Source organism: Mytilus edulis, chromosome 11 (assembly GCF_963676685.1).
Source record: "Mytilus edulis chromosome 11, xbMytEdul2.2, whole genome shotgun sequence".
In the NCBI taxonomy this organism is placed as follows: Eukaryota; Metazoa; Mollusca; class Bivalvia; order Mytilida; family Mytilidae; genus Mytilus; species Mytilus edulis.
In genome coordinates, this window is record NC_092354.1 from 19,097,639 (window position 1) to 19,158,902 (window position 61,264).

Genomic DNA, 61,264 nt, shown 5'->3' on the forward strand with positions numbered 1-61,264 from the left:
AATATTTTGAAATTTGAGATATTATACTAGGAATTGAGAATCATTTAAACATATTGCAGTGAAATGGCAGGAATTGAGGACAACAAGGACAAGAACATTGAAATGACAGAAACTGAATCACTTGGGGATATGGAGAAACCCACACCTGAAGACCCTTTAACAAACGACAACTCAGAAATAACTATTAAATAATTGTACCAAGCATTTTTAGCAGATAGGAAATCTAATGCTAAAAAAACAGCTGAGAGTAACGGCAATATTAAACAAAGCGAAGCGGGAATCGATAAAATATGTGTTTGTCTCATTACGATGCAAGCTGAACAGAAAGAGGCAATGCATATTGATAACGAACAGTTGGGAGCAATATATCAGCAACCTCAGCAGTCTGAAGACAGGATAGACCACAAGGCTAGTGGTAGGTGCTTTGCGGAATTGATGGTCAGACCAATATGATATTCAATGTTGTGATGAAACGGATAGACAGGCTGACAACAAATGAGGAAGGAGACACAGTTCAATTTAAAAGTGCATTTGAACAGCAGGGTACCTTCCAACAACTGGTATTTGTTGTAAGTGAAATAGTGGGCAATCGAAATATAAGAGTTAAAATTCCTACAATGGCCACATCATCTAAGCCAAAATGTGACCTGAGCAAGTTCAACGCAAGTTCACCAAAGCTACACAACGAAATCCCTACCTTCGGTCTTACCTAAAGTTGAATGTCCTATTTTCAGGGCCCTTGGCCCTGCATGAGACAGTTCAAATTATTCAACAACTACCTCCACTTAAGAACATACAAGAAACCTCTTGCACTAAGGATATCAGCAAAAGGTTTATGTGTATTCTTAAGAACACTTACCACCTGCTATGAGTCAATACTATTTGGTTCAGAGCAGCACAACGTTACAGAAACAATTGGCTGCAAGTGGATCCTATCAAGTTTCTCCAATGCTGACTGCAGTGCCTACTTACGATATCATCCCCGTGGAGTCAATGGCAAATCATCCTACTACATTTATCACTCCAATTATGACATCTCGTCAGCTCCTGGAGCTCTAACAGGCTTTTTATAACAGCAAGCTGACTCCACTGACCGGTTCAGGAAAGGGCAGAGGAAACCAAAAAAGTGTGGAAACGGCTCTTTTTCAGACTCCTCAATGGAGATAGAATAGTCCCGATGGCAAGAAGCATTCTTCCGAGGATGTAAAGACAAATATTCTGCAAGGCATGTAATAGAGAGGAACCCAGAAACATTCAACAAGGCGTTAAAACAATCGATAACCTCAATAGCCAACCAGATGGCGATATATGGACGAAAAAGCGCCAATTATTCCCATCGGCAATTCTACTTTGTTGATGGTGCAGAATCACCGACCGACAAAGGAAATATGAGCAGTCCATTGGAAAATGAGGTGCATAACCTCACATAAATTGCCACAAAACAAGCTGATGTTATGCTTTCAACTAATCAGCATAACCATGAATTGGCTGATCAATAATACCTTGGTCCTACACATCAAAAAATCTTGGAAGATCACCGGTTCAATTGAAGATCACCTGATCAATATATACGTGGAAGATCTCATGAGCAATACAATCCCGGTAAATCGCCAGATAGAAATACACTCATGTTTAATGCCTATCGACCAGCAACACCCCCCACTAAGCCAAATATCATATAGTCCCTAAGGACAACGGTTGGCATCTCCACGGACAAACTCCAGATATTCCGGTTATTACAGACAACGGTCACCTTCACCAGGATACAGAGCAAATCAAAGCGTAACCCCAACAATGGAGTCTTTAAACAGCGAAGGACCGCGCCAGTAGGCCAAAGCTCGACTCCCAAGTTTATTGGCCATGAAACATCACCTCATCACAAAATCGAACAGACGCCCACGGCCTCGTCCGATATTCTCATCAGACGACCCATTTGCAAGAGATTATCAGTACGAGGTACTATACATGACCAGAATATGATCATGATAGTGGACACTGCTGCAATGATAACATTAGTAAGAAATTAATTCCGACAGATAATGGAGATTTGGAGAACGTAACGCTACGTGGTTCGGGTGAACAGCTTGTTATTGGGAAGATCATATAGAACGACTATCGACATTGATAGAATAAACCTACATGAGGCTGTGTGCAAAGAGCCATTAACAGACGATGTTATACTTAGGCTTAATAATTTGGGACACACTGAGCGCGATGATAAATCTGAGTACTCCCATACTTACCATTAACAATTAATTTAAAGTAATGAATGCGGCATTTGTTAACAGTGGAAACGAGATTTCAACTCAGCAAGTTCACATAATACGAACCATCACACTTCCGCCAAACTCAGATATGACTGTTACCATAAAAACTATTAAAAGTGCCGACCAGGAGTGCATTTTAGGACCATGCTCGCTGACAAGTTGTGAATTGGTTTCGCACGTAGTTGGAAAAGAAAATAGTTGCCTCTTAACCATTTTAAATGATGGCAATCGTCTAATCCGCCTGAAGAAAGGTACATATATTGATTACATAGACTAATTTGACGATGTAGTGAGTTCGGCAGATGAAAACGCGATAAGTGACGTAAGATGAAGCCTGAAGAGAAACGAGACAAGGTTCCCACGGCACTGCCTCAAAGTTCAGATAAGTTACCATATATTCCACCAAAATTTAACCGACCTCTATTAACGTTCAATCGACTCGCTTCACCTTATTTCATTCCAACCATTAAAACTGAAAACGTTTATTAAAGAACAACATGTAACATATCGATTAACATTTTGGATTTCACTATATTTTTTGCAGCCATACTTGCAAATGTATGTGTTATAGAAATAAACAAACTATTTTTTTATATTTTAAAATTAAGTAATAACAAATTCAAGAACATGAAGACTATTTTAAAAGAATCATTACTTTAATTTCCGAAATTATATAGAATACCTTGCGTACAGTCTTGATATTTATAACGTTTTTCTGCCATCTTGAAAATGGCAGCCATATATTGGATTTTTCAGAGTGGTTCGTTAGCTGAAATCAAAGGATATATAACCAAGAACTACTGTGTAAAGTTTCATGCTTATCTCATCAAGTGAGCAATTCTGCTCTACATCTGCACCAATCGGCTGGACTATTGTAGCGGCCATGATCGTTGTTGCTGTATACCTAATGTATATGTTATTGTTGAAATCATGGTTACATGCATAACGGCCCTTTATGTATATTGCAAAGTAGCTTGAATATTCAAAAATCATTGAACATGATCCTGCTATTTTTAGTGGCACGGTTCACTTGTTTACGTTTTAATTTTTTGACATCCTATAACATTTTTTTTTATTTCATTTAGTTTCAAGATGGTATATTTAAAGATATTATTCGAGTTGGCAATTAAATATTGAATGTTGATTCCATGGGTATATATTTTTTTTTAGATTTCCATACTGTTACTTGTGCTCATGTTTTATTAACAGTCGTACAAAGTACCAGTATGCCTTTAATTCTTTCTGTAAGTGGGCATAATATTACTCAATTACCGTCATTTAACACAGTTTCATTATATTTGATTCACATTTGCACGAGCGCAAAATCAGCTTGCAAGATACATGAAGTTATATACGCTGATAGCTGGGTACATAAACTGGCTGGATTAAACAATCCTGGTAACTCTGATATACTGACGTTTATATATAAAGCAGCACAGAGAAATTAATACATTTTATTACTAAAAAAGACCCAATCATAGCAGACATTTTACTAGAAATTGCCCATACTTTTTTTTTACATATTAATAGTAATCTTAAAGATATATATGAATTGTGTTCCTGTATTTATTAAGTTGTTCAGGTTGTTAACAATAATGTGATTTGAGAGGCATCGATATAACGATTTATACTACAGATGAAAATTTAAATTTGCCAAAATATAAAACAAATGCTACAGAGATGTAGGGGTGTAGTTATTTCTTGAACTAAGCTTGTGTCGTGTCCTTTTTCCATGTATGAAAGGTATCTCAAAGTAGCTAGATTTTTCTTCAAAATTAGATGAATCTATATTTAGATCTGTGTTGGTTTGGTAACTCTGATTATATTTACAAACATAGGCGTACATGTACGTCATATACGAGAGATCGGGAACAACTTCTTTAATGCATGCTTGCAGAACAGGCGTAGCTAGTAAAACATTTGGACTGCATAGTCCTCGTTCAGCAGGGGAATCGGCTGCTGCAGCGGCTGGTGTAGAGGACAGATTGTTCAATAAACATGGTCGATGGAAAAGTGACAAAGCAAAATTCAATTATACTACACAGTCCTTGATGAGAATTGACTTTCCGTTTTTAATAATATTGGAATTAACGTATGTTCTTTGTTACCTTTCTGTATTCTTTGAAGCTTTAAGGTGGTACCCAACACTTTCACTAAAATTAATTTGGCTCGTTTAATTTTCTTAAAATTTTGACAAAGTATTTACTTTGACCCTTTGACAAAAATATAAAAATTTAAAAATTTTGAACCAACCGTTTTGTCAGAAAAATTACACTGATTATAAAACAATTTGACAAACACCAATTTTGATAATTGAGAAGCTTAATATTCCTTTTACAACACAACGTAATTAAAACGTTTAGCTGACTTTACAGAGTTATCTCCTTGTAGTGTTAGGTATCACCTTAATGCACACTGTCGTGCGGGCTGTTTTGTTTTGGGTTAATAATCTAATGTTCGTTTGAATTTATTATTTGGAACATCAATCTATTTATAAAGCTATATTCACTAATATGCTAACATTAGCCCAGGTATTTGTTTATAATAGATACACGTGTTGAATAAACATAATTGGTCCATGTTTTCTTTTCATTAGCGTTCAAATTATATGAAAGTGTCAAACACTAAATTCGTCAATTTTCATTTTTCCGGATTTAGTATTCAATGTTTAGTAGGTTCAATGTTTTAATATGCTTATGTAGACGAAAGTATTAACCTGGTACCTTTGATAGTTATTTACACCACTGGATCGATGACAGTGCTGGTCTTTTTGCACGAGGAACTCGTAGGGATGGTTTTTATTTTACACAAATACCATTCTACTAATTCTTGATATTTAGACAATCGTTGCCAACTACAAAACATATGCACCTATATATCAAATGAAAACATGAGTACTAAAACAAGTGCAAATAACAAAATATTGACTTAAGTTTGATAAAGGTAAGACACATTATTTTATAAAATTAAGAATGGAAATGTTTCAAAGAGACAACAACCCAATCTAAGAGCAGAAAACAGAAGAAGGTCACAAATTGATCTTCAAAACAGTGAGAAAATCCCACATCCGGAAGCGGTCTCCGGAAGCCCACTTAACAAAAATTTGTACTAGTTCAGTAAAAATAAATTTCATTTAAATGAATTTTAATTAAAAAGACATACAAGGAAAGAGACTCTTGACTGATCCTGGCAAGGCTCTTGACTGATCCTGACTGTAAATTAGACAACAGTATGAAGATGTTCAAACGAAAAACTCCTGCAGATGTTGACTTACATTTCTTTTTTATTGACTAGTTGAGGACTAACTGAAATACTGCTACTTGACCACAGTAAGGTATTTCAGTGTTAAGCAATCGATTCCAGTAGTGGGGTTCAAATCATTATATGGAAGACTGTTGTATTAATGTCGTTTAATTCTTTTGCAAGTGCATTTCTTGAAATGTTCTCTGCAAACGCAGGAATGACCTTTTAACATGTACATCGGCAAAGACAGTAAACTAAATGCTCTCAAAAGACTGTGTCGCTCACCTTGGTCTATGTGCATATGAAACAAAGGACACAGATGGATTCATGACAAAATTGTGTTTTGGTGATTGTGATGTGTTCGTAGATCTTACTTTACTGAACATTATTGCTCCTCACAATTATCTCTATCTATAATGAACTTGTCCTAATAGTTACAGAGAAAAATATTTAAATAATAAAAAAAGTTCTGAATTTTTTTAAAAATTGACTATTAAGGGCAATAACTCCTTAAGGCGTTAATTGACCATTTGGTCATGTTGACTTATTTGAAGATCTTACTTTGCTGTACATTATTGCTGTTTACAGTCTATCTTTATCTATAATAATATTGAAGATAATAACCAAAAGCTGCAAAATTTTCAAAAAAATACCAATTAGGTAGCGACCTAACAACAGGTTGCCTGATTGGTCTGAAAATTTCAGGGAAGATAGCTCTTAACCTAATAAACCATTGTCTTCTGTGAGAATTGCTGTAAATGCTATGGTGCTATTAGGGATATGAGCAAAAACGGCATTTTACACCTACGTACTATTTTGAGCCAAGTTGGCCATCTTGGTTCGTAAGCGGGGTCATCGGACACATTGTTTTAAACCAGATACCCTAATGGTGATTTGAACAGGTTTTGTTAAATTTGTTTCAGTAGTTTTAAGGAGAAGATTTTTGTGAAAGATTACAAAAAATTACGAAAAATTATTAAAAATTGACTTTAAAGGACAATAACTCATTAAGGGGTCAATTTACCATATTGGTCATGTTTACTTATTTGAAGATCTTACTTTGCTGAACATTATTGCTGTTTAGAGTTTATATCTATCTATGATAATATTCAAAAAAATAACCCAAAACGGCAAAATTTCAAAAAAATACCATTTCAAAGCAGCAACCCAACAACCGGTTGTCCGATTCATCTGAACATTTGAGGGCAGATAGATCTTGACCAGAATTACAATGCTACTTTGTCAGATTTGATTTAAATGGTTTGATTTCAGAGATACAAGACAACATCTACATTTTACCCTCATTGTTCTATTTTTAGCCATGGCAGCCATCTTGGTTGGTTGGCCGGGTCACAGGATACATTTTTTAACCAAGATACCCAAATGATGATTGTGGCCAAGTTTGGTTAAATTTGGCTCAGTAGTTTCAGAGGGTAAGATTTTTGTAAAAGTTAGCGACGACGGACGCCATATGATGAAAAAAGCTCACTTGGGCCAGGTGAGCTTATAAGGAATAAAATAATGTCTTTATATATATGTGTTATAAGGTTGCAAAAGAGAGACAAATACCAAGGGTTTTTTGAAAAATAATGGTCCAATATCAACAAACTACAATATGGCAACATATGCAAACACTAGAAGAAAATTTTATTTGTCGGTTTCGCAGTCATATTTTATATTTCACATTGCAATTTAAATTTTTTATCATCATACGTTCTATAAAACGTTCGAGAATGTCAAAGCAATGAGGGTTGTTGTCATTAATCTTCTTGAACTAAAAAACATTTTACCAAAGTTGCATGGCAGTGATTTGTGAAGTTGTAAACTGCTATCTACATAATTAATACTCCCAGACCTTGTCCCCTGTCTTGTATCAAACTAAATTTGTTATAATCTTTACACTTTTGAAACAATTTGATATCAATTTAAACGTCAAAAAGACTTATTGGATTTGCATTCGCTCATATGTAAGATGATATTCATCGAATGAGACAAATGAATCATACTACAGTATAACGATTTCGATTTGAAAGACATCAGCAGATAATTTTTATAGTGCATTTTATGTTATGAATATACGAGGCCTTTAAATTCAACCATTTGTGCAAGACCCCATTGTTGGATTTCGGTGATTTTGGTTCAATATGACGATTTTTGATCATTGACATATATGTCATCATAAGGTTGATGTGAATTATTATTATCTGATATCTGTCTTTAATGTATTAACATATAATGCAAGGCTTTCATGTAAACAATTTATATGATGATGTGTTAGTCTGTTAACTATAATTATAGGACAAGTATGTTGAGTCACGCATACTTTGTGTAAATCCTTAACTAATACTTAAATCACAAACAAAAATTATTTTAGTACAAACTCATAGTTCAAATGTAGAGGTACATAGATAGAAGAATAAAGGTACACATCTATTTTAAAAAATATCTGTAACCTTTCTTCTTTGCATGTCATATTTGATTTTGAAAACAAATGATTTTTTATGTTATGATTGAGACCGTTCAGTAATGGAAATGCCATAAACTTTTTGCCCGTGACTATCAGACAAGTTAAATCTTGACAGGTACGAATTTGAAGTTTACCTTCGTGTGACTGTTACTTCCCAGCTGATATGTAAACCATTGCTATGATTTTCTCCAAACTAATCTATACAAATAAGCATCCCAGCTTTGTATTGATAGATAAAGTGATATCGATTTCAACGTACCAATTATATATGAAATAATTTTGATGTAAAAATCTGTTAAATGGAGAGATATGTATTTCACTAAAACATACAGGTGAAATAGCTTTCAGACCAAGACCTGTACAAATATTCACAGGAGATATCTCTTCAGAAACGATCATAAGTAAACCGATTGATAAATGAGGTCTGGTAGGGCCATATCAACAAACCCAAAACATAAGTTAGTTATAAAAAAAGAAAAAGAGAAATATAAAGAAACTTTCTTTTCTTTCCCAAACGGAATTGTATAGTTTTCCACGGTCGTCTAAAGAAAACATTTAATTTGATCAACTTTATTTAATGTATTTAATTTGCAGTATTTGTAGTATATAGGTTCGAACTACTTCATTACATAAAATTTGATTCCAAAAACCTAATATCGAATATGCAAACACAAAATATATATTCAAACTATGTAATAAATCTCAATTTATGCGAATGATGGCGTATTTTTCCCTGGTTTTCTTTATTAATTGTTTCAACTTCACTTTTAGTAATTTTTTGTAAATAATAGTCAATCTTATAGAGTAGGAATTATGTTCTTATAAGCATTAACGACTTTTTAAATTTCATTTTAAAATCATACTAAAGAGTCATTTACAGGTACATAATATCATGACTCGAAAACATGGGTTTTAAACTATGCGAAGACTTTGATGGCATTTTACCAGTTTTATTATTCAATAGTTGGACAGTTTTCCAGTATTGTGGATGCTTTTTTTCTAATATACGTCAAATTCATAAAATAAGGACATGGAAATAGGCGTGACAATGATGCTTTATACACCAACCTACTCATTCTTGATATTTGACAAATCGTTGTCAATTATGAACCAAAAAGTGCCATTCAAACACAAATAATGTAAAAAGTAAGAGAGCAAACATATAAATACATGTTATTTATCTACATACTATAATTTGCATTTTTTGTATTATTTGTATATGTAAAGCCATCAATGTATTTTGATTGAAATAACAAAGATACACGGCATAATTTAGGTAGTCGATTGATTTTTATTAAAGAAATGTTCTATTTCAGTTAGAATCATAAGAACATATCAAGATTTAAATTATCTGTTTCTTTAACGGGGTACTAGCTGTCAAATTCATGATCACCGATTCTCGTATTTGATTTTTTACATATTAAAATGTATATCAAAATTATATTTAGTCAGAAATTACCAGTTAATAACGCATTTACTAGACAATATGTATCACAGCTTCGCGTGTATATCAGTGTATACGCCATCTAATTAAATATCGAGATGAACTCCGTAATCTGCCGATGGTAAGTCACTAAACCGGATATAAATAACAACATAAATAGATTGGAGAACTCGCGCATTTAGATGTGTCTGTCGATGTCTTTGTCTGTTTTATTAAATGTTATAGGTTAAAACCCAAAAAATGATTATCGTTTTTACCTGTATAGGAAAGGATTTGTGGATCGAGTTAGACAATGAAATGGTTCACATTTGTTTCACTTTTAATGTTGACATTCTTTTTGTTCATTTAACGACTGAACGTGACTTATTCATGCATATCAAATCTGTAGACAATAGGTTAAATTGAAGATCACTTGAATACGGATTCAATGAGGTCGAATTATTCAAATGCAAGTGAATAATTCACAGCGATGTTTCCTTGATTTTTGAGACAAAAGTGAATAAATTGGCTGCTAAATGTTAATTATTTCTCTATGTTACTTTTATTAATGATTGAACAATAGTTATCAAAAGTACCAGGATTATAGTCTAGTACGCCAGACGCGCGTTTCGTCTACAAAAGACTCATCAGTGACGCTCATATCAAAATATTTATTAAGCCAAACAAGTACAAAGTTGAGCATTGAGGATTCAAAATTCCAAAAAGTTGTGCCAAATACGTCTAACTTAAGGTAGTCTTTGCCTGGGATAAGAAAATCCTTATTTTTTTTCATATATCGTTACTAATGCCCCTTAAGAGAAAGATTTGCCGATGATTTTGTCTAAATATCTTACGATTTAAACCTCAGCAATACAAAATTACAAATGTGTTTGTGAAATATAACCAATTCGAAAACAATTAACATCTTTTAAAAACCAGGTTGATAATGGTATACCTTATATTCAACACAGTTTCTGTTCGTCCATAAAAAGTTCACCAATGTGCTCAAATTAAACAACTAGAAATACATAATCAATTAGAGAGATGAAGAGCATTACAAATCTGACGTTAATATGATGTTTTAAATTAGCAATTTGACATTGGCCAGTGGTTAATAAAAACTCAAACAAAATACCAAGATGAGGATTATTTTTTAAACCTGATGAGTTTAAACAAGACTCATATGAGGTGCAAAAACAAAAATGTGAACAATTAAAACCCAATTGTTCAGAAAACAATTGAAGATCTTTCGACCTATAAAGATCAATTCTGATATAAATTTATGAAAATTCAGTTTAAAATACCATATCCATCATCAAATGATAGCTTATTGTACACTGATTCCAAATATATGTTGTTTCTATACATTTTTTTTTTCTAAATAAGGGAGATAAAATATCACTTCCTGTTTTAGGTGACATTTAATTTGATACTGATTCCAAGATACTTTTACATTAGATAAGTACAAAAGTAGCTACTTCCGGTTGGCTTTTTCATGGTCAAGTGTCTTCTAACGTAGTGTAAAAAGTCCTATCGTTTATTAAACATACATATGAGGTAAAAGCAAAGGTCAAAATCTAGAACATCAATGCAACCTACAAACTTTCAATTTTAAATTCATAAACCAAAGGCTTCAAGTCAAAAGACCATATGTCTTCATTATATATGGTTAATGAGTTATATCACTATATACCTAATTTTTAATACAAGAAGGGAGAACAATTTAATGATAGCGCACCCTTTCAACCAAAACTCATGTGTTACGACAGGTGACAACTTACATTTAAGTAAAAGTATGTTGTCGATATTTTAAACGAATTTTGAAAATAATTGAAAATAAGCCTAAATCAAAATTTGAAATATAAACTTGACTTCTGACCTTTACCTAATTTTCTTATTTTTGAATCAAAGACCTCCTATCTGCAACTTCGTGCTTTGTTTGGCTTTTTTAACATTTTTTGTGAGTGTCATTTATGAATCTTTTGTAGAACACGCGTCTTGCGCAGATATGACATTTTAACCCTGGTATCTGAAATTAGTTTATATATCATTGTTTACGACATGACACAATTCAAACAATTGTAATCGAAGTGTTTCTGTCACTTTTTATTGAAGCTTTCTCTCTTTTTGTATTTGAAATTAGTATATTTAGTCATGATAAGATATAGTTTTGACATGATATGACTGCCACTATATTTGAACTTTAAACAAAGTAGCCATTAGGGCTTGACATTCAAGAAGATATCATAGAAAGAAATGTAGATATGAGCTTATTTGTCATGTACATTTCATCTCAACTTATGATCAATTTTATGAGCAAGATATTGTGTAAAATGGACCGCAGAAACGTTAAGAAATTAACATAAATGTATCATTAAAGGAAAGTGTTTTTCATTCTTTTTTATTCGACAAATTCGCAATTAATCACAAGACTCTGTTTGGTTTAAAATTCTCTAGCAGACTGTCCTTAACTTATAACATTTGATAGAAATAATGATGAATGACAAAAACAAATAATCAAAATAACATGGTCCTTATTTACATCAGACTGGAAAAAGAAAGTTAAAGGAGTAGGTCCGGTAAGGACCGATTTTGGCCTCAAATTTCAGGTTCATCTGACGAAAGATTTTGACCACTTTTTAAACACTTAAGTTTCTATTTTATTTGAATTAATTAGTTTATGTGAAAGATTTTAACAGATTTAGTCATTAAAAACGATCCGATTCAAGCTCAAATATGAAAAATCTACCTAATATGCCGAAAAATGTCACTTTTCAGATGGTTTTTGGTATAAATGAAAGTGGCCGCATCCGTGTTCATCCTCAACCTTTATATATGTTATGTATTATCATAAAATACAACTTACATTTCAATATTAAGGATGAACACGAAAATCGTCTAAAATTTAACTAAAATGCTAGAATTATGAGGATTTCAGTAATTTAGCATGACTAAATGGTGCTAGTACCAGATATATGTGCATTGTATTGTCAAAAACAGCCCATATTTATGTAGCAGAAGCATTCTACTGTCTAATGAATAACTAAAGGTTTACATTTTAACAATTTTGTAAAACTGCTATATTTTGGGGCCAAAAAGGGGTCTTACTGAACCTACTCCTTTAAAGTATAAAGTAGAGGCGAAATATACCAATGTGATAGTCAAGCTATGCTTAACATGAAAACGCACCCAAATTTGTGTTCCAATTATTAGCTGTAATAGAACTCTTCTGTGTTTATTATTAATCAAATAGAAACCGTTGTTGAATTTTCGTTATATGAAAAGATTATGTAATACTGAAGCGCACGTTTATTGTTTAAATATTTAAAGTCAGTCAATGTCGTCCTATTTAAATACTTATTTAGATATAATCAGTACTGATAGGTATTCTTTATAAGATGCACGCAAGTCCTTGGCAAATATCTTATTTAGTTTTAAAGTTTGAACAGGTGATTATAACTCTCTTTAGTTTAATTCTCAATATTTGTTTTAGAACTTTCATTAAACAAATGTTTTGTCGAATTAAAAACCACGTTTGCATTTTGTTTTGTCTCTTTTCAGTTGACGCACCACCAGGGTTTCTTTTGTCAATATTATTAAGCAGTATTTTCTATTTATTCTGTATCTATGTTTAGTTAAGGTAACATTAAACAATCTTTTATTTACATAGTGCTGTCTTGAACTTATACCTGGCTTACTCAATTTTCAAACGTCACCTTTCACTTTTTTGTTACATACACATATGTTTCTATCGGTATCTATCGGATGGGTTTTTCCTTACACTACCTTAGTTTACAGTTTGTTCTTATGGTGTGCATGTACTACTACAGTAATAACTAAGGCTAAGGAGGAGGATAGGCGCCCGCTATCATGTTTAACCTTGTTGCATTCTGTATGTGTTTGTCTCAAGTCCGGATCATGTTATTCAGTAGCTGTCTTATAATTTACTTTATTATACATTTGTTTATCTTAATTATTTGTTTGCATAAATTATATCGATAGTTTTCTCCTTTGAATTGTTTAACATTTAACTTTATTTCGAAGCATTTTATAGTTGAATATGCGGTATGGTGTTTGCTCATTGTTGAATGTCATATGTGACCAATAGGTTGTAATTTTATAAAACATAGCTCATATGCTAACTGTAGAAATTTGTAACATGATTTTCCAGTCATATAGTTTGCAAGCAAAAACATCATTATTCGATTTATTTATAATAAAAAATTTAAATGGTCAAATTAATTTTAACGACAAATTTAACAAATGTTTATACGAAGCATAGATTATACCAGATATAAAACGTGAATATTAACATACATATTTATGTAAACTTCCTTATGTGAAACAACCATCATGGCTCCTAAAAGTCATAAGAAACGAGTGACCGGTGAAAAATAATGTTCTTCCAATTCTTGAACCAATGCATACAAACATCATAAACTTAGTCTTCTGTGCACGATTTATCATTTTTTCGTGCAAATTTCGTATAATCGTCAATTTTTTTTCAATCGGTCATTGTTGTTGTGAAAATATGGCAGGTAATTATAGTTCGTGTTTTGAAGCCGAAGTTCAACGATTGTTTGTCAACAATCGACAAAATCAACAAAAAAGCACGGAAATTGAGCACTTGTTTAACATATAAATTCAGAAAATTGTTTATTTTAAGGACATCCATGCGTATTGTGATCACCGGATTTTTACGAGATGGGTCAAACTGAGGTCACTTTGCATACGGAAAATATTAAAATAAAGTAAACTTCTTCTAAATATGAATAAATTAAAGAATTTGCATATGTATTATTTTTTTGATTTCAGGTTTCTTATGACTTTAAATAAGAACGGTAAATTCTGATGTAAGGCATGTTTATTATTTTCCGATTAAAGAGAAATAACTCAGGCGGTGTAGTACAACTTTTTTTTATCTGAACTAAATGAAAATATTCTATATTTATGATTAAGAGCTGTTCTTTTTAAGTACAAAACATGTTTGAGAAAGCAGATGTGTCCAGAAAATGAAATTCACTGATAAGACTTTTGTAGACGAAACGCGCGTCTGGCGTGAATAGAAAATTTAGTCCTGGTATCTATTATGAGTTTATTTACAACCACTGGGTCGATGCCACTACTGGTGGAGTTTTAATTCCCCGAGGGTATCACTAGCCCAGTAGTTAGCATTTCTGTGCTGACATGAATTATCATTGATATGGTCCTATTTATAAATTAACTGTTTACAAAACTTTAGAATTTTTTGAAATACTAAGGCTTTTCTACCTCAGGGATAGATTAATTTAGCTGTATTTGGCAAAACTTTTAGGATTTTTGGTACTGAATGCTCTTCAATTTCATAAAATATTTGGCTTTTTAACTTTTTTAGATACAAGCGTCACTGATGAGTCTTTTGTAGACGAAACGCGCGTCTGGCGTAAATAGAAAATTTAGTCCTGGTATCTATGATGAGTTTATTTACAATACAATTAGATATGACAGACCAATACATATACAAAAAAGTTAAAAGATAATCATGACACACTAACTTGTCTTTATCCGACATACAGCAAACATCGGAGTCAAACATACATTTTAATTGAAAAAAAATCTGCCAAAGAGCCAATGTTTACTAAAAAAAACAGTAAAATCACAAAATAACTCAACTCCGAGGAAAATTCAAAAAGGAAAGACCCTAATCAATTGGCAGTATCAAACACATCAAACGAATGGATAACAACTGTCATATTCCTGACTTGGTACAGGCATTTTCGTATGCCGAAAATGGTGGATTGAACCTGGTTTATAGCTTGTTAAACCTATCACTTGTATGATGGTCGCATACAATTCCATTATATTGAACAAAACAAACAGACATTATATGTAAAAATGTCACAAATAGCGGTACAGCAGTTAACATTGTGTTCTAATCTTAATCAGAAGGGGAATATAACCAACGACCTATGGGAGTAACACTAGAAGTCCTAGTAGTTGTTAACAATTGGGTTCGAAAAGTTGATGCGTACAAGGGTAGAAATTATTATATTTGTTTGGCAGGATATTGCTTTTATTAATAAAGTGTATGCCATTATATAATACCATACTCAAATCGATACACATTTTGTAGATACAAATATAGCAATCAGCTTAATTTTGAAAGAGAGGAAATTCAGATGGTTTATTACCCATAATGCAGAGGGAAAAAATCTAAATTTGAAATATTTGTCGGATAGAATGGGATCAAATTGAATCAGTCGTTGTATATTGAACTAAAAAGCAATCACATATTGAAGACTCATTATTGATGTGCAAACTTTGCTAAACATATCAATGCAGTATACACCTTCAATTGGAGTAAATATTTATCGATATCACCACGAAATTACCTATAACCATATAATACATATAATTGTAGATTCACTTTGAAAATACACATCAACTACTCTTAACTATCTCCTGAATCGTTTTGTTTTTATTTTTATAAAGTAGATACTTTACAATTTGCACGTTGATGGGAAATATCAAAGTCTGATTAAAACAGGGGTAATTAATGTATGATTTGTAACACGTGTATGTTATTACATTAAACGTTTTAAATTTCAGAAGTTAAGATGAATCTAAGGTTCTAACTCACTATTTCAAATTTGACCCTTGGTTATTCTTGTATATCCTGTCTGGTCAGATAGTATTTCACTCGTGTTAGAAGATAAACATCCTTGTGGTTCATTAGTTTTGTATAGAGAAATACAAAATATGCAAACCTAACATATTTAAACAGTTATAATTAAGAAATAGTTCACGGGGCTTGAATATATCGTGATTTTACCAAGGTCTGGCACTTTATGCAAAATATTTTACCCTGAGCGCAAGCGAGGGGTAAAATATCGGCATAAAGAGACAACCCGTGGTAAAATCTATATATATTCAAGCCCCCATGAATTATTTCGATTCTAATAGGACAAATACGGCATTTATTTGGGAGTAGCGCTCTAGGTGAAGGCATTATTTGCCGGTTCTATAAATAATCGCACTATTAATTTGACGTGAAAGAACGGAGCAAACCGAATTTAAGTGACATGATTAAACTGTTTAAAATAACATATTCAGATAGGTTTGGATGAATTTAAATGATAATTTTACTTAAATGTGTTATATGTTTACAAAAATGGCTTATATAACACATTTTAGCATTGTTTGTTTACATTTCCTAGTTGTGATGATTTTCGGTTTCACAAGCATGTAGTTTTCTGTAAAATGCTTATATTCTGACGTCAACGTTATATGACGTCGTGTAGCTCATTCATAAAAAAGCATATGACGTGGGAGTACGACGGGAACAGTCCAAACAATATATTTGTATTTTTTCCACGGGGGTGAACTCAAGAGTTTGAAGGACGTCATGTTAGAATGTAAGCTTACTTCGAAGGGAAATATTGTCGATTGGTTATTTTTGTTTGTACCTATTTTTAAGCATTTCGGAAAAAAGTGGCAGTGACCATGGTGACATGATGTTTATTATATAACTCTAAATATAGATCATGCACTTGAATGTAAATGAGTTTATAATTACATTCTTAAGGACTTCACTGTAATATATGTAATATTGTTAAAGAGTCATTGCCTCTTCTCACATAATTGTGTAAACTGTTGAACTTAAACGAAATTTCGATTTCGAGCTAAATAAATTTATTTAAGGTAATGCGGGGTTTAAAGCACTTTGATATTGGAGTAGTTGTCGAATGACTATCAGCTCATGGAAATTTGAAATTAGATGAATTTGGCTATTATTTTTTAGGATCTTATTGGTCTAATATCTCTTCAACTGTTTCGGTTTTTAAATATCTTTAGTCGGCCTTCAGATAAATGATTTATAACAAACTTTTTAATGACGATATTGTTTGGAAACATATTTGAACCTTCTCAGTAAAAGTTGTCCATAGATGGATTTACTTTTATTTCTAGGTGCTTTTTTGGTTATATAGCTTTTCAACTTTTTCGGTTCTTATACATGATTGGCTTTCTAATATTCTGCTCGTAGTGTTCCCGATGAAGATAAATTCAGGAAAGCGCTACGGACGCATGAAATTTATATAGTGTTGTTTAAATTTTTTCCAACATATCTTTCTTTTTCGTATCTTAATATGCCGATTCTTCAGTTATAAAAACATGAAAAAAATCATAGTCATAGAATTGAATTAAAATCACAATCACTACTTAATCTTACGTGAGGACATGTATGGGGTTAACAGAAAAGTCATAGGACCAAAAGATAAAGATAAGAGAAAAAATGCGAAAAATAGTAAATATATAATGATTAGTGGCTAAAATATAAAATAAAGAGAATAAATCCACCCCTTCCCTCCCCAAAAAAAAACATGAAAAAAACGAATACAGAAAAAATTGAAAAAAGAATAAAGAATATAGAAATCCCCATCCATAATCTCGTAGCTTAGTTTATTTACCTTTTGCTGTTTATGAAATATATGCGGGTGTATGCAATTTGTAGTTTTGCTGACAACAGAGAAGTTAGATGTCTTTTTCCTTTCCAGAGTGGTAATATGAAGACAAGCTGGACCATCCTCGATGTTTCATCTATTGTTTATTTTACCCCATTGCTAATCTCCTGTGTAATCTTTTGATTAAAAAACCCGCACCGATATATTAGAAAAAAACATACATATTCTTAGTGATATAAAACATAAAGTAAATAAAACAATAATGCACCGTACGATTTTTTTACGACCGGGCAAAACAGAAAGTACAGATTAACAGCTTTCGAATGATATATAATACAGCCGTGTGTTATGTGGGTGCATTAAAGTCGTTAACTAAGCGTCTTTTTTTTTTAAAAATAAATCACTCGCCTATAAAGTAAATAAAACAATAATGAACATGAACAACCTTATTATATAAAAGTAGTATTGTTTGTTTATGCATCAGTTAAAGTAATCCGTAATAATAATGTTTAATTTCATATTTTTATGTTATGGCTAATCAAGTGATGCTTTTATAGGTATACTATGATGATGATTGCAGTTTTTTATCGACCTTGACTGACAATACAACCCTTGTACACTGGTATACTATATAAGTAAAGATATACAGTTGTTGAACTGCATTAACCAGACGGTCACAGAAGCATCATGTTGTTTTCTTTCTTTCTTTTGCTTACTTGTACCCAGCTTTGCCTAGGAACGTCACCACGTGAATATGATGATGATAAGGATGTATGTATGAACAAATTAACATAGTGGGCTAATTGAGAGTTGTCTCATTAGCAATCATGCCATGTAGTCTTATTTTTATTATTTATTAAGACAAGGGATACTATTTATAACGGATTTTTACTCTTTAATTGAGTATTGATTTTATTAAAAAGGTTAGTGCCATCAATTTTTTTACATAGGGGATACCCCAGAAAGTAGAATAATTCTTTTCAACAAGTTATGCATTTGTTGTTGTGAATTTCATTATTAAAGTATTTTAAAAATTAAGCTTAAACAAAAATATTATAAAATAAGAATTATAGAAGCTAAGAATTTGTTAGTAACAGTGGTTTTCAGAGTATTAAATATAACACCGGCTCAATAAAACGACAATGAAGAGGTTTGTATAAACAATTCATCTTTATGGGCGAATTTATTTAGAAAATAACTAGTATAAATAAGAGATTTTAATTTAGAAATGGTTGACCACAAAGTACCATTGATCCTAAGGGTTGTACACAGCTTTGCCTAGATACTTCACACGTCAATATGATGACAATGAGGATGTATGTATAAACAATTTTCTTTAAGGATGTCAGCTGACATAAATTATCATTGATATGGTCCTAATTATAAATTTACTGTTTACAAAACTTTTGAATTTTTGAAATACTAAGGATTTTTCTACATCAGGAATAGATTACCTGAGCTGTATTTGGCAAAACAAATACGGTCATGCAATTGAGATTTGCGATCACTTATATTTGTTTGTCAGGTGCAGTACACCATGATTTGAAATTTTAGATGGTTACAACCGGTTTCAATGAGTGTGAAGCTAAAGGCAAAATCTTTGGTTAGCTTCCTTGTTAGCTGAACTGTGAAGTCATTGTTAGTTTAGGTAAACTATCCTCCCTTAAGCGTAGACAAGTCCAGCATATAACTAGTCTATCTATCTGTTGAACAGGAGGGTAGTTTACCTGACCTAATAATGACTTAACGGTACAGCTAACAAGCAGCTAACCAAAGATATTACCTTTGGCTTTACACTCAATGAAATCGGCTGTAACTATAACTATGTTTTTATTTAACAAATTGTAGCATTTTTTATTGCTAGATTTGTTTGTCCAGCATTTAAAATATATTTCATCTATAAATGAATCCAAGATGCACTATATAAAGTAATGCAAGGCAAAACATTAATTTAAATATTTTCAAACACCACTGCTATGAAACAAAATATGTAAAGATATTATACAACACATAAGGTCTCTCTTCTTAATATAATTTTCAGTTTGAGAATATAAACTTTAAGTACAAAAAAATGTTGGTCATCAACTTCATTATTTTGGCTTTTTAAGTTCTTGATTCGAATGTCACTGATACTTGTTTTGAAGACGAAAATGGCGTCTTTTTTTTCGTAGAGGGTGTCCTCCGCACAAAATATTCTCCCTGATATCTATAACGAGGTTATTTATTATTCTTTCACAGGACTACACACCACCAGTATACAAGCCTTCACCATCGAGATATCGACCAGGTTGGTACCAGTTATTGTTTGTATGTACATTGAACGACAAATATATGTGACGTATAAAATTTTCTGACGTCAGACACGCAAATCAATGAATGTGTTTGTAGATAGATGTTTTTGTGTTCTGTTAAATTGCTCCTTTAAAAATTGTTACACGATGATGACTGATGTACCCATATTTTGACTATTTTATTTATTGTATCTGTTTAGTTAACGCATCATTGTAAATATAACGGAATTTGATGAGACTGTCATCAAAGTGAGAGGGTTAGCGCTATAAAACCAGATTTAATCCACCATTTTCTACATTTGAAAATGCCTGTACCAAGTCAGGAATATGACAGTTCTTGTCCATTCGTTTTTGATGCGTTTTGTTTTTTTGACTTTGCCATGTGATTATGGACTTTCCGAATTGATTTTTCTCTAAGTTCAGTTTTTTTGTGATTTTACTTTTTTCTAGTAACAGTATACCTAGTATTTTAATTGATGTTACAATGTTACAAGTTAATTTGAATAATTTATGAACGAATTTACACTCTTAAACCTTTTACATACTTCAAAGAGAAGTAACCCAAGGTCAAAATATGTCAATCGAAATTCATATGTTGAAAAAATTCCGCTTTCCATACAGAAAGTTAAATTTCAAAAGGAAAATGAAGACCGACAAATTTTTTTGTGTTGGTTGAAAATACACAAAACCGGATTTATTGAATACCAAACAGTTTGACTAAAAAGACACTTGGATCGTTAAATTTTCTTAAAATGTTGACAATATATTTAGTTTGAACTGTTGACACAAAAAAAAAATAAAGAAATTTTAACCATACACATTACATGAATAACCTTGTTAGATAGATAGCTCTTTGACAAACATTAATTTTCATCTTTGAGAACCTTGATTTTTCTTTACTGATAGTGTGTGATTAAAACATTCTACGATATTCGAAATAAACATACTTAAGGTAGAATGGGTTTATTGCGCCATTTTGGATTGTGAAAAAGAGAGAACCTAAGGTCCAGATTTTATATCAAGTTAGCAATATACGATGCAGGAATGTAGATATTTAATGTGAATTTTCATTTAAAAAGAACCAATTTATAAGAATATAACTTATAAATATTAATATTTTTAAAAGTGTAGAATATTTTTGTTTGTTTTTATTTAAATTTTTTAAAATGGCATTTTAGGGGTGGTAACTCTAAAACAGTGCATTTTCTAAACGAATTGACATGGAATTTTCCAAATTTGTATTTTAGCCGGAAAAAACCGTACGGGGATCCTGTCTTTTCTTTCGATGTTCTCAAAGCATTGTCTGAAAGCTATCTTTTCCTAATTTATTTTACAATTCTATCATCATGTTTAGTTTTTTTTATCAAAAAATTGTGTTCTTTCTGTATAATCCATTCAAAATGTGCCATTTTGTCACAAGATGTAGCGTGAGAAAATGCGCGATGACCTATCATTTTAAATATATTTTTGAACATATGTTAATATATACTACGTTTTGGCAAAGTATGAACAAATTGTATCATTTTTATTTTAGACTCCCATACCACCTTTAGTGTTCTATACACTCTGAAACAGGATTATCAAACAATAAATAATAATGCTTTTCTTGCATAACTTGTATACAACACGAAGCCGCAACTATAAATTTGATATTGTATTTAATGAATACGGTCCTATTTTCAGAAAACGCCTGTAAACCAAACCCCTGTAGAAATGGTGGAAAATGTTCAGCAGACAAATTTGGAGACTACACATGCGATTGTCGTTCCGGATATTATGGTCCAGAATGCGAGAGTAAGGAGGTTATATCACATAATAACGGAAACTATGGACTTTCTTTATAGCTTTGCTGCTCTCAAGGAAGCTATTAAAACAACAGTTTTAAGTTGCAAAGTGTAAATCATTCCTTATCAAATTTTCCGTATGCCTTTTCGAGTTGGTTTGCCGTTATTGAATATCTGTATTTTCGCAACTACAATTCTGTCCCCTTTTCCCAGAATGTGATCAACAGAATTAAACTTATCCTGGGTTTGTACTTACATGATCAAAACGACGGGTTCAGCTTGCGATCACTATCGGTTTTAGTTAACATTTAGGGGTTAGAAATTAATACGTGAAAAAATAGACGAACGGAGATAGATAAAGCAGAACTATTTCCATCTAAAGTCAACTTTGCATGATAGAACTGAAACAATAATTTCCAAAATAAATAATGTAATTGATCAACGGGAAATTTCAAATTGTTTGAAAAAACTCATATTAGTATCGAATAAGCTCATCATAGATACCAGGAATAATTTTAATATTTACGTCAGACGCGCGTTTCGTTTACAAAAGACTCATCAGTGACGGTTGAATCAAAAATGTTATAAAAGGCCAAATAAAGATCGAAGTTGAAGAGCATTGAGGACAAAAAAAATCCTTAAGGTTTTGCCAAATACAGCTTACTTAAAAGTAATCCATTGCTGAGGTAAAAAAAACCTTAGTTTTTCAAAAATTTAAAGTTTTGTTAACAGTAAATTTATAATTATTAACATATCAATGATAACTCAAGTCAACACAGAAGTCGAAACACTGACTGAGGTAATTGCATTCAATTCAAGAGGAACAATTATCAGAATAAGCGTCTCCTACTATGTATATAACACAAGCACAAAACTAAATGTACGATGTTGTTAATTTTTTTAACCAGGTACCTGCTGTTGGCTATCACTCGTTTTGTTTCTCTGTCCTATGTTTTCGCCAATTTATTTGTATTGTAGTCCAGTCATGTAATGTTGTCATTTTAATGTTGTAATTAACATTGCCATCAAAGCGGGAGGTTTGTCATGCCACAAAACCAGGTTCAACCCACCATTTTTATCTTAAAACCTGTACCAAGTCAGGGAAATGGTTCGTTTCTGTGTGTGCTACATTTTGATGTTGTGTTTCTGTTGTATCGTAGTTTTCTTATATTTGATGCATTTCCCTCAGTTTTAGTTTGAAACTCGGATTTGTTTTTTCTCTATTCATTTATGAATTTCGAACAGCGGTTAACTACTGCTGCCTTTATTTGTATCTAATTTTATGAACATTCATAGATATATGATTTTTACTTCTCATTTATAGAATATATATGTGCCCCAAATCCATGTAAAAACGGCGGGAAATGTTCATCTAATGGCCGCGGTGGTTACACATGTAAATGTACCGGAGGATACTATGGTCCTACATGTAAAGGTAAGGTGTAATATGTATTATCACACCTCGCATAAATAATGACGTCATGCTTGGTTAAACGCCGTCACGGGATGACATCCGATGGGTTCAAATTGTGTTAGTAGATTTCAAATAGAGTTCATGACGTCACGTTTAGTATTACTAGTGACTTATTGTATATCATTACTTATATATATATATAACTTAACAAGACAAGTACGTATGCAATACATTTGTTAGTCAATTCACCTATGACCCCACAAAGATCTATTAATGGAAAGGGAAATCCATGAAAAGATTTGAATTGTAATTACCCTTTATGGATCAGTAGGGGGTCAGTAGCAAACCAAAAAGCTTATTATATACATTGTGTATTTATATTTTACTTTGAAATACTTACTTCTCTCCACTGTAAGTTCTTTTCAATTCATTGTAATCAAGTCATATTAATAAACATGTGTAAATGTATTCATTTCTTTATGAACAACGGGGAAATTTCGAAATATCACAAGCAAATGAGGGTATCAATTGAGATGAATCTTTACTTTTGGTAAAACGGTAATTGCAATTTAGTAAAAATAAACGGATAGAAAATAGTGCAAACTCCAGAACAGTAACACTAACGAGACTTTTGCTTTACATGGAGTGTAATTATGCTCTTTGTTCTGAATTTTTTTTCGGGATCGTAAGATTATTATACACTTTTAAAGAGTTGAAAGCTCAAGATGTAATTGGCTGATTAAAAATGAACCCCAACAAAAATGTTTGTTTTCCTCAATGCATTAACATTGATACCAATGAAAAATATATGAATCAACAGTATCCCATATATCGTCGCTGGGCTTCTAAAATATTTCGTATATGACTTTTTTGGCTAAAAATACATTTTGACATCAATGGTCTGGGCGGGAGGAAATCTTTGCTATTACAAAATAGCATACAGTTAGACCAATCAAAATGTGTGAAATAAGACATATTGCAAAATTGCCAATGTTAGTTGTTTGTAAAATTTGCTTCCAAAATGTTGCATGAAAACTTGAAAATCGTTGTAGAATGGCTTTGGGAAAAAAAATTGTACATTTCTTTATTTCAGTGAAAATAATTTAAGGATAATTCTTGGATAATACAGAAATGTCAAAGTTTTTATTTCACTGCTATTTACAAAAATGTTCAAGTTCACAAACGACATTTTGGAAGCATGCATTTTGTCATATTTTTCAAAGCCTGTTTGTGGGATATTTTTTCTTGAAAAAATTGTAATTTACAACATTTTAGAACCCCAGCGACGGTATATATTGTTTTATCTACTATATGTTCAAACACTATGTCGTATTAACAATATAATTGATTTTGATACTTTTTTTTAAAATCTGCATTATTTTCTTAGTCAATACTACAGTACTTTCACCTTTAATTGTTAACTTTGTATACATTGCGTCTTGGATAGAAATTTGTTTCATTGGCACTCAAACCACATCTTCTCATTTATATACTAGTAGTACATGCTTGTAACCCCAATCCATGTGACTTGGAGTTTATTATTTCGTGGTCATTCATAACGAGTATTCTTATATACATAGTTAATGCCTGTAAACCCAATCCATGCAAGAACAGTGGCAGATGTGTCAACAAAGGCAGTAGTTACAACTGTATCTGTAAAGGTTATTATTCTGAACCTAAATGTGGAGGTAAGATAATAAGTTATGTGTAATCATGTGCAGTATGTGTAATCATATGCAGTATGTGTAATCATGTGCAGTATGTGTAATCATATGCAGGTTATGTAATCATGTGCAGTATGTGTAAAAAATACATCAATCTAAATTACTCAATATCAATATTCAAATGCTTGTATCCTACGTTATAGTCAAAGATTGAAAATTATTTACGTAAGGAAATGCATAACTTTAATTAATAAGAATACCCAAGGTGGAAAGGGAATAACAAATTGTAGTAAAAATTTAAATTTTAAACTAGAAAAAACAATAAAACAATAAAGTCAAAAATTAATCAAACCATTATGCATATGTTTAACAATGATGAAAGAAATGTTTCCTTCTAACTAATTAACCAATACCTTATTATATCCACTTAATAATAAAAGAATTGGGTTAAATGACAGTTATTTGTAACTCGACACACTCGAACCACATGCAAGCGTGCAAAACACAGCCAGTGCATGTTTGTTCTAGTTTTTTCTCTATTTTGCTTAAAGCCGTTAAAAAACCGTTTGAGATATGATGACAAGCTTATGCTAAATTTAAATGCGTATAAAAGTCTTTATTGTATTTTATAAGTTTCACTCTTTTGACGGTGTTGTCAACTTTGTTTTGTGCATTTCACAATTCATCAATCATTTTAAATTTGTTTTCATCTCAGCGTTCATTAAACATTACATAATGACGTTTATTGTTTGCTTTGCTTTCCTCTCATTTTCTTATTGAGATGTCATTTAAAAGGATGCCTGATGATTGTATTCAGATCTTTAGAAAAGAAGAAGAATTAAGTTTAGACTGCGTATCGTGCAACAATATAACAGTATCTATTAAAAGATCTCGTTGATACCTTTTTCATCAGTCTCGATGGTTTCCATGTGACTTGGAACGTTATTGTTTCGTGGTCATTCATACCAAATATTCTTATATACATAGTTAATGCCTGTAAATCCAATCCATGCAAGAACAGTGGCAGATGTGTCAACAAAGGCAGTAGTTACAACTGTATTTGTAAAGGAGGTTATTCTGGACCTACATGTGGAGGTAACATAATAAGTAATGTGTAATCATGTGCAGTATGTGTAATCATATGCAGTATGTGTAATCATGTGCAGTATGTGTAATCATATGCAGGTTATGTAATCATGTGCAGTATGTGTAAATAATACATCAATCTAAATTACTCAATATCAATATTCAAATGCTTGTATCCTACGTTATAGTCAAAGATTGAAAATTATTTACGTAATGAAATGCATAACTTTAATGAATAAGAATACCCAAGGTGGAAAGGGAATAACAAATTGTAGTAAAAATTTAAATTTTAAACTAGAAAAAACAATAAAACAATAAAGTCCAAAATTAATCAAACCATTATGCATATGTTTAACAATGATGAAAGAAATGTTTCCTTCTAACTAATTAACCAATGCCTTATTATATCCACTTAATAATAAAAGAATTGGGTTAAATGACAGTTATTTGTAACTCGACACACTCGAACCACATGCAAGCGTGCAAAACAAAGCCAGTGCATGTTTGTTCTAGTTTTTTTCTCTATTTTGCTTAAAGCCGTTAAAAAACCGTTTGAGATATGATGACAAGCTTATGCTAAATTTAAATGCGTATAAAAGTCTTTATTGAATTTTATAAGTTTCACTCTTTTGACAGTGTTGTCAACTTTGTTTTGTGCATTTCACAATTCATCAATCATTTTAAATTTATGTTCATCTCAGCGTTTCATAAAACATTACATAATGACGTTTATTGTTTGCTTTGCTTTTCTCTCATTTTCTTATTGCGATGTCATTTAAAAAGATGCCTGATGATTGTATTCATATCTCTAGAAAAGAAGAAGAATTAAGTTTAGACTGCGTATCGTGCAACAATATAACAGCATCTATTAAAATATCTCGTTGATACCTTTTTCATCAGTCTCGATGGTTTCCATGTGACTTGGAATTTTATTGTTTCGTGGTCATTCATAACAAAATATTCTTATATATATATATAGTTAATGTCTGTAAACCCAATCCATGCAAGAACAGTGGCAGATGTGTCATCAAAGGCAGTAGTTACAACTGTATCTGTAAAGAAGGTTATTCTGGACCTACATGTGGAGGTAAGATAATGAGTAATGTGTAATCATGTGCAGTAAGTGTAATCATATGCAATATGTGTAATCATGTGCAGTATGTGTAATCATATGCAGGTTATGTAATCATGTGCAGTATGTGTAAATAATACATCAATCTAAATTACTCAATATCAATATTCAAATGCTTGTATCCTACGTTATAGTCAACGATTGAAAATTATTTACGTAATGAAATGCATAACTTTAATGAATAAGAATACCCAAGGTGGAAAGGGAATAAAAAATTGTAGTAAAAATTTTAATTTAAACTAGAAAAAACAATAAAACAATAAAGTCCAAAATTAATCAAACCATTATGCATATGTTTAACAATGATGAAAGAAATGTTTCCTTCTAGCTAATTAACCAATGCCATATTATATCCACTTAATAATAAAAGAATTTGGTTAAATGACAGTTATTTGTAATTCGACACACTCGAACCACATGCAAGCGTGCAAAACACAGCCAGTGCATGTTTGTTCTAGTTTTTTTCTCTATTTTGCTTAAAGCCGTTAAAAAACCGTTTGAGATATGATGACAAGCTTATGCTTAATTTAAATGCGTATAAAAGTCTTTATTGTATTTTATAAGTTTCACTCTTTTGACAGTGTTGTCAACTTTATTTTGTGCATTTCACAATTCATCAATCATTTTAAATTTATGTTTATCTCAGCGTTTCATTAAACATTACATAATGACGTTTATTGTTTGCTTTGCTTTCCTCTCATTTTCTTATTGCGATGTCATTTAAAAAGATGCCTGATGATTGTATTCAGATCTTTAGAAAAGAAGAAGAATTAAATTTAGACTGCGTATCGTGCAACAATATAACAGCTTCTATTAAAATATCTCGTTGATACCTTTTTCATCAGTCTCGATGGTTTCCATGTGACTTGGAATTTTATTGTTTCGTGGTCATTCATAACAAAATATTCTTATATATATATATATAGTTAATGTCTGTAAACCCAATCCATGCAAGAACAGTGGCAGATGTGTCAACAAAGACAGTAGTTACAACTGTATCTGTAAAGAAGGTTATTCTGGACCTACATGTGGAGGTAAGATAATGAGTAATGTGTAATCATGTGCAGTAAGTGTAATCATATGCAGTATGTGTAATCATGTGCAGTATGTGTAATCATATGCAGGTTATGTAATCATGTGCAGTATGTGTAAATAATACATCAATCTAAATTACTCAATATCAATATTCAAATGCTTGTATCCTACGGTATAGTCAACGATTGAAAATTATTTACGTAATGAAATGCATAACTTTAATGAATAAGAATACCCAAGGTGGAAAGGGAATAAAAAATTGTAGTAAAAATTTTAATTTAAACTAGAAAAAACAATAAAACAATAAAGTCCAAAATTAATCAAACCATTATGCTTATGTTTAACAATGATGAAAGAAATGTTTCCTTCTAACTAATTAACCAATGCCATATTATATCCACTTAATAATAAAAGAATTTGGTTAAATGACAGTTATTTGTAATTCGACACACTCGAACCACATGCAAGCGTGCAAAACACAGCCAGTGCATGTTTGTTCTAGTTTTTTTCTCTATTTTGCTTAAAGCCGTTAAAAAACCGTTTGAGATATGATGACAAGCTTATGCTTAATTTAAATGCGTATAAAAGTCTTTATTGTATTTTCTAAGTTTCACTCTTTTGACAGTGTTGTCAACTTTGTTTTGTGCATTTCACAATTCATCAATCATTTTAAATTTATGTCTATCTCAGCGTTTCATTAAACATTACATAATGACGTTGATTGTTTGCTTTGCTTTCCTCTCATTTTCTTATTGCGATGTCATTTAAAAAGATGCCTGATGATTGTATTCAGATCTTTAGAAAAGAAGAAGAATTAAGTTTAGACTGCGTATCGTGCAACAATATAACAGCTTCTATTAAAATATCTCGTTGATACCTTTTTCATCAGTCTCGATGGTTTCCATGTGACTTGGAATTTTATTGTTTCGGGGTCATTCATAACAAAATATTCTTATACATATATAGTTAATGTCTGTAAACCCAATCCATGCAAGAACAGTGGCAGATGTGTCAACAAAGACAGTAGTTACAACTGTATCTGTAAAGGAGGTTATTCTGGACCTACATGTGGAGGTAAGATAATGAGTAATGTGTAATCATGTGCAGTATGTGTAATCATATGCAGTATGTGTAATCATGTGCAGTATGTGTAATCATATGCAGGTTATGTAATCATGTGCAGTATGTGTAAATAATACATCAATCTAAATTACTCAATATCAATATTCAAATGCTTGTATCCTACGTTATAGTCAAAGATTGAAAATTATTTACGTAATGAAATGCATAACTTTAATGAATAAGAATACCCAAGGTGGAAAGGGAATAAAAAATTGTAGTAAAAATTTTAATTTAAACTAGAAAAAACAATAAAACAATAAAGTCCAAAATTAATCAAACCATTATGCATATGTTTAACAATGATGAAAGAAATGTTTCCTTCTAACTAAGTAACCAATGCCTTATTATATCCACTTAATAATAAAAGAATTTGGTTAAATGACAGTTATTTGTAATTCGACACACTCGAACCACATGCAAGCGTGCAAAGCACAGCCAGTGCATGTTTGTTCTAGTTTTTTCTCTATTTTGCTTAAAGCCGTTAAAAAACCGTTTGAGATATGATGACAAGATTATGCTTAATTTAAATGCGTATAAAAGTCTTTATTGTATTTTATAAGTTTCACCCTTTTGTCAACTTTGTTTTGTGCATTTCACAATTCATCAATCATTTTAAATTTATGTTCATCTCAGCGTTTCATTCAACATTACATAATGACGTTTATTGTTTTCTTTGCTTTCCACTCATTTTCTTATTGCGATGTCATTTAAAAAGATGCCTGATGATTGTATTCAGATCTTTAGAAAAGAAGAAGAATTAAGTTTAGACTGCGTATCGTGCAACAGTATAACAGCATCTATTAAAATATCTCGTTGATACCTTTTTCATCAGTCTCGATGGTTTCCATGTGACTTGGAATTTTATTGTTTCGTGGTCATTCATAACAAAATATTCTTATATATATATAGTTAATGTCTGTAAACCCAATCCATGCAAGAACAGTGGCAGATGTGTCAACAAAGGCAGTAGTTACAACTGTATATGTAAAGGAGGTTATTCTGGACCTACATGTGGAGGTAAGATAATGAGTAATGTGTAATCATGTGCAGTAAGTGTAATCATATGCAGTATGTGTAATCATGTGCAGTATGTGTAATCATATGCAGGTTATGTAATCATGTGCAGTATGTGTAAATAATACATCAATCTAAATTACTCAATATCAATATTCAAATGCTTGTATCCTACGTTATAGTCAAAGATTGAAAATTATTTACGTAATGAAATGCATAACTTTAATGAATAAGAATACCCAAGGTGGAAAGGGAATAAAAAATTGTAGTAAAAATTTTAATTTAAACTAGAAAAAACAATAAAACAATAAAGTCCAAAATTAATCAAACCATTATGCATATGTTTAACAATGATGAAAGAAATGTTTCCTTCTAACTAATTAACCAATGCCTTATTATATCCACTTAATAATAAAAGAATTTGGTTAAATGACAGTTATTTGTAATTCGACACACTCGAACCACATGCAAGCGTGCAAAACACTGCCAGTGCATGTTTGTTCTAGTTTTTTTCTCTATTTTGCTTAAAGCCGTTAAAAAACCGTTTGAGATATGATGACAAGCTTATGCTTAATTTAAATGCGTATAACAGTCTTTATTGTATTTTATAAGTTTCACCCTTTTGTCAACTTTGTTTTGTGCATTTCACAATTCATCAATCATTTTAAATTTATGTTCATCTCAGCGTTTCATTAAACATTACATAATGACGTTTATTGTTTGCTTTGCTTTCCTCTCATTTTCTTATTGCGAGGTCATTTAAAAAGATGTCTGATGATTGTATTCAGATCTTTAGAAAAGAAGAAGAATTAAATTTAGACTGCGTATCGTGCAACAATATAACAGCATCTATTAAAATATCTCGTTGATACCTTTTTCATAAGTCTCGATGGTTTCGATGTGACTTGGAATTTTATTGTTTCGTGGTCATTCATAACAAAATATTGTTATATATATATAGTTAATGTCTGTAAACCCAATCCATGCAAGAACAGTGGCAGATGTGTCAACAAAGGCAGTAGTTACAACTGTATCTGTAAAGGAGGTTATTCTGGACCTACATGTGGAGGTAAGATAATAAGTAATGTGTAATCATGTGCAGTAAGTGTAATCATATGCAGTATGTGTAATCATGTGAAGTATGTGTAATCATATGCAGGTTATGTAATCATGTGCAGCATGTGTAAATAATACATCAATCTAAATTACTCAATATCAATATTCAAATGCTTGTATCCTACGTTATAGTCAAAGATTGAAAATTATTTACGTAAGGAAATGCATAACTTTAATGAATAAGAGTACCCAAGGTGGAAAGGGAATAACAAATTGTAGTAAAAATTTAAATTTAAACTAGAAAAAACAATAAAACAATAAAGTCCAAAACTAATCAAACCATTATGCATATGTTTAACAATGATGAAAGAAATGTTTCCTTCTAACTAATTAACCAATGCCTTTTTATATCCACTTAATAATAAAAGAATTTGGTTAAATGACAGTTATTTGTAATTCGACACACTCCAACAACATGCAAGCGTGCAAAACACAGCCAGTGCATGTGTGTTCTAATTTTTTTCTCTATTTTTCTTAAAGCCGTTAAAAAACCGTTTGAAATATATTGACAAGCTCATGCTAAAATTAAATGCGTATAAGATTCTTTGTTGTATTTTATAAGTTTCACTCTTTTGACAGTGTTGTCAACTTTGTGTTGTGCATTTCACATTTCATCAATCATTTTAAATTTATTTTCATCTCAGCGTTTCATTAAACATTACATAATGACGTTTGTTGTTTACTTTGCTTTCCTCTCATTTTCTTATTGCGAGGTCATTTAAAAAGATGCCTGATGATTGTATTCAGATCTTTAGAAAAGAAGAAGAATTAAGTTTAGACTGCGTATCATGCAACAATATAACAGCATCTATTAAAAGATCTCGTTGATACCTTTTTCATCAGTCTCGATGGTTTCCATGTGACTTGGAATTTTTTTTATTCGTGGTCATTCATAACAAATATTCTTATACATAGTTAATGCCTGTAAACCCAATCCATGCAAGAACAGTGGCAGATGTGTCAACAAAGGCAGTAGTTACAACTGTATCTGTAAAGGAGGTTATTATGGACCTAAATGTGGAGGTAAGATAATAAGTAATGTGTTATCATGTGCAGTATGTGTAATCATATGCAGTATGTGTAATCATGTGCAGTATGTGTAATCATATGCAGGTTATGTAATCATGTGCAGTATGTGTAAAAAATACATCAATCTAAATTACTCAATATCAATATTCAAATGCTTGTATCCTACGTTATAGTCAAAGATTGAAAATTATTTACGTAATGAAATGCATAACTTTAATGAATAAGAATACCCAAAGTGGTAAGGGAATAACAAATTGTAGTACGAACAATGAAATTACCTATGATTCTTTAGATTCTGAAAAGGTCAATTGTAACATGAAAGTCTGTTCCTTTGTATTGTCAAATTGTAGAGATGAAAGTTCAATTTAGAATCAATTACTTTCATTTTTGACTTTTCCATGTATCTTTATATTGATCAATATATGATATATATCACATCGTAATGTGGAAATGTCATTTTTAAGATAAACCAAACCCATGTAACACAAAACCTTGCAAAAACGGAGGAAAATGTAATTATAATGGAAATACTTATACCTGTAAATGTGCTTACGGATATCGTGGAAGTCATTGTACTGCTAAAGCCTTCAAGTAAAGAAGTATTTAAATTCAAACATCTATATCAGGGTGGGGTTGATTAAATGGATAGTAAATGACAAAACATACAGCAGAAAAGGCCAGAAATAAAGAAGTATAAAAAAAATTAGGAAAAAGTACGGCGAGAAATACCAAGGATGTTTAATTTATAATTCAGTTTGAAAATATTCAGTTCAAAATAAACATTACCAACATCATAAAGGCTAAATTAGGACAAGCTGATACTTACATTTCTGTTTTATAAGATAAACCAAACCCTTGTGGTGTTTCAAAGCCATGCAAAAACAGAAGAAAGTGTATTTGGAACGGAAAATCTTATAGATGCAAATGCGCATATGGATACAGCGGCAGGCATTGCACTTAAAAATCATGTTTGTATAAGATTAACAAAAGTCAAATAGTAATGTTGCAAAATCATGCTTGGATTTAAATTGAGACTGCTTCTGCGCACCTTTTCCTGCAATTCGTGAAATGTGAAGACACTGAAGCAAAATGTCAAAATACAGAACCCCGCGGAATATTCAAAACGGAAACTTTCTAATCAAATAGCAAAATTAAAAGCTCAAACACATCAAACGAATAAAATTATCCCAAATTCAAATATATTTTAACCGATGTAAAATTGTTCAGTGTGGAGTTCTCAAAGTATTAATAAGTTTCTGATTCTTGAATTCAGTTATAATAATGTAATATATTGTTGCAAAAAGATTTTTTTTTATGTGAAATAAAAATAATGTTATTCAACTTCGTATTGTTTTTGTTGTTGCTTTATTGATGTGTGTGTAAGATGAAAGGTGCGTGTGACGAATTAATTGATAATCGTGGTATTTTTGGTGGGTTATTTTCATGCACACGATAATTGTATCATACTAGTCATTGTTGGGCCCTTTATAGCCTGCTTTCTGTGTGAGCCAAGGCTATGTGTTGAAGGCAATACTTAGACCTATAATTGATTACTGTTTAAACATTGTGACTTGGATGGAGAGTTGTCTCATTGGCTCTCATACCACATCTTCTTATTTATATTTCCATCTTAAATTCCTGTTTTGAAGATAAACCAAACCCTTGTGTTGTTTCAAAGCCATGCAAAAACAGAGGAAAATGTATTTGGAATGGAAAAACTTATAGATGCAAATGCGCATACGGATACAGCGGCAGTCATTGCACTAAAAAATCATGTTTGTATATGAGTAAAAAAAGTCAAATATTATAGTCTCAGAAATATGCTTGGATTTAAATTGAGACTGATTTTGCGCAGCTTTTCCTGCATTTCGTGAAACGTGAAGCTACTCAAGCAAATTTTACCAAATTCAAATATATTTAAACAGATGTAAAATTGTTCGTGTATAGATGATGATCGGAAATTAATAATACGTTTGCGATTCTTGATTTCAGTTATCTTATTGTCTTATATTGTCGCATATTGATTTAAACCAACTTAAATAACATTTAATCCCTTTCCATTTGTTTTATGAAACACATCAATGCTATGCAACTTCGTACTTTATTTGACCTTCTGACTTTTTTCGAGCTCTACTTATGTGTTTAAGACAAAAGGCGAGTGCGACGAATTGATTGATAAGGCTGGTATCTATGCTGTGTTTCTTTTATATTCATCAGATGATTGAATATGACGACTTCTTTCTCTTTTTAATTTGTAGATAAACCAGACCCATGTGCTTCAAAACCTTGCAAAAATAGAGGAAAGTGTACTGTTAAAGGTACCGGATATGTGTGTACATGTGCAAGAGGATATAGTGGCAGATATTGTGCTCTTAAATCACGTACGTATCAAATAGTGTGCTCTTATGTCATGTGCGTATCGAATATTGTGCTCATATACCGCTGACGAATTATATATTGTGCATCAAAGGTAGTGCTCTTGTGTCACGTTCGTATTAAATATTGTGCTCTTATCTTACGTACGTATAAAATGTTGGCTAGTATATCAAGGACGAATCAAATATTACTCTTATATAACATATAAACATACATTGGGTTCTTAAACCACGTACGATTTAATCAACGCGACGTCTTCAACAATGGATGATAACAATGGATAGCTGTGTGATGTTTTGTTTTAAAAGTTTTGCATATCTAGGACGGAAACATGATAATTTGAAAGCAATTGGAATCTTTCACTTCAGATATCAAAACAAGTACACACGATAAACAGTTATTATTTTTATTTGAACAAGTTATAATGTCTTTACAACTTAAGAATATATTGATATCACATTGTTTGTCCCATATTTATATTAATTGATATATTTTTATTTTGCAGCACCATCTTACAACGATGATGACGAGTATTAAGTTAATCTAGAAATTTAAAATTGTTTTTCATTATTAAAGGATATTTGATATTCATATATAAATTGGTATCTTCATTCTTATGATCAAATGATATTGATACACCCAAATGTTTTAGCAAAAGTTTATGAAATAAACACCAAGAAATATAAAACGCTCTATATATGAAAAAACCAAAAACCCAAAGAAAGCAAATAACGGCCAGTATCCCATCAAATGTCAATATTAAAAGTTTAAACACATCAAACAAATGGGAAACACTGTCATATTCATAACTTCATACAGGTATTTCTCCATGAAGAAAATGGTGGATTGAACCACGTGTTACATGTACATTGTATCCGAACCTCTCACTTGTATAACAACCGTACAAAATATTACCATGTTGACAATAATGCGTGATCAAAACAAACAGACACAACAGATAAAATGTCAAAAAAAACAAACACAACCCAAATCACTATAAAAATATAGTAACATGACAGCAAAGGAAAAAAAACCCAGAATTTTCATTAGTGAAGGCCAACCAAATTTTCCTAGAAAGGGGGAAATGGGGGGGGGGGGGGGGGGGGGGCATGCGAACATTTTTTTGGGAGCTCGCTACCCTCGCTGTCTTGCAAGTATTTTGGGTTTGAAGGAAATAAGATGCGATCGTATAAATTGCTGCCTTCAATCATAATAATATCATCTATAGTTAAGACGTCCAGCTAGAGGGGTTAGATATACATAGACAATAATAGTGCATTGACTTGACATATCAACGATATAAGGATGAGGCTTAGAAACGGGGAAATGCGAGGCTGTGCCGAGCTATTTCCCCGTTTCGGGCCGAATCCTTATATCGTTTATATGTCAAGTCAATGCACTATTATTGTCTTTATACTGCAATCTAAAAAAACATTTTCAATTGTTGTATAATGCGTTAAGGTTATTCATTTGATTTAAATATTGCGGGAAATACCCTTTAAAAAGGCCTCACATCATGCTCGCGGAGAAATATACAACACAATGAAATTTACATTTACCTGTTGAAACCAACACTCGATGGTGAACGAAATCGTTTGAGTATGGACTTAAATATCAACCATAAGCATAAAACATAATGATTTATAGGTTGCAAACAAAAAATATTAACAAATTAAATATGTTTTTCCAATAATTGCAAAAGAAACATTGTGAGTCGTTCCACGCATCGTTGTATGCATTTGAAACAAGAACAGGTTGAAGAGGTCGTATGAATAATTCAATATTATTTCGGCAATTTCTATTTAAAGATTCATGAGCAAAAGTGATATCGGGTCAGTGACTGTATATGACATAGAAATATACAGTCAACGCATTTTGACTGCTCAAATAAAACGAGTGCAGTATAAAACTGTATATACAGCTATGTTGATATAAAGACGTTCACCTAAGGACATTTTTTTTCTTATTTTTCTGTAGATTTAGCTTTGATATTTTATTACCATGAATTGTCAAGCTTGGTAGCTCATAGTCATAATTGTGTCTCAGTTACTCAATGTACGATGCTGTCCCATATTTAGTCCAAATTATGACGTCTGGCAAGACTATTTTAATTTTTTTCTGGGACGCCTTCGATCCGTACTATCCCATATTGTAAAAAAATAATATTGTAACAGCTGACACAGGGCACTGTAACCCTTGCCGATAACTATACCGTGATGCTTGGGTGTAGGCTTCTTTGCATACAAGAAACCATATTGCTCACCTTGTAAGTTTTGTATTCTTCTAATCAGTCAGCTGTTTTCTGGTTTTGTTTAATATGCCAGCTATGCTGGCACTTATGGTAGAAGCATCGTTTTGGGACAAAGAACGATAACTCTTTCTAGACGACCCATCTGAAAAGTTTCGTCACTCTCGCTAAATCTCGTACGATTATTTTTTTTAATGGCGGCCGAATTTAACGTTTTAACGCGATCTTGAAAAAACGGGACAGATTGGAATAATTTCTATGTTAAATACGACATGAATTTTTATTTGTTTGCAAAAACAAGAATTCAGAAATGTTGGCTACTTGTGTAGCTTATTTGAATTTTATTGTACCACGGAAATTACCGAAGTTATGACAACAACATCTGACGCCATGTTTCGTCTGCTTCAACATTCCATTATCAGTGTGGTCAAAGCAAATGTCCTAAATAATCACAGGTACTTCATTCAAAAGTCACAAAATCATAATTAACGATAACATATTTAGCGTAAAAGTTCCGTCCAGCCATGGGAACAAAGAAAAAAATTCTACAAGCAATACATTTCGCATTTTTTTTTACAAATTGGCCATGCCGGGCAAACTCCGGTGCACTGGTTGACCATGACTCCTTATGTTCATCTGCCACATATCATTATTCCCCACACCAAGGAACAGTGATAATTATACAGTTGAATGTGATCACGGTTATTCATGTAGTCAATGGCGAATCCAGCATTTTTCATAAAAAAAAGGGGGGTGACGGTGCGCTCCAGTCATGCTTCAGTTATTCCCTATATAATCATCATTTTTTTCCCAAGAAAAGGGTCTCCCGCTGGATCCTATGGTAGCCCACAGACTAATTTAAAACTTAACAAAAGTTAAAACATTCAAATAATTCACAATCTTCTAATTCTGTACTTCCTAAATGGCAAACTCTCAAGACATCTTTTCATTGATTATGTCACACCTCATACAGTCCCAGGAAATGGAAACTGTTTTGTTTTCTCTCTCTAAGTTTAATCATAAAAGGAGACTTGAGTCTGAGTAGTACATTTAGAACTGACTACTGTATATATTGTATGCTTCAATATTGTCCAAAATTGGATTTTATGGGAAGATGGAGTTATTAATATGATAACCCATGAGAATAAACCACTGTCCATGATAGGTATATACAGGGTATGTTACTTGGAAGAATGTGGGCTACATCCTTTAAAATTCAAGCTGCAGCAGTCACCTGCATATTTTATGCATCAGTTTATCCCTGATCAAAACATTTTTACTCTACCAAGTACTTTATCACTATATCACTATCAGGTTCACATTTCAACCTATTTAGCAATACACACTTATGATATAACATCACAGTACCAAAATTGTACTCAGTAACCAAATTGCACCTTTTCAACAAAAAATACCTGCATGTGCAATTATCTTATTATCTTCTTTTTACTCTGGTAGATTAATTAATGAGTGATAGATTTCTCTTAGAAGAAATTTAAAGGTCTGAGTGACTATAAACTATACAGAGAACAATACCTGTTGTATTTGTTCAATGGGACAATAGAACTGCAAAAAGTTTAAATGGACAGGTCACTATCAGGTGAATCTATGGAAAGGTTCAATTGGGTTTCAATAAAATGAGCAAATTAGATGTGTTACCATGAATATCCTTTGTTCCAAAAATAATAGTTACAGCATGAAATAAAACAAAATCTCTGTTTATATCCCAGTTTAAAGGATTTGAAATTAACCATACATGTAATGATGTATGGAATTTGGGTACTGGTCTCATTATAGGATCATGGATTGTTTGGATGTAATTTCAAACTCATTTTTCAATGACTCTACATGGACTCAAAATTAAATGTGTGTAACTCTATTGTAAACAAGGGAAGTCTACAAAATAAGCACAGAATAAACTTTTGTCTGGTACATAAAAAAGTTGGGTAAAAAAAACTAACAATTTAGGTAAAATTAGAGTATTCTCATGTTAGCAACTTCACAACAGACTTAAAAATTTATTTTCATGACCAAAAAAAAAAGTACAAACCTAAAGGCAATAAAATGCTTTGCCATGCACAGCCTGATACGACCGCAGATGTATATTGAGCATATAAATAACACCATTTTTTTTATGTCAGTTGAAATCAAACATATTTTACTTTCGGATCCTTCAATATGGACTAATTTGAAAACAGGAATCAGGTAGACCCACATATTTCTATTCAGCAGAAGTCTCGAACTACATGTACATATCTCCTTAATTTCATATGATAGTAAGTCCTACAAACTATTGAAAATGTGTACATTTAATTTTTTTTCTAGCTCCTCTCATGTGAAAGCAGTACCTTTTTGGTCACTATTTATGTGTTGCGTCTAAATAAGAATTGTAACACTTTATAGTGACTGAACAGGTTAAACAAATACTTCTTAGGAAACAGAAAAAGAAGACAACTTGAAACAGCACAGCCATGCCAGTATATGTATGTATAAAACTCAGATCAGAATAGCATGGGCAATGTGTTAGTTCTATGTCCTTGTGAATTTATTGTGAGGAAAGTTATCAACAATTCTGCAGATAATGCAATTTTATCAAGTGTTTTGTACATTGCTGTTAAAATTTTCATACAATCAGTGAAACATTCAAACAAGCTATACTGAATTTTTATTGCTGAAAGTTTCAAACATTGACACATGTTTTATTTACCAAATAACTTGTGTTTCTGTGAAAAAAAATCATGTGCATTTTTGGAAATAAAGGGACAGAAGATCCTTTTCCTGCTCCGGTGCATGTCAATTGTGAATATATACTTACAGTTACCAAATATATTTTCTTTATCATGATACTCACATCAACATTATCATGATTATCAAGACGTACAAATCATAGGAAAAACTACAGATAAAATATTTAAAACACCCTATTTTGAGTGCATCTCCTGCCAAATCAGTATTTGTTGAATCTATATATACTAGATGAGTATAATTAATGTAAATAAGGTAATTTTTGGAAGAAAAACTCAAAATTTTGAAGAAAAAAAACCACCCCCAATAATGATGTACTATAACCCCAAAATCAATTATAATCTTCCTTTTGTGTATTGAATCTTCTAGTAAAATTTCATAGAGATCCATTCACTTATACTCAAGTTATTGTCTTGAAACCAATGTGTCTACTTGAAAACAACTATGACATCATTCAGCAAATTTTTTACATGCTTATATTTCCGATTTCCATTCTCAATTTTATTTTGCTGTCATATAAAAACTTGAAAAGTAAGCTACATCATGTGCATGTTATACAAAAAATATTTGCAAAAAAAGACATAAAGCTGACTCTGAATTAGTACAAGAAGTTGATGTAGAACATATACAACTCACAAACTGAAGATGATCAGAAACACAATTGTATTTTATTTGAGTCAGATTTTTTTTAACGAAGCCCTTCAACTAAAATTATTTGGTCAAAATTTAACACTAGTATTAATGTTTATCATAACAAATTGGCAAATACGGCCTAATTATTATACGGCCTTTATTATCACCTAAAAAACTACTGTGTACAGACTTACATGTGCGGTTTGGGAAGTTTGGGAAGTTTTTATGTTTAAGATATATATAAAAGTTAAATTTAATTTGCATATATATCTGAAAGATAAAATCATTTTTGGTGAAGATCTGGATTAAAAACATTTTTTTTGTCCTATGCTTGAACAGATTTTTTATTCATCAATTTATGAACCAGAATATTTTTTCAGGAAAATACCATAACCCCTCATGCCTTTTCAAGTTCAATGTTCGTTCCCTAAACATTTTCTATCTGAACTTATAATTTCATTTTAGACATGTAACCTAGGACATTTGTTCTGAACATGCATGAAATATTTGCCACTGGACGTTAAACAACCAACAACTAATCAAAACATAGGACATTGTCTTAGTATAAAGCTGGCATTTAAGGTAGCGCCTTCCTCATATAACACCAGAAATCAATGAAGCGATGAAAGCGCGGGAAACGAAATGACATCTTCGGTAAATTCCGTGATTTTAATATTTTCTAATCAATATGTCCCAGCAATGAAAAATGAGTGGTTATTATTTTTATACATAGAGCATACGTTTTGTGTATTTACTTTTTAAAATCTATGCTTACGAAAAAATCTAACACTAAAGTATCTCAATCATTCAACCGTTTTAATACACAGTCTAAAGTGTAGATTGTGTGTATTACTGTTCTATTTTTATAGAATATCAATGATACATATATATACAGCCTCGTACCAAAATTGCAACACAATTTCAAGATTACTTGATTTCGTTATTATAGAATTGTACTAATTTAATTAATTGCACTAAACTGACAGTGCTTTGTTAATAAACATTCTAATATGACGTGCTTCCTTCGCTTTGTAAACAACACCGTGATAAAATTCTCGATATATCTATACTTAGCGCAGACTCCAAGATCTACACAAACGGCTGTTTAAATATGCCTCCCACGTAAATCCACATGTATCGTAACCTATGTGTAAACGGTTGTGGATTTCGCTGTGTTAACAATTACAATTGAATAAAACCCTACAGAACATTTATTCTGATTCTGATGCATAACAAAAAGAATTTACACATTAGAGAACGGAAAAATTGACAAAAACAAAATAAATTAAAATTCCGCGAAATTCCAGTAATGATTTTTGCGCATTAACGTCATTTCAAAACACGACGTCATACGAATGAAAACGTCAAAGCTGAAGGTTTTCTATTGCGTTTACCTTCTAAACTCGGATACAATTGCATTAAAATAAAGTATTGAGGTAGGTGTTGCTTGTTTTCTGTTCTATTGCATATTTCGCACATTTACTGATTTCAGCAAGTCAACATGGCGGCTCCTTGGTTACAACATGTCAACAGTGAATTTGACGGTAGCTTACGATAAAAAATGTAAATTTAAAATTGCAAATGTTGGGTTTACTGAGAAGTAAAAAAAGTAATCACATTTTTTTTTCTAGCAGTTAGTTAAGAAATCATTCATGCAGGTTTGTAAGATTTGTTTTACATTTATCGAACAGTGGGTAAAATAGAACAGCCACACACACGGTGTACCCATCATCGCTTCAGTTTTTTAATGATCGTATTTGTCCTATTAGAATCGAAATAATTCATGGAAGCCATAGATTTGTTGTAAATTTACACATGGCCTGGGACGTGATATTCGTTAATTTTATCCCTCGCTAACGCTCAGGATAAAATTCGAATATCACGGCCCAGGCCATGTGTAAATTACCAACAAATCTATGGCTTCCATGAATCATTTCTTAATTATAGCTCTTTACGATAGCAAATGAACACTTCATTATAATTTATACCGATGACCTACTATTATGTTTCTTATCCGACCGCACATACGGACGCGCTGACACATCATACCACTCAATAATAGCCAATCAGACGTTCATTTCACCCAGAATCATTCCGGAAGCAGCCATTAACCAATGAAATACCGTTAACAGATTTACCCGATCCTGACGTCCAACCTCTGACTAATCAAACCGTAGACCGTATCACCCTGGTGATACGGTAATCATACGTGACAGGGGGCTACTGATATTTAATATTTAGCAACACAATGATAAATCAACCGATTGTTAAACAACATCTCTGTCTCTCGTGATGTATGCTGGAGATAATTTATTTTTAAGATACAAGTTTTATCGTTTATATCAATATACAATGTTATTTCCATTGTTTTATGTAATGAAGGTCTACATATAATAGTAATGCTGCAGCTGATTTAATAAGTTTATGTAAATAAATCGGAAAAAAAACTTTGGTTTCTTTATAGTACAATCTGAATAAAGTTGGATCTATTATAATTTTCATTCGTATAGTTCTGGACAAAATATTCAATTTCATGATGTTTGATGTATAGGGAAAACGGTAGTATTACATTTTCCCAGCATTAGGTTGGCCTTTTGTGTACCCAAGACAGGGCGTAGGAAGTCAACTTAAGAACGCTGTGATTGGATGTATTAAAGGGTACAAGTTATTTTTTTATTTATCTATTAATAACTGCAGTGTGTATATTTACAATATAAATTTTAGAACCTATTGAAATATTTATATTTTCTAGAGAATTATTCGAAAATGTTGCATAATTAGTAAAGGTTGAATCTAGTGCATTTGGTTACTATGCAATTATTCTAAAAATAGTAAAATCACGTGAAGGCCGCGTGGAGTCTGCATGCACAAAGCGTGATAGATATTGTTCGGAACCAAATTGCGTTCTGAAATTCTCTTGACTTTTTATTACTTTAACGTATTCCCAATCATTTATTTATTTAGTATATTGATATATAATAAAGCCTGACGAAAGTTCATTCGGTTGTTTCGGGATTGTTCTTAAATACTCGGATACATCGGGATTTTTCAATCTCAAAATTCTGAAAATCAAGTGAAGGCTGCTTGGAGTTTGCATGCAGCAAAAAAAAAGTGAAACCTTTGGGGGAACAACGTAAAAGTAGCATGTTCTGACAGAATATTAGACTTAAGTGAAATGTTTTTGACATTTCTTTTGAAAAAGGTCGAAATGGCTGCCGTTGATATGGACACAGCAAAATTTGAAAAGTGAAGCATTTACGGTCCTTCAACAATGAGAAAAATCAAATGCTTTATATTTAGTTAGAATTTGTTTAAAAAATATGAAAAGTGAAGCATTTACGGCCTTCAACAATGAGCGAAACCAAGTGCATTATATTTAGAAGTTGCTTTAAAAAATATGTAAAATGAAGCATTTTCGACCTTCACCAATGAGCTAATAGCAACTGTTGCTTAAAGAGTGTTTCGATGGAAGTCGCGAATTTCTGTATTCTTCCCATTATCATGTCATTGGTCTGTATTCTTTATTTTTGTTTAATTATTTTGTTTAAATTTCTTTATACTTTACCACCCTATTAGCCTCTATTTTTTATATTGGGATATAACAGCGTATAGTATGCATTTACAGTTTAAGATGCCATAAATAAATTAATATAACATCTGACACTACAAATTCTGTTAATAAGATATCTATTTAGGCGCTCCATATAAATAACATGATAAGAATCAATCAAGTTCATATGGACAGGTTACTCTGACATTTTTCTATAAATAGAGAATCAGGTGAAAGCTGCATGGGTTCTTATTATAGGACATTAATCACGACCAGGTCAAAAATAATGCATAATTAGTAAAGGTTGAATCTAGTGCATTTGGTTACTATGCAATTATTCTAAAAATAGTAAAATCACGTGAAGGCCGCGTGGAGTCTGCATGCACAAAGCGTGATAGATATTGTTCGGAACCAAATTGCGTTCTGAAATTCTCTTGACTTTTTATTACTTTAACGTATTCCCAATCATTTATTTATTTAGTATATTGATATATAATAAAGCCTGACGAAAGTTCATTCGGTTGTTTCGGGATTGTTCTTAAATACTCGGATACATCGGGATTTTTCAATCTCAAAATTCTGAAAATCAAGTGAAGGCTGCTTGGAGTTTGCATGCAGCAATAAAAAAAAGTGAAACCTTTGGGGGAACAACGTAAAAGTAGCATGTTCTGACAGAATATTAGACTTAAGTGAAATGTTTTTGACATTTCTTTTGAAAAAGGTCGAAATGGCTGCCGTTGATATGGACACAGCAAAATTTGAAAAGTGAAGCATTTACGGTCCTTCAACAATGAGAAAAATCAAATGCTTTATATTTAGTTAGAATTTGTTTAAAAAATATGAAAAGTGAAGCATTTACGGCCTTCAACAATGAGCGAAACCAAGTGCATTATATTTAGAAGTTGCTTTAAAAAATATGTAAAATGAAGCATTTTCGACCTTCACCAATGAGCTAATAGCAACTGTTGCTTAAAGAGTGTTTCGATGGAAGTCGCGAATTTCTGTATTCTTCCCATTATCATGTCATTGGTCTGTATTCTTTATTTTTGTTTAATTATTTTGTTTAAATTTCTTTATACTTTACCACCCTATTAGCCTCTATTTTTTATATTGGGATATAACAGCGTATAGTATGCATTTACAGTTTAAGATGCCATAAATAAATTAATATAACATCTGACACTACAAATTCTGTTAATAAGATATCTATTTAGGCGCTCCATATAAATAACATGATAAGAATCAATCAAGTTCATATGGACAGGTTACTCTGACATTTTTCTATAAATAGAGAATCAGGTGAAAGCTGCATGGGTTCTTATTATAGGACATTAATCACGACCAGGTCAAAAATAATGCATAATTAGTAAAGGTTGAATCTAGTGCATTTGGTTACTATGCAATTATTCTAAAAATAGTAAAATCACGTGAAGGCCGCGTGGAGTCTGCATGCACAAAGCGTGATAGATATTGTTCGGAACCAAATTGCGTTCTGAAATTCTCTTGACTTTTTATTACTTTAACGTATTCCCAATCATTTATTTATTTAGTATATTGATATATAATAAAGCCTGACGAAAGTTCATTCGGTTGTTTCGGGATTGTTCTTAAATACTCGGATACATCGGGATTTTTCAATCTCAAAATTCTGAAAATCAAGTGAAGGCTGCTTGGAGTTTGCATGCAGCAATAAAAAAAAGTGAAACCTTTGGGGGAACAACGTAAAAGTAGCATGTTCTGACAGAATATTAGACTTAAGTGAAATGTTTTTGACATTTCTTTTGAAAAAGGTCGAAATGGCTGCCGTTGATATGGACACAGCAAAATTTGAAAAGTGAAGCATTTACGGTCCTTCAACAATGAGAAAAATCAAATGCTTTATATTTAGTTAGAATTTGTTTAAAAAATATGAAAAGTGAAGCATTTACGGCCTTCAACAATGAGCGAAACCAAGTGCATTATATTTAGAAGTTGCTTTAAAAAATATGTAAAATGAAGCATTTTCGACCTTCACCAATGAGCTAATAGCAACTGTTGCTTAAAGAGTGTTTCGATGGAAGTCGCGAATTTCTGTATTCTTCCCATTATCATGTCATTGGTCTGTATTCTTTATTTTTGTTTAATTATTTTGTTTAAATTTCTTTATACTTTACCACCCTATTAGCCTCTATTTTTTATATTGGGATATAACAGCGTATAGTATGCATTTACAGTTTAAGATGCCATAAATAAATTAATATAACATCTGACACTACAAATTCTGTTAATAAGATATTTATTTAGGCGCTCCATATAAATAACATGATAAGAATCAATCAAGTTCATATGGACAGGTTACTCTGACATTTTTCTATAAATAGAGAATCAGGTGAAAGCTGCATGGGTTCTTATTATAGGACATTAATCACGACCAGGTCAAAAATAATGCATAATTAGTAAAGGTTGAATCTAGTGCATTTGGTTACTATGCAATTATTCTAAAAATAGTAAAATCACGTGAAGGCCGCGTGGAGTCTGCATGCACAAAGCGTGATAGATATTGTTCGGAACCAAATTGCGTTCTGAAATTCTCTTGACTTTTTATTACTTTAACGTATTCCCAATCATTTATTTATTTAGTATATTGATATATAATAAAGCCTGACGAAAGTTCATTCGGTTGTTTCGGGATTGTTCTTAAATACTCGGATACATCGGGATTTTTCAATCTCAAAATTCTGAAAATCAAGTGAAGGCTGCTTGGAGTTTGCATGCAGCAAAAAAAAAGTGAAACCTTTGGGGGAACAACGTAAAAGTAGCATGTTCTGACAGAATATTAGACTTAAGTGAAATGTTTTTGACATTTCTTTTGAAAAAGGTCGAAATGGCTGCCGTTGATATGGACACAGCAAAATTTGAAAAGTGAAGCATTTACGGTCCTTCAACAATGAGAAAAATCAAATGCTTTATATTTAGTTAGAATTTGTTTAAAAAATATGAAAAGTGAAGCATTTACGGCCTTCAACAATGAGCGAAACCAAGTGCATTATATTTAGAAGTTGCTTTAAAAAATATGTAAAATGAAGCATTTTCGACCTTCACCAATGAGCTAATAGCAACTGTTGCTTAAAGAGTGTTTCGATGGAAGTCGCGAATTTCTGTATTCTTCCCATTATCATGTCATTGGTCTGTATTCTTTATTTTTGTTTAATTATTTTGTTTAAATTTCTTTATACTTTACCACCCTATTAGCCTCTATTTTTTATATTGGGATATAACAGCGTATAGTATGCATTTACAGTTTAAGATGCCATAAATAAATTAATATAACATCTGACACTACAAATTCTGTTAATAAGATATTTATTTAGGCGCTCCATATAAATAACATGATAAGAATCAATCAAGTTCATATGGACAGGTTACTCTGACATTTTTCTATAAATAGAGAATCAGGTGAAAGCTGCATGGGTTCTTATTATAGGACATTAATCACGACCAGGTCAAAAATAATGCATAATTAGTAAAGGTTGAATCTAGTGCATTTGGTTACTATGCAATTATTCTAAAAATAGTAAAATCACGTGAAGGCCGCGTGGAGTCTGCATGCACAAAGCGTGATAGATATTGTTCGGAACCAAATTGCGTTCTGAAATTCTCTTGACTTTTTATTACTTTAACGTATTCCCAATCATTTATTTATTTAGTATATTGATATATAATAAAGCCTGACGAAAGTTCATTCGGTTGTTTCGGGATTGTTCTTAAATACTCGGATACATCGGGATTTTTCAATCTCAAAATTCTGAAAATCAAGTGAAGGCTGCTTGGAGTTTGCATGCAGCAAAAAAAAAGTGAAACCTTTGGGGGAACAACGTAAAAGTAGCATGTTCTGACAGAATATTAGACTTAAGTGAAATGTTTTTGACATTTCTTTTGAAAAAGGTCGAAATGGCTGCCGTTGATATGGACACAGCAAAATTTGAAAAGTGAAGCATTTACGGTCCTTCAACAATGAGAAAAATCAAATGCTTTATATTTAGTTAGAATTTGTTTAAAAAATATGAAAAGTGAAGCATTTACGGCCTTCAACAATGAGCGAAACCAAGTGCATTATATTTAGAAGTTGCTTTAAAAAATATGTAAAATGAAGCATTTTCGACCTTCACCAATGAGCTAATAGCAACTGTTGCTTAAAGAGTGTTTCGATGGAAGTCGCGAATTTCTGTATTCTTCCCATTATCATGTCATTGGTCTGTATTCTTTATTTTTGTTTAATTATTTTGTTTAAATTTCTTTATACTTTACCACCCTATTAGCCTCTATTTTTTATATTGGGATATAACAGCGTATAGTATGCATTTACAGTTTAAGATGCCATAAATAAATTAATATAACATCTGACACTACAAATTCTGTTAATAAGATATTTATTTAGGCGCTCCATATAAATAACATGATAAGAATCAATCAAGTTCATATGGACAGGTTACTCTGACATTTTTCTATAAATAGAGAATCAGGTGAAAGCTGCATGGGTTCTTATTATAGGACATTAATCACGACCAGGTCAAAAATAATGCATAATTAGTAAAGGTTGAATCTAGTGCATTTGGTTACTATGCAATTATTCTAAAAATAGTAAAATCACGTGAAGGCCGCGTGGAGTCTGCATGCACAAAGCGTGATAGATATTGTTCGGAACCAAATTGCGTTCTGAAATTCTCTTGACTTTTTATTACTTTAACGTATTCCCAATCATTTATTTATTTAGTATATTGATATATAATAAAGCCTGACGAAAGTTCATTCGGTTGTTTCGGGATTGTTCTTAAATACTCGGATACATCGGGATTTTTCAATCTCAAAATTCTGAAAATCAAGTGAAGGCTGCTTGGAGTTTGCATGCAGCAATAAAAAAAAGTGAAACCTTTGGGGGAACAACGTAAAAGTAGCATGTTCTGACAGAATATTAGACTTAAGTGAAATGTTTTTGACATTTCTTTTGAAAAAGGTCGAAATGGCTGCCGTTGATATGGACACAGCAAAATTTGAAAAGTGAAGCATTTACGGTCCTTCAACAATGAGAAAAATCAAATGCTTTATATTTAGTTAGAATTTGTTTAAAAAATATGAAAAGTGAAGCATTTACGGCCTTCAACAATGAGCGAAACCAAGTGCATTATATTTAGAAGTTGCTTTAAAAAATATGTAAAATGAAGCATTTTCGACCTTCACCAATGAGCTAATAGCAACTGTTGCTTAAAGAGTGTTTCGATGGAAGTCGCGAATTTCTGTATTCTTCCCATTATCATGTCATTGGTCTGTATTCTTTATTTTTGTTTAATTATTTTGTTTAAATTTCTTTATACTTTACCACCCTATTAGCCTCTATTTTTTATATTGGGATATAACAGCGTATAGTATGCATTTACAGTTTAAGATGCCATAAATAAATTAATATAACATCTGACACTACAAATTCTGTTAATAAGATATTTATTTAGGCGCTCCATATAAATAACATGATAAGAATCAATCAAGTTCATATGGACAGGTTACTCTGACATTTTTCTATAAATAGAGAATCAGGTGAAAGCTGCATGGGTTCTTATTATAGGACATTAATCACGACCAGGTCAAAAATAATGCATAATTAGTAAAGGTTGAATCTAGTGCATTTGGTTACTATGCAATTATTCTAAAAATAGTAAAATCACGTGAAGGCCGCGTGGAGTCTGCATGCACAAAGCGTGATAGATATTGTTCGGAACCAAATTGCGTTCTGAAATTCTCTTGACTTTTTATTACTTTAACGTATTCCCAATCATTTATTTATTTAGTATATTGATATATAATAAAGCCTGACGAAAGTTCATTCGGTTGTTTCGGGATTGTTCTTAAATACTCGGATACATCGGGATTTTTCAATCTCAAAATTCTGAAAATCAAGTGAAGGCTGCTTGGAGTTTGCATGCAGCAAAAAAAAAGTGAAACCTTTGGGGGAACAACGTAAAAGTAGCATGTTCTGACAGAATATTAGACTTAAGTGAAATGTTTTTGACATTTCTTTTGAAAAAGGTCGAAATGGCTGCCGTTGATATGGACACAGCAAAATTTGAAAAGTGAAGCATTTACGGTCCTTCAACAATGAGAAAAATCAAATGCTTTATATTTAGTTAGAATTTGTTTAAAAAATATGAAAAGTGAAGCATTTACGGCCTTCAACAATGAGCGAAACCAAGTGCATTATATTTAGAAGTTGCTTTAAAAAATATGTAAAATGAAGCATTTTCGACCTTCACCAATGAGCTAATAGCAACTGTTGCTTAAAGAGTGTTTCGATGGAAGTCGCGAATTTCTGTATTCTTCCCATTATCATGTCATTGGTCTGTATTCTTTATTTTTGTTTAATTATTTTGTTTAAATTTCTTTATACTTTACCACCCTATTAGCCTCTATTTTTTATATTGGGATATAACAGCGTATAGTATGCATTTACAGTTTAAGATGCCATAAATAAATTAATATAACATCTGACACTACAAATTCTGTTAATAAGATATTTATTTAGGCGCTCCATATAAATAACATGATAAGAATCAATCAAGTTCATATGGACAGGTTACTCTGACATTTTTCTATAAATAGAGAATCAGGTGAAAGCTGCATGGGTTCTTATTATAGGACATTAATCACGACCAGGTCAAAAATAATGCATAATTAGTAAAGGTTGAATCTAGTGCATTTGGTTACTATGCAATTATTCTAAAAATAGTAAAATCACGTGAAGGCCGCGTGGAGTCTGCATGCACAAAGCGTGATAGATATTGTTCGGAACCAAATTGCGTTCTGAAATTCTCTTGACTTTTTATTACTTTAACGTATTCCCAATCATTTATTTATTTAGTATATTGATATATAATAAAGCCTGACGAAAGTTCATTCGGTTGTTTCGGGATTGTTCTTAAATACTCGGATACATCGGGATTTTTCAATCTCAAAATACTGAAAATCAAGTGAAGGCTGCTTGGAGTTTGCATGCAGCAAAAAAAAAGTGAAACCTTTGGGGGAACAACGTAAAAGTAGCATGTTCTGACAGAATATTAGACTTAAGTGAAATGTTTTTGACATTTCTTTTGAAAAAGGTCGAAATGGCTGCCGTTGATATGGACACAGCAAAATTTGAAAAGTGAAGCATTTACGGTCCTTCAACAATGAGAAAAATCAAATGCTTTATATTTAGTTAGAATTTGTTTAAAAAATATGAAAAGTGAAGCATTTACGGCCTTCAACAATGAGCGAAACCAAGTGCATTATATTTAGAAGTTGCTTTAAAAAATATGTAAAATGAAGCATTTTCGACCTTCACCAATGAGCTAATAGCAACTGTTGCTTAAAGAGTGTTTCGATGGAAGTCGCGAATTTCTGTATTCTTCCCATTATCATGTCATTGGTCTGTATTCTTTATTTTTGTTTAATTATTTTGTTTAAATTTCTTTATACTTTACCACCCTATTAGCCTCTATTTTTTATATTGGGATATAACAGCGTATAGTATGCATTTACAGTTTAAGATGCCATAAATAAATTAATATAACATCTGACACTACAAATTCTGTTAATAAGATATTTATTTAGGCGCTCCATATAAATAACATGATAAGAATCAATCAAGTTCATATGGACAGGTTACTCTGACATGTTTCTATAAATAGAGAATCAGGTGAAAGCTGCATGGGTTCTTATTATAGGACATTAATCACGACCAGGTCAAAAATAATGCATAATTAGTAAAGGTTGAATCTAGTGCATTTGGTTACTATGCAATTATTCTAAAAATAGTAAAATCACGTGAAGGCCGCGTGGAGTCTGCATGCACAAAGCGTGATAGATATTGTTCGGAACCAAATTGCGTTCTGAAATTCTCTTGACTTTTTATTACTTTAACGTATTCCCAATCATTTATTTATTTAGTATATTGATATATAATAAAGCCTGACGAAAGTTCATTCGGTTGTTTCGGGATTGTTCTTAAATACTCGGATACATCGGGATTTTTCAATCTCAAAATTCTGAAAATCAAGTGAAGGCTGCTTGGAGTTTGCATGCAGCAAAAAAAAAGTGAAACCTTTGGGGAACAACGTAAAAGTAGCATGTTCTGACAGAATATTAGACTTAAGTGAAATGTTTTTGACATTTCTTTTGAAAAAGGTCGAAATGGCTGCCGTTGATATGGACACAGCAAAATTTGAAAAGTGAAGCATTTACGGTCCTTCAACAATGAGAAAAATCAAATGCTTTATATTTAGTTAGAATTTGTTTAAAAAATATGAAAAGTGAAGCATTTACGGCCTTCAACAATGAGCGAAACCAAGTGCATTATATTAGAAGTTGCTTTAAAAAATATGTAAAATGAAGCATTTTCGACCTTCACCAATGAGCTAATAGCAACTGTTGCTTAAAGAGTGTTTCGATGGAAGTCGCGAATTTCTGTATTCTTCCCATTATCATGTCATTGGTCTGTATTCTTTATTTTTGTTTAATTATTTTGTTTAAATTTCTTTATACTTTACCACCCTATTAGCCTCTATTTTTTATATTGGGATATAACAGCGTATAGTATGCATTTACAGTTTAAGATGCCATAAATAAATTAATATAACATCTGACACTACAAATTCTGTTAATAAGATATCTATTTAGGCGCTCCATATAAATAACATGATAAGAATCAATCAAGTTCATATGGACAGGTTACTCTGACATTTTTCTATAAATAGAGAATCAGGTGAAAGCTGCATGGGTTCTTATTATAGGACATTAATCACGACCAGGTCAAAAATAATGCATAATTAGTAAAGGTTGAATCTAGTGCATTTGGTTACTATGCAATTATTCTAAAAATAGTAAAATCACGTGAAGGCCGCGTGGAGTCTGCATGCACAAAGCGTGATAGATATTGTTCGGAACCAAATTGCGTTCTGAAATTCTCTTGACTTTTTATTACTTTAACGTATTCCCAATCATTTATTTATTTAGTATATTGATATATAATAAAGCCTGACGAAAGTTCATTCGGTTGTTTCGGGATTGTTCTTAAATACTCGGATACATCGGGATTTTTCAATCTCAAAATTCTGAAAATCAAGTGAAGGCTGCTTGGAGTTTGCATGCAGCAAAAAAAAAAGTGAAACCTTTGGGGGAAACAACGTAAAAAGTAGCATGTTCTGACAGAATATTAGACTTAAGTGAAATGTTTTTGACATTTCTTTTGAAAAAGGTCGAAATGGCTGCCGTTGATATGGACACAGCAAAATTTGAAAAGTGAAGCATTTACGGTCCTTCAACAATGAGAAAAATCAAATGCTTTATATTTAGTTAGAATTTGTTTAAAAAATATGAAAAGTGAAGCATTTACGGCCTTCAACAATGAGCGAAACCAAGTGCATTATATTTAGAAGTTGCTTTAAAAAAATATGTAAAATGAAGCATTTTCGACCTTCACCCAATGAGCTAATAGCAAACTGTTGCTTAAAGAGTGTTTCGATGGAAGTCGCGAATTTCTGTATTCTTCCCATTATCATGTCATTGGTCTGTATTCTTTATTTTTGTTAATTATTTTTGTTTAAATTTCTTTATACTTTTACCACCCTATTAGCCTCTATTTTTTATATTGGGATATAACAGCGTATAGTATTGCATTTACAGTTTAAGATGCCATAAATAAATTAATATAACATCTGACACTACAAATTCTGTTAATAAGATATCTATTTAGGCGCTCCATATAAATAACATGATAAGAATCAATCAAGTTCATATGGGACAGGTTTACTCTGACATTTTTTCTATAAATAGAGAATCAGGTGAAAGCTGCATGGGTTCTTATTATAGGACATTAATCACGACCAGGTCAAAAATAATGCATAATTAGTAAAGGTTGAATCTAGTGCATTTGGTTTACTATGCAATTATTCTAAAAATAGTAAAATCACGTGAAGGGCCGCGTGGAGTCTGCATGCACAAAGCGTGATAGATATTGTTCGGAACCAAATTGCGTTCTGAAATTCTCTTGACTTTTTATTACTTTAACGTATTCCCAATCATTTATTTATTTAGTATATTGATATATAATAAAGCCTGACGAAAGTTCATTCGGTTGTTTCGGGATTGTTCTTAAATACTCGGATACATCGGGATTTTTCAATCTCAAAATTCTGAAAATCAAGTGAAGGCTGCTTGGAGTTTGCATGCAGCAATAAAAAAAAGTGAAACCTTTGGGGGAACAACGTAAAAGTAGCATGTTCTGACAGAATATTAGACTTAAGTGAAATGTTTTTGACATTTCTTTTGAAAAAGGTCGAAATGGCTGCCGTTGATATGGACACAGCAAAATTTGAAAAGTGAAGCATTTACGGTCCTTCAACAATGAGAAAAATCAAATGCTTTATATTTAGTTAGAATTTGTTTAAAAAATATGAAAAGTGAAGCATTTACGGCCTTCAACAATGAGCGAAACCAAGTGCATTATATTTAGAAGTTGCTTTAAAAAATATGTAAAATGAAGCATTTTCGACCTTCACCAATGAGCTAATAGCAACTGTTGCTTAAAGAGTGTTTCGATGGAAGTCGCGAATTTCTGTATTCTTCCCATTATCATGTCATTGGTCTGTATTCTTTATTTTTGTTTAATTATTTTGTTTAAATTTCTTTATACTTTACCACCCTATTAGCCTCTATTTTTTATATTGGGATATAACAGCGTATAGTATGCATTTACAGTTTAAGATGCCATAAATAAATTAATATAACATCTGACACTACAAATTCTGTTAATAAGATATTTATTTAGGCGCTCCATATAAATAACATGATAAGAATCAATCAAGTTCATATGGACAGGTTACTCTGACATTTTTCTATAAATAGAGAATCAGGTGAAAGCTGCATGGGTTCTTATTATAGGACATTAATCACGACCAGGTCAAAAATAATGCATAATTAGTAAAGGTTGAATCTAGTGCATTTGGTTACTATGCAATTATTCTAAAAATAGTAAAATCACGTGAAGGCCGCGTGGAGTCTGCATGCACAAAGCGTGATAGATATTGTTCGGAACCAAATTGCGTTCTGAAATTCTCTTGACTTTTTATTACTTTAACGTATTCCCAATCATTTATTTATTTAGTATATTGATATATAATAAAGCCTGACGAAAGTTCATTCGGTTGTTTCGGGATTGTTCTTAAATACTCGGATACATCGGGATTTTTCAATCTCAAAATTCTGAAAATCAAGTGAAGGCTGCTTGGAGTTTGCATGCAGCAAAAAAAAAGTGAAACCTTTGGGGGAACAACGTAAAAGTAGCATGTTCTGACAGAATATTAGACTTAAGTGAAATGTTTTTGACATTTCTTTTGAAAAAGGTCGAAATGGCTGCCGTTGATATGGACACAGCAAAATTTGAAAAGTGAAGCATTTACGGTCCTTCAACAATGAGAAAAATCAAATGCTTTATATTTAGTTAGAATTTGTTTAAAAAATATGAAAAGTGAAGCATTTACGGCCTTCAACAATGAGCGAAACCAAGTGCATTATATTTAGAAGTTGCTTTAAAAAATATGTAAAATGAAGCATTTTCGACCTTCACCAATGAGCTAATAGCAACTGTTGCTTAAAGAGTGTTTCGATGGAAGTCGCGAATTTCTGTATTCTTCCCATTATCATGTCATTGGTCTGTATTCTTTATTTTTGTTTAATTATTTTGTTTAAATTTCTTTATACTTTACCACCCTATTAGCCTCTATTTTTTATATTGGGATATAACAGCGTATAGTATGCATTTACAGTTTAAGATGCCATAAATAAATTAATATAACATCTGACACTACAAATTCTGTTAATAAGATATTTATTTAGGCGCTCCATATAAATAACATGATAAGAATCAATCAAGTTCATATGGACAGGTTACTCTGACATTTTTCTATAAATAGAGAATCAGGTGAAAGCTGCATGGGTTCTTATTATAGGACATTAATCACGACCAGGTCAAAAATAATGCATAATTAGTAAAGGTTGAATCTAGTGCATTTGGTTACTATGCAATTATTCTAAAAATAGTAAAATCACGTGAAGGCCGCGTGGAGTCTGCATGCACAAAGCGTGATAGATATTGTTCGGAACCAAATTGCGTTCTGAAATTCTCTTGACTTTTTATTACTTTAACGTATTCCCAATCATTTATTTATTTAGTATATTGATATATAATAAAGCCTGACGAAAGTTCATTCGGTTGTTTCGGGATTGTTCTTAAATACTCGGATACATCGGGATTTTTCAATCTCAAAATTCTGAAAATCAAGTGAAGGCTGCTTGGAGTTTGCATGCAGCAAAAAAAAAGTGAAACCTTTGGGGGAACAACGTAAAAGTAGCATGTTCTGACAGAATATTAGACTTAAGTGAAATGTTTTTGACATTTCTTTTGAAAAAGGTCGAAATGGCTGCCGTTGATATGGACACAGCAAAATTTGAAAAGTGAAGCATTTACGGTCCTTCAACAATGAGAAAAATCAAATGCTTTATATTTAGTTAGAATTTGTTTAAAAAATATGAAAAGTGAAGCATTTACGGCCTTCAACAATGAGCGAAACCAAGTGCATTATATTTAGAAGTTGCTTTAAAAAATATGTAAAATGAAGCATTTTCGACCTTCACCAATGAGCTAATAGCAACTGTTGCTTAAAGAGTGTTTCGATGGAAGTCGCGAATTTCTGTATTCTTCCCATTATCATGTCATTGGTCTGTATTCTTTATTTTTGTTTAATTATTTTGTTTAAATTTCTTTATACTTTACCACCCTATTAGCCTCTATTTTTTATATTGGGATATAACAGCGTATAGTATGCATTTACAGTTTAAGATGCCATAAATAAATTAATATAACATCTGACACTACAAATTCTGTTAATAAGATATTTATTTAGGCGCTCCATATAAATAACATGATAAGAATCAATCAAGTTCATATGGACAGGTTACTCTGACATTTTTCTATAAATAGAGAATCAGGTGAAAGCTGCATGGGTTCTTATTATAGGACATTAATCACGACCAGGTCAAAAATAATGCATAATTAGTAAAGGTTGAATCTAGTGCATTTGGTTACTATGCAATTATTCTAAAAATAGTAAAATCACGTGAAGGCCGCGTGGAGTCTGCATGCACAAAGCGTGATAGATATTGTTCGGAACCAAATTGCGTTCTGAAATTCTCTTGACTTTTTATTACTTTAACGTATTCCCAATCATTTATTTATTTAGTATATTGATATATAATAAAGCCTGACGAAAGTTCATTCGGTTGTTTCGGGATTGTTCTTAAATACTCGGATACATCGGGATTTTTCAATCTCAAAATTCTGAAAATCAAGTGAAGGCTGCTTGGAGTTTGCATGCAGCAATAAAAAAAAGTGAAACCTTTGGGGGAACAACGTAAAAGTAGCATGTTCTGACAGAATATTAGACTTAAGTGAAATGTTTTTGACATTTCTTTTGAAAAAGGTCGAAATGGCTGCCGTTGATATGGACACAGCAAAATTTGAAAAGTGAAGCATTTACGGTCCTTCAACAATGAGAAAAATCAAATGCTTTATATTTAGTTAGAATTTGTTTAAAAAATATGAAAAGTGAAGCATTTACGGCCTTCAACAATGAGCGAAACCAAGTGCATTATATTTAGAAGTTGCTTTAAAAAATATGTAAAATGAAGCATTTTCGACCTTCACCAATGAGCTAATAGCAACTGTTGCTTAAAGAGTGTTTCGATGGAAGTCGCGAATTTCTGTATTCTTCCCATTATCATGTCATTGGTCTGTATTCTTTATTTTGTTTTAATTATTTTGTTTAAATTTCTTTATACTTTACCACCCTATTAGCCTCTATTTTTTATATTGGGATATAACAGCGTATAGTATGCATTTACAGTTTAAGATGCCATAAATAAATTAATATAACATCTGACACTACAAATTCTGTTAATAAGATATTTATTTAGGCGCTCCATATAAAATACATGATAAGAATCAATCAAGTTCATATGGACAGGTTACTCTGACATTTTTCTATAAATAGAGAATCAGGTGAAAGCTGCATGGGTTCTTATTATAGGACATTAATCACGACCAGGTCAAAAAATAATGCATAATTAGTAAAGGTTGAATCTAGTGCATTTGGTTACTATGCAATTATTCTAAAAATAGTAAAAATCACGTGAAGGCCGCGTGGAGTCTGCATGCACAAAGCGTGATAGATATTGTTCGGAACCAAATTGCGTTCTTGAAATTCTCTTGACTTTTTATTACTTTAACGTATTCCCAATCATTTATTTATTTAGTATATTGATATATAATTAAAGGCCTGACGAAAGTTCATTCGGTTGTTTCGGGATTGTTTTCTTAAATACTCGGATACATCGGGATTTTTCAATCTCAAAATTCTGAAAATCAAGTGAAGGCTGCTTGGAGTTTGCATGCAGCAAAAAAAAAGTGAAACCTTTGGGGGAACAACGTAAAAGTAGCATGTTTCTGACAGAATATTAGACTTAAGTGAAATGTTTTTTGACATTTCTTTTGAAAAAGGTCGAAATGGCTGCCGTTGATATGGACACAGCAAAATTTGAAAAGTGAAGCATTTACGGTCCTTCAACAATGAGAAAAATCAAATGCTTTATATTTAGTTAGAATTTGTTTAAAAAATATGAAAAGTGAAGCATTTACGGCCTTCAACAATGAGCGAAACCAAGTGCATTATATTTAGAAGTTGCTTTAAAAAATATGTAAAATGAAGCATTTTCGACCTTCACCAATGAGCTAATAGCAACTGTTGCTTAAAGAGTGTTTCGATGGAAGTCGCGAATTTCTGTATTCTTCCCATTATCATGTCATTGGTCTGTATTCTTTATTTTTGTTTAATTATTTTGTTTAAATTTCTTTATACTTTACCACCCTATTAGCCTCTATTTTTTTATATTGGGATATAACAGCGTATAGTATGCATTTACAGTTTAAGATGCCATAAATAAATTAATATAAACATCTGACACTACAAATTCTGTTAATAAGATATTTATTTAGGCGCTCCATATAAATAACATGATAAGAATCAATCAAGTTCATATTGACAGGTTACTCTGACATTTTTCTATAAATAGAGAATCAGGTGAAAGCTGCATGGGTTCTTATTATAGGACATTAATCACGACCAGGTCAAAAATAATGCATAATTAGTAAAGGTTGAATCTAGTGCATTTGGTTTACTATGCAATTATTCTAAAAATAGTAAAATCACGTGAAGGCCGCGTGGAGTCTGCATGCACAAAGCGTGATAGATTATTGTTCGGAAACCAAATTGCGTTCTGAAATTTCTCTTGACTTTTTATTACTTTAACGTATTCCCAATCATTTATTTATTTAGGTATATTTGATATATAATAAAGCCTGACGAAAGTTCATTCGGTTGTTTCGGGATTGTTCTTAAATACTCGGATACATCGGGATTTTTCAATCCTCAAAATACTGAAAATCAAGTGAAGGCTGCTTGGAGTTTGCATGCAGCAAAAAAAAAAGTGAAACCTTTGGGGGAACAACGTAAAAAGTAGCATGTTCTGACAGAATATTAGACTTAAGTGAAATGTTTTTGACATTTCTTTTGAAAAAGGTCGAAATGGCTGCCGTTGATATGGACACAGCAAAATTTGAAAAGTGAAGCATTTACGGTCCTTCAACAATGAGAAAAAATCAAATGCTTTATATTTAGTTAGAATTTGTTTAAAAAATATGAAAAAGTGAAGCATTTACGGCCTTCAACAATGAGCGAAACCAAGTGCATTATATTTAGAAGTTGCTTTAAAAAATATGTAAAATGAAGCATTTTCGACCTTCACCAATGAGCTAATAGCAACTGTTGCTTAAAGAGTGTTTCGATGGAAGTCGCGAATTTCTGTATTCTTCCATTATCATGTCATTGGTCTGTATTCTTTATTTTTGTTTAATTATTTTGTTTAAATTTCTTTATACTTTACCACCCTATTAGCCTCTATTTTTTATATTGGGATATAACAGCGTATAGTATGCATTTACAGTTTAAGATGCCATAAATAAATTAATATAACATCTGACACTACAAATTCTGTTAATAAGATATTTATTTAGGCGCTCCATATAAATAACATGATAAGAATCAATCAAGTTCATATGGGACAGGTTACTCTGACATGTTTCTATAAATAGAGAATCAGGTGAAAGCTGCATGGGTTCTTATTATAGGACATTAATCACGACCAGGTCAAAAATAATGCATAATTAGTAAAGGTTGAATCTAGTGCATTTGGTTACTATGCAATTATTCTAAAAATAGTAAAATCACGTGAAGGCCGGCGTGGAGTCTGCATGCACAAAGCGTGATAGATATTGTTCGGAACCAAATTGCGTTCTGAAATTCTCTTGACTTTTTATTACTTTAACGTATTCCCAATCATTTATTTATTTAGTATATTGATATATAATAAAGCCTGACGAAAGTTCATTCGGTTGTTTCGGGATTGTTCTTAAATACTCGGATACATCGGGATTTTTCAATCTCAAATTCTGAAAATCAAGTGAAGGGCTGCTTGGAGTTTGCATGCAGCAAAAAAAAAGTGAAACCTTTGGGGAACAACGTAAAAAGTAGCATGTTCTGACCAGAATATTAGACTTAAGTGAAATGTTTTTGACATTTCTTTTGAAAAAGGTCGAAATGGCTGCCGTTGATATGGACACAGCAAAATTTGAAAAGTGAAGCATTTACGGTCCTTCAACAATGAGAAAAATCAAATGCTTTATATTTAGTTAGAATTTGTTTAAAAAAATATGAAAAGTGAAGCATTTACGGCCTTCAACAATGAGCGAAACCAAGTGCATTATATTTAGAAGTTGCTTTAAAAAATATGTAAAATGAAGCATTTTCGACCTTCACCATGAGCTAATAGCAACTGTTGCTTAAAGAGTGTTTCGATGGAAGTCGCGAATTTCTGTATTCTTCCCATTATCATGTCATTGGTCTGTATTCTTTATTTTTGTTTAATTATTTTGTTTAAATTTCTTTATACTTTACCACCCTATTAGCCTCTATTTTTTTATATTGGGATATAACAGCGTATAGTATG

The 61,264-nt window shown here is 31.8% G+C and overlaps 1 protein-coding gene and 1 long non-coding RNA gene across 2 annotated transcripts; both read left to right on the forward strand.

Moving 5' to 3' along the window:
* The first annotated feature begins 309 nt into the window (after nt 1-309).
* LOC139494060 (adhesive plaque matrix protein 2-like) lies at nt 310-33,138 on the forward strand. Its single transcript, XM_071282228.1, has 15 exons — nt 310-415; nt 851-1,039; nt 3,438-3,511; nt 20,080-20,128; nt 21,816-21,926; nt 23,241-23,351; nt 24,911-25,018; nt 25,982-26,089; nt 27,060-27,167; nt 28,139-28,265; nt 29,137-29,321; nt 30,279-30,386; nt 31,345-31,452; nt 32,415-32,522; nt 32,993-33,138. Exons 1-15 carry the CDS (start codon nt 310-312, stop codon nt 33,121-33,123), a joined length of 1,731 nt encoding a protein of 576 aa, XP_071138329.1. The 3' UTR covers nt 33,124-33,138.
* Nucleotides 33,139-34,787: 1,649 nt separating this feature from the next.
* On the forward strand, nt 34,788-35,495 carry LOC139495276 (uncharacterized). Its single transcript, XR_011657304.1, has 2 exons — nt 34,788-34,909; nt 35,410-35,495. It is a non-coding gene; the product is annotated as an uncharacterized lncRNA (long non-coding RNA).
* The last annotated feature ends 25,769 nt before the right edge of the window (nt 35,496-61,264 follow it).

What these genes read in the sequence shown, in the direction of transcription:
- LOC139494060 (XM_071282228.1), top strand. Translation starts at nt 310, where the DNA reads ATGCAAGCTGAACAGAAAGAGGCAATGCATATTGATAACGAACAGTTG. An exon ending in GATAGACCACAAGGCTAGTG is followed by an intron (nt 416 to 850) that starts GTAGGTGCTTTG and finishes TGTATTCTTAAG; the next exon opens with AACACTTACCACCTGCTATG. An exon ending in TTCTGGACCTACATGTGGAG is followed by an intron (nt 30,387 to 31,344) that starts GTAAGATAATGA and finishes ATATATATATAG; the next exon opens with TTAATGTCTGTAAACCCAAT.